The sequence below is a fragment of the Pecten maximus genome, chromosome 7 (genome assembly GCF_902652985.1).
Source record: "Pecten maximus chromosome 7, xPecMax1.1, whole genome shotgun sequence".
Taxonomy (NCBI): Eukaryota; Metazoa; Mollusca; class Bivalvia; order Pectinida; family Pectinidae; genus Pecten; species Pecten maximus.
Window position 1 is genome coordinate 14947794 of NC_047021.1, and position 62149 is coordinate 15009942.

Consider the following 62149-nt stretch of genomic DNA (forward strand, 5'->3'; position numbering starts at 1 on the left):
GGCGTCTAGAAATCTATAGTTACTCCAAATAATCCGAAGGTTTCTGATGTTTTATCGACCTTTTAAAAATCTGATATGATATGGGCTAACATCAGAACCAAGGGGCACTCTCTACTAGAGTTGTCGTTCCTTACATTCACTTACAATAATAGGACTGAGACCACAATTAAGTACTTCCGGGTTCAGGCCCCGCGAATGAAGTCCCCTCAAAAATGTATGTATTTCAGGAAAACAAATCAAATGCCTCTTTGAACTCGATTTTTGTTGATGAATTTAATGTGGATTTATAGTAGAGATGTCAATCTAGGTTTTGTGATGTAAAATAATAATATTGATCATGTATTATGTGCTCCAGGACCCTGTGTGATGAGTCCTGATTTGACCTCTACCCCTGACCCGGATGTATATAATCCACGTTGGTGACACATTTTGACAGCTATCTCCAGAAAATGCCCAACATGCTGGGTTGAAACTTTTATATTTTGCTTCTCAGATGTTGGTCTTTGCCAGGTGAGATGGAAAGTTGCATATGATATTTTGGGAATTTATTATGAATTTTAATGTTACAATGAAACATATAGCGAAGCTAATTGTGGTCTTAGTCCTAATGTAAGTTGCCAGTGAGTGTAAGGAACGACAACTCTGGTAGAGATTGGCCAAGGGGGTGGGATGGGGGGAACTTTTTGCCGCTTTTCACTATGGCAGGAGTCCGATATGTTAGTTAGATTTTTAAAATGTCGATAAAACACCAGAAACCTTCTGATTATCCGCCAATGTGATTCGCGTTACTTGTTAGACTGGGTTACCTGCCGTTGTATTTCCACTCTCAGCTTGGCTTCGCCCTGAACATAAAAAAATATTCATGAGCGCAGCCTAACGGAGAGAAATGGTACTAGTAAAGGTAGATAATCCACCCTCCAGTGACGTAGGAGGTTAACGTTTTGTGACGCCACACGAGAAGGATGACTATACCCGATGCACGACGTCACGTATAAGACGTAACACGAGATGACCTTCACATATCAGGTGTGATCATCATCGCCTTTGTTTCCACACTCGGACATGTCACAGCATAACATACAGGGAAGGTGTGCCCATGTCTGGCACTGAGGGAATTGGATTTACATACTCTGCATTTATCTGGCTTCATACACAGGCATATTTAGGGGAAATATAATCTGTATCACAGAAAAGTGTACTCTACTGTTACCCACCTACGCGTAGACAAGAGTTTAAAACACACAGTAGTATAAAATTGTTTGTGCTATTTTAAAGACCGATTTTAAATCCCTGACATTTAGTTTGTTTGTTTGTTTGTTTGTTTGTTGATATTTTTTCTTTTTTTTTTCTTTGATGATATCACTTTACTGATAAATATGACGATCTAGAGTCTAGACTTTTAATCCACCATCATCAATGATTTGCAGTTCTTATCGCTCTGCGTCTGTCGTTAGTCGTCATTTCTTGGAAGGATATTTCTGAAACTTCATATGTACATGTCGATTCCGCATGGTCCTTAGTTGTGCCCAGTCTATTTTGTGCTGATATAAAAGAAATAAAACGATAGGAGAAATCTTGATTTTGACAGTTAAAGTGGTTTTATTTTCTGGAGAAGTACCCAAAGTTATTATGTAGGTTACTGTCAGTCCCTTCTGTCCATTTGATTTGGAGATTGCCCAGAGATCAATATCTAGATAGAATGGATCTGTTATTAAATTTAGACATTATGCTTTTCTTTAATTATATAGCATCATATACATTTTTACTTTACAGTTTTAAATCTTAAAGTTTAATGTACTGATCAATTTGAATACCGATGGTTTTCTCATGTATATGTAGGTTCCCTTTGCTTTTAAATTGTTTAGAGGCAAAGAGGCAAAATGAAAAAGCTTAAAAAATCATTCCATTGTGGAGATCCCCCTGGGGTATCGTGTTTTTATATCATTTTAATTCACGTACCATTTCAATGTATTTGTATCTAAACTGATAAAATTGTTTTCCCTTATCTAACATAATATCACGGACTTGATGATATTGATATTACTCTGCTTCCGTCTGTCTATCGTACGGCAGTGGAAAATAACACGGGATTTTATTAAGAAATGCGAAACACAATAGCTTGCTGGACGGCCTCTAATTATGACCACTTGATGACCTGAGATTAATGAGTTGTCTCTTGACGATGTAACAACGACTAGGTCTGTTTGTCGCCATGGTTACCACCACACTGTACCTATATATACCTGAGCTGAGTGTGACGTGGACTTAATTACAAGCAGATATAAGCACACCTGTGCTCTTTATGTGGCCCTCATTGACCTCCGTCCTTCATTGTCCATGGTTGTCCATACAGTGGCCGGTGTTAGGTACTTTTACAATAGGCATAGCTAATCGATTTCTGTCTGATCACAACTGGTGCCCGAACCAGCATCCACCAGCGGACGTAACTCCGTAGGCACGGTGGACAGTACTTACTAGCTATAGTTTGCCTGGCAAATAGATTCACACAGAAGAGAGATTGCGTGTAGATAATCCGGGTTCGATTCCCAAAAAGAGTGCTTAGTATACATTGATACCAAACTTTTTCTTCAAATTGTTGTAAAATTACAGTTTTCGTTTATTATGACGTTTATTATGACGTTTATTACAATTTAAATTACGTTATGAATAATTTGTCTACAATCATATGAGAATTACAGGGCAATAACCTTCCGAAGAAGACAGTTCAATACTTATATTTCTGTTTTGAATTGAAGTTTCTCTTACATTCCACAGTGACGTGACGTCACGACTTCAGGCGACCGTTCCTAGTGAAAAAAAGAATATATAGAGTTCGTTGAAATCAACACAAAATCATCAAGTTAATTTCAACCTTTTGACCAATGTACTCCACCGGGAGGATGTTCACTTTTTATACCACAGAACTACATAAATTGTTGATAAATCGTGATTTTAATCCGGTATCACGACTTCTTGTGACCTCAAAAATACACTTAATATAGTGACGTCAGACAAAACGGCGACATTAAGTGACGACGTCACGAACATTGTTCTTCATATCACTAAACTAATGTGGGAATTAACGTCTAATAACCTTCTGCTTTGTTTTGTAAGGTTTATAGTGACAATGCAAAGCAAATGGGAATATTACAAATGTTATTATGAACGTGGCGTATCTTAATAGGCTGTGAAATTGCGTTTAACACGAATATGACCCAGTGGCAATTATTTTCAATCAGATTCGAAAAACTTTCATCATTATACACAGCGTTATCACCTAGATTACCTAATAAGATTGACCTAGTTCCATACACCGTTTTATAATTTCTAAACTTTCGTTCGTTTTAATGGAACGCAGAATACAAGAAGAAACGAAATTCTATTTTCTAATGTGCTACTTGGATCAAAGATGGTGGAATTGTGATGCTTCAATGTATTATGAAAATCAGGTGTCGGTTTTTTGAGCTCCATTAAATGGTACCGTACCTATTCGGTACAAATGGAACAAACATATCGTTTCTTTATTCGCAGACTGTTGTGTGGAAAACATCACTATGACACTCCATTATAGAAGAGAACGGTAACGACATGTGAACTGTGCCTTCCAATCCATCACGTCAGTTTTTGTCCAGTTAAGTAGTGTGAATACGTCCCCATACACATGAAAATAAAGATGAAGTTGAAAACAAGATGTTCAAGTTACTATAGGTGTCAAATGTAGAGGTTTCCTTGATAATACAAATGAATATTTCAATATATTTCATTATAAGGTGCGAATCTGCTTCTTTGATTTATATAAGGGCTCAGCATAATAAAGAACAACCCACCCACGCCATCCGAACACACAGGAATCCTGACTTTATTGGCCAGATAACGTACACATGTACAGCATGTGTAACATCAAGGTGTACATGGAAGTAAAAAAAATATTGCTGAAAGCCCAGCTGATACCAGAAAAATTCCAATGGTTTTCCAAAGGCGTTTATGAAAGGGTTTGTTACGCGTGATTAATTCTGGTAGATAAATGATAAATATATATTTATCACTGACAATTACAAAACACAACAACGTGTAACAATGCCGGATCAATGAGTGCATCCAGGTGTTCAGATACTTGGCAATAGTTTCTATTATTGAAGGGAAGCAACTCTTAGAAAGTTTTCAAATAGAGACAAAATATTAAAGAAGGGAGACAACTCGGACGAGGTTCATTCAGAAATCTTAAACCTAATATACACATGCTTATGTATTGACCAGCGAGCTACTTACCATGTTAATTTTGTAAGTCTACATACGTAATTCGGTATATCTAACGATATATGTACTATACTAGTTCCAAGGTGAGGTTGAGAGTGTTAGCGACATGCATTGTAACTATCAATCCCGATTTGATTATGTAGTTAGCGACTCCATTTAACACACACTCCAATGCTTGTTCAATACATTTGCACCTATGCTACAGTCAACATTTCTTTTTAAATTCAGTTGTACTTCACCTTTGTTTGTCAGGAAGGACAAGGGAAAACCATGGACTCAGACTGTGGTAGAATACAACACCGACCCACACCCAACGTTCTTATAAACACATTATTACCATTCCGAGTATTATTAAATATGTACAAGACACAATCCCAGTCGGAGTCTCACAAACTTGAGTAGGACCACCTTACATTCAGTATTGACTTAACGCATTAGTCTTATGAAGAAACGGTGGAATGTATTTTAAATCATTTTTTTTCTTTAGAGTGTGTTGGTCAGTTTTAAAGGGACACCGTGGTTAGATTAGGGTTTTATCGGTGTTATTATTACATTTGGAAGTACAATGTTAAAAGTGGTTACTAAAAGTATGTCGCCCAAGTAGTGAAGCATCGCGATAATATCATGTTTTACTTATCAAAACATGTTGCCTTCTTTCCTTCTTTAGCTGACTTTATTTGACAGTCTAGTTTCCAGCTTAATCAGATAAAACACTTTCTAAGAAATAGCCTCGTCTAAAGGCTATATTTGAGATAGCGATGCGAAAATATCGAAAGCGAGGCGGCATTGCACCACTTTGTATAACATCATTCTTTCGGGTGAAAAGTGTACGCTGACCCGGTCAAGATTCCAGTACCCGGACAATGAACTTTATCAAAGATCAAATAAATAATTCAGCTTAAACAGAAAGGTATATTTTTATTTATTAAGCCGTTATTGAGATAACAACAACAACAACAACAACAACAACAACAACAACAACAACAACAACAACAACAACAACAACATTAGTTCATTATGAATGCATGTTTGAAGAAAATGATACGGGTCCGGGCATAGCGTACAGTACAAGAAAGTAGACTTTCACCCACTTGTACCAGGTGTACGTACAGTGTACAGTATTCAGTGTAGGATGAAGGCTTCGTCCTTTATTTTTATGACATTCCCGCAATCTATCTTTTGTAACAGTAAATGCTCTTTGTTTTTCAGTATTTCAATATGATTTCAATCTTGTCTAGACATTAACTAACTCAGTACGAACATAGTAATTTACCTATTTTCACAACAGATAGCAGTTATTAGCTCGCCTAAGAAGCATTCTATTCAAAGAGTTTTGAAAAAATCCCGCCTTTTTTCATTTTTTTTAAATTTTTTGTTTGAGCGTATGTTGTTCCTGGCTGCCGGTGTTTCTTTGTGGTGATCCTAATTTATCCATTGATGAGAACGAACATATCTTCAGATGCTTCCAACTTGGATTTAAATTACCAACTGTAGCATCGTTTAGCATCGTGTACACCTCCCAACCCCACCCCACCCACCCCCTTTTTCTCCCTTCCTTTCTCTCTCTATATCTCCTCCTCTTTCTCTATCATATACTCATACAGTACCATTATACATGATTGTTACGCTTTATTCAGTGATGTCATCCGTCAGTCAAATCCTTTAAGGAGACAGATTTATTCAAGTATTCAATATGTTTTTTTTTCTGAATCCTTGTCCTTATGTTTGTACTCCATGTTAACACAGAAATGATATTTAAAAAATATGTTTATACCAATGTACAGCGATAATAACACTAGCTAGACTAGATTGTCGTGATCCTGATTTGAGTATTGTTATAAAAGGGTTTGCTAATTGGATATAATGTTGTTATTTTGATCCATAATACATTCTTTAACTCATTATCTATTATTCAGAATTTTTAAGAAATGTCACTGTTGTCTAATGAAGGTATTTAATTGGTTATGTGACGTTCCATATGTGTATCGTAATCAAACTTTAATACAACATGACATGAAAACATATATAGTTACATCATTAAGAGAGTTATACAATTCTACATCAAACACGTGTGATATATTGTTCAAGGTACAAAACTCCGGACATGCCGGAAACACATGAGCGCTCCAGGAAAACGACCTTTTGGTTCAAATAGCCACACGGGTAATCTTAACACAGCCTTTTCGCGTTGCCTTAACAACGGCGCCGTCAAGAAAAGGAAAAAATAGTAACCCTCCACCCAATCATTAGTAGATCCGTAATTATACCTTGATGAATGCTCGACATGTAGATATACACACAAAATCAATACTCGGCATATATACGGTTCTCGGTCTTCGCCAGAAATGTAGGAACAGTTAAATGTAGTTTAAAAGATATACAATTCAGTTTCATTTGATTTTCAAATATGCATAACCTAAGCTATCAGCACACCAGTTCATGTATCATAGAGGCAAATTCTATTGATGACATAAGCTCTCAGCACACCTGTACATGTATGGTGAAGACAAACAATATTCATAATCGTATGTGAATTGACGTTTTATTTGTCGATGTAAACCACTGATTGTACACTTTACATGCACACACACATACACAGTGTAAGCAATGATATTCATGGGTACTGTAAAGTAGCATGGAGCAGAAATGCACCATGTTTTGGACACGATGATTGTATGCATGATTTGAAAATAAATAAAAGACTATTGCCTTTTCTTGATCTGCCAATGGAAGACCAAACTAATGCCGATTAACTACATTGGGTGTTCTCATTGGATGCTCTCACTGGATGTTCTCATTGGATACTCTCATTGGATGTTCTCATTGGATACTCTCATTGGATGTTCTCATTGGATGCTCTCACTGGATGTTCTCATTGGATACTCTCATTGGATGTTCTCATTGTATACTCTCATTGGATGTTCTCATTGGATATTCACACTTGATGTTCTCATTGAATACTCTCATTGGATGTTCTCATTGGATGCTCTCACTGGATGTTCTCATTGGATACTCTCATTGGATGTTCTCATTGTATACTCTCATTGGATATTCTCATTGGATACTCTCATTGGATGTTCTCATTGGATGTTCTCACATGATATTCTCATTGGATACTCTCCCTGAATGTTCTCATTTGATGCTCTCACTGGGTGTTCTCATTGGATACTCACACTTGATGTTCTCATTGGATACTCTCATTGAATGTTCTCATTGGGTGTTCTCATTGGATACTCTCACTGGATGTTCTCATTGGATACACTCATTGGATGCTCTTATTGGAGTCTCTAATTGGATGCTGAACGCCAGACCAAACAGGTTTTGTGAAATTTAAGCAGTGAGCTAACCCCCGATCCTTCAGGCATTGTTACCTTCCAGGCATTGTTACCTTCCAGGCATTGTTATCTTCCAAGCATTATTACCTTTCAAGCATTGTTACATTCCAAGCATTATTACCTTCCAAGCATCGTTACCTTCCAGGCATTGTCACCTTCCGGGCATTGTTACCTTCCGGGCATTGTTACCTTCGAGGCATTGTTACCTTCCAGACATCGTTACCTTCCAGGCTTTGTTACCTTCCAGGCCACCGTGGCCAGACATCGTTACCTTCCAGGCATTGTCACCTTCCGGGCATTGTTACCTTCCAGGCATTGTTACCTTCCGGGCATTGTTACCTTCGAGGCATTGTTACCTTCCAGACATCGTTACCTTCCAGGCTTTGTTACCTTCCAGGCCACCGTGGCCAGACATCGTTACCTTCCAGGCATTGCTACCTTCCAGGCATTGTTACCTTCCAAGCATTGTTACCTTCCAGACATTGTTACCTTCCAGGCATTGTTACCTTCCAGGCATTGTTACCTTCCAGACATTGTTACCTTCCAGGCATTGTTACCTTCCAGGCATTGTTACCTTCCAGGCATTGTTACTTTCCAGGCATTGTTACCTTCCAGGCCACCGTGTCCAGGCATTGTTACCTTCCAGGCATTGTTACCTTCCAGGCATTGTTACCTTTCAGGCATTGTTACCTTCCAGGCATTGTAACCTTCCAGGCATTGTTACCTTCCAGGCATTGTTACCTTCCAGACATCGTTACCTTCCAGGCATTGTTACCTTCCAGGCATTGTTACCTTCCAAGCATTGTTACCTTCCAGGCATTGTTACCTTCCAAGCATTGTTACCTTCCAAGCATTGTTACCTTCCAAGCATTGTTACCTTCCAGGCATTGTTACCTTCCAGGCATTGTTACCTTCCAGGCATTGTTACCTTCCAGGCATTGTTACCTTCCAGGCATTGTTACCTTCCAGACATTGTTACCTTCCAGACATTGTTACCTTCCAGGCATTGTTACCTTTCAGGCCACCGTGTCCAGGCATTGTTACCTTCCAGGCATTGTTACCTTCCAGACATTGTTACCTTCCAGGCATTGTTACCTTCCAGGCATTGTTACCTTCCAGACATTGTTACCTTCCAGGCATTGTTACCTTTCAGGCATTGTTACCTTCCAGGCATTGTTACCTTCCAGACATTGTTACCTTCCAGACATTGTTACCTTCCAGGCATTGTTACCTTCCAGGCATTGTTACCTTCCAGACATTGTTACCTTTCAGGCCACCGTGCCCAGGCATTGTTACCTTCCAGGCATTGTTACCTTCCAGGCATTGTTACCTTCCAGGCATTGTTACCTTTCAGGCCACCGTGTCCAGGCATTGTTACCTTCCAGGCATTGTTACCTTCCAGGCATTGTTACCTTCCAGGCTTTGTTCCCTTCCAGGCTTTCCATCGTCATATTCGAAAGAAAGTAGCAGTATATTTATAACGAATGCACGAGTAATAGAAAAGGAAGACAACTTGACGATGCTCTGCTGTAACGTTCGTATACGGTGGTAGTTTTCATAAAATAAACAGAAGCTTAAAGAATAGACCTAAACGTCCATGGTTGTCCTTCCTCAGATAGAGGCAATACCTTCCGAACGACTTGTAACCTTAGATGATAGCGGAATCTATGATAATCAGTAGGAAATATGTGGCTTCGATGATATATGTACAATGTAATTAAAAATATATATCAAGTGGACTTAATGTACGATCGTCTACTCCGAATTTGATTACATACGGAGATCAAGAACTAGGCCGACATTCTCTAGTTTATGTTATTAGCTTATGATGATTTTTAAAGATCGCTGTTGTAGAATATCTTTACGTAGTAGACACATAGATAGATATTTGAAGCGTTTAAAAAATCAATATTTTTTTCTAATTGTTTTAATATAAAAATGTCGAAAAAGTCGGACAAAGTTCTCTTTTCCAGAGCCTAGACACTTAAGTATATCAACAAAAAATGATGACTGAAATCCGAAGTGCTTGTAGCGAACGCGTATGTCCGCTGTAAGAAGAAACATGTACCTTATTCGACAACAGTTCTATACAACGTGAATCTATTACATGTACAATGTATAAGCGTCCAGTCATGTGCTGGTAAATAGAGCGAATAACATCAAACTCGGTGAAATACAGATCCCCAACACTTCATATATCCTATCTTGACCATGGTGTCAAAACCAGCGGGCTCGTGATTGGAAGTCTATGTTGGTGTAATGAGCGAGTTTTATGATATTACACAGAGGCTTTCATCAAGGATTGTACACTAGACACACAAGTGGAAATAAAACATGTAATAATATGTACGGTATAAGTTAAGTGATAGATATAGAACTGTATCATACAGCCGCTTCCTTCCTCTAGGACTCGGGATGATGGAGACTAAAAATGTAAAAATCCAGAAAATCTGCCATGGAAAAAGTCATCCACCAAACCTATATTTTTGGAATATTTATATATTTATAAGAAATTGCATTACATGTATAGGATTGGTACAGGAATTCTCAAACGAATCCTTTAGCTGTATATTATGTATTTCTGCTGGTTAGTTTGTTGCTACACGAGGTGACAGTAAGTGTGTAGGAAACAGCGTAAAGTAGTTGTCTTTAGTTAAGTGGACGGTTGTTCCAAATTAAAGCCTGAACATCAAATTGTAGATTTAATACCAGGAAAATACCACACTATGTCATACAGATGTCTCGATCTGTAAGGACAATACTGTACCGACAGATCAACAATCAGTATTATTATCAATTATGGTCAGTACTGTTCCATAGCTACTTTATGTCTACAAGGAGACAGATTTACATAAGTACTTAATACTTGTTTCTGAATCCTTTTTGAAATCATATTGTATATATTATATTGCCATGTATTATTGAATAAAATAAAGTTTAAACTAACAATCAGACGAATTTTAAACAAACTACTCTCTGCAACATCTAGTTATCATTTTCTGATTATATTAATTATTACAAAACGAAGCGCATTTCATTTTTGATTTTAATGTACGCCAGTTCGTTCTCAACACACAACATGTTTCTTACCCTTACTCGGACGAGTTATCAATTCTCTGTTCAATGTGATTGAGGATTGAGATGGACGGTATGGTAAATTATCTTTATAACGACTCTACAACACTTGGAGATTTATTAGGTACTTCATTTCGATTTCAGTTGGACTGGAGTGGGATTATGAGATACGCATACATGGACGAATTCTTATTTGGCACTGTATATCACACGACTCACAAAGTACCTTTCTACAGATACTTATACTAACACATATACTATATGTAATAGTATACCTCAAATAGAAAATAAATTGACTTAATCATAAATACCCTGACTTAATTATATAACTCAATTATAAAATACATTGACTTAATCAGTAACACCCTGACTTAATTATATACCTCAAATAGATATTACATTGACTTAATCATAAATATCCTGACTTAGTTATATACCTCAAACAGAAAATCTTAATCATAAATACCCTGACTTAATTATACACATGTACCTCAAATAAAAAATACATTGACTTAATCATCAATATCCTGACTTAATTACATATGAAATTCGTTTTACAAACTGGTAGATAATAACATTGTAAATTACTTCCCTTTCTCCTTCAAACGGTTATAATAACGGAGATAATTGTCCTTACTAAATACTGAACATATCGGACAGTAACATACACCTGCACGAGGAAAACGGGATACTTTCCCATACATCGCATCATTTAAAAATCTATTTAATGTATTCTAATGGGACTGCCTTATGACATTCACTTAAAACTCTGATACTTAATCAACTATCTCCTTCGCTTGATTACATATGTTATATACCTACGATTCTTATATTACCTCATTATAAAGGTCCTATTTACCTACCTTCTAACTACTGGCTATGGGTTATTCAGCCAAGAGTTTGTTTATAATTAGCTGCAATTTCCACTTATTTGCCGTCTTGTACACAAAACAAGTTAATAATTTAATAGAAGTTTTACTAAGACTGATAATCCGTGACGAGTCTATATAGCACTCCAGTAACAACCGAAGTACTCCTGTTCTGAAAGGGGGCGGCTATTTAAGTATCCGTTTTTTAGGAAATATGATCCTCGCTAATTCTTACGTTTTGTTATGGTTTTTCTGTGTCAAGTAAAGGTTTTTAATCAAAGTATAATGTATTTGTGATCCTAAAGAAACAGTCCTGGTTGAAGGGAGTTATTATGGTTTTGTATTGTCGCGAACTCTACACACTCGGCTGTGATTGGCACCGAGTTTTCTACAACACTGCGCCCTATCCGGGTCTTCCATTTCTAATAGTCGGTGAGGACGGAACGCTAGTAACGGAAGTGCTTCAATAACGGACACACTGACCACTACGGCCACAGGATGGACATCTGAAGTAAGTATTCCACGACTTCCCACACACAAAGATAGATAAAGAAAGGTAGATATCAATATTTCGCAGATCAATTACTTTTTAAACACAGGTAAAGTAAAGAAAAGCAAATATGTTTCTATCACAAAAGGCTACCTGCAAAACAATGCCATTATATGTACCACCAAGAGATGAGTACTGCATGTATATAATACATATATATAAGCTATGGTCAAGACACGATCTAGAAGGGTTTACTGATAGTTTTAATTGTATAGGAGGCAAATGATGAACATTATATTATACATTTATTGGCACTACTTTGGGGAGATATGAAATGTATCCATCCAATTTGAGTGATATATTCCCCGGGGGTAAAACCCGAGGGGGACATGGCCTGTCTCAGGTAAACAAGTACCATGTCTCCACAGATCAATACATTGTCTATTATACCGAAAAAATAACAATATTTTAATTGAAATTTCCGTGTGTCAAATTTCTTTGGTTCACATTATTGAAATATGATATTTTCCGTACCACTTTTTTTTCGAGAGCCCTTTTATATATGATCTGGCTGCTTCTCTTGTGTTGAAATCATACGTTTAAGAAAGAATGTTATCTTTTTCTTCCCGATTTCGAATGTGAATCAAATATGCATTAAAAATTAGTCTATTGCTGTCTTTTCTCTATTTTATCACCTACTTCAATCATTAGACTTCCTCGTCTCTGTAATATATCTTCGGATGGTAACTCTTGTGATGTTGACATGATTGTTAAGTTACTTAGGAACATCTTATTGCGAGATGGCCTTTGTTACGTCTGCACATAAAAAATTAATCAAATTAATTATAATTAACATTGTAGTCCCTGAAAAATTGTTTTCCTCGGGAGACTTTTTTTCATTCAATGCGTATGTAAATTAGCTACAGATTATATTCTTAATACTTTTATCACAAACAAAGCATTTCTAGCGTGATAACATAGTTTACACGTCACATTTAGATAAAATACTCTGTAATACGAGATTTAAATGAGAAGCATTAAGCTGTGATATCACGATATGTGTAAATGGTATTATTACTTGATATAATGTTATAGATATAAATATATATACTGTATACACTTACTGCCATCTTCTATACAGATCATAGACAACGTCTTTTAAATTTACATGGCCGAGCGTATGTATTACTGCATAGAAACGTGTAGTGGTCTTTTAATCAATGCTATTGCTTTCATAAAAAGTCACAACCTCAGAGAGAAGACTGACTATGTACTTCCACCTTTTTATGAAGTAGAACAACATAAGAGGTGTAAGTATTTTGGAAACATGCATTGTTCTTGTGAACAATATACATTCATTGGAAATATGTCGGGCATTTATAACAACGGTAGAGAACAAATGTCTTCCGACCGAACAATTAAAGAACTATATTTAGGCAATAGATGTATACCTAACAGTTTTATATATCAAACATTATACTCATCATTTGTAAACCAATTGTTTGTTTGTTTATTTGTTGGGGATTTCGCCCCGTGAACAGTCAGGGTCATTTTGAGGCAATGTCTCCTTGTAGTAGTTGGTGACTACATCACTAAGCAACATACGAGATGCCCGTCGCGTACCGTTCAAAGCAATTAGGGCGAAGTGTCTTGCCCAGGGTCAAGATCACGACAGAACAGATCGACCATTTTATCAACTTCCCGAGAAACACTATCCGACATGGGTAGGGAGTGTCGAACCACGAACCTTCGATCTTTATCTGAGGTTATCGGCACTCTAACCGACTGAGACTAAGCGGCCCATACTTGTATTGCCTCCATATCTACATTATATTTAACCTTTATTAGATTTGAAACAATAAATAAACTGTCACAGTAGATATATGGTGTGGTTTACCAGGAGAGAGTGATGTATTGTTAATTGCAAATACAATCAGTATTTTGACCGAAGACAAACACAAGAAACAATTACGAAACATTCTGTACATAATGACTTACTGATTTTATTAATCATATAAATACAGATTATCTTTATATAAAGAAACGCATAGTCTACATAGTTATTATTATGGCAAACTGTGATGTAATGCATTAAAGTATACATTCATTATTCATTGTTGACTTCTACTATCGCCGAATGGTAAGTATTTATCATGATGGCCATTGTTAAAATTAGAAACAAAGGTACTGAACAGTGACGTCATTGTTTAACTGCCACCGCAATAAAAGAAAGAAATACATTCGTCTCTGTAAGAACATACACTGAACTTGAACATAAACACTCGACTTTGTTGGCACACTTACATGTACAACCACACAATACCACGATAGAAAGAACACACACAATCCACACCACAACGTGTGTAGTCTACAAACAACACACACAAACAACACACACAAACAACATACACAAACAACACACACAATCCACATCATGACGTGTGTAGTCTATAAACAACACACAAACAACACATACACAAAAACAACACAAACAACACACACAATCCACACCATAACGTGTGTAATCTACAAACAACACACACAAACAACACACACAAACAACACACACAACACAAATCATGACGTGTGTAGTCCACAAACAACACACACAAATAACACACACAAACAACACACACAATCCACATCATGACGTGGGTAGTCCACTAACATCACACACAATCCACACCACAACGTATGTACTCCACAATTAACACACACAATCCACACACACAATCAACACCACAACGTGTGTAGTCCACAAACAACATGCACAAACAACAAACAATCCACACCACAACGTATGTACTGCACAATTAACACACCCAATCCACTCACACAATCCCCATCACAACGTGTGTAGTCCACAAACAACATACAATCCCCACCACAACGTGTGTAGTCCACAAACAACATACACAAACAACAAACAATCCACACCACAACGTATGTAGTCCACAATTAACATACACAATCCACACCACAACGTGTGTAGTCCACAATCAACATACACAAACAACACACGCAGTCTACACCATAACGTGTGTAGTCCACAAACAACATACCTAATCCACACCATAACGTATGCAGTCTACAAGCAACATACACAAACAATACACAACAGAACACACGAGATACAAACAGTCCACACTAGAACACACGGGACACACACATTCCACACTAAAACACCCCAAATATAATTTGTTTGTATTTTCATAATTGAATTCATGTTTGCTGACTAAAGTCTAAACCACAGCACTCACGAAATCGTTCCAAAACAAGACTGCATCTATATAATATAAAAATGTCTGACGCGCTACTTAAATTCTAATTAAAGCAATAGACAGTCAAACAAATCATGTGGTGTGTTCATGCTCTTATGAAGGACACAGAAGATACCACTCACCACACTACAGAAGCCAAACAGAAACATGGGTAGGGCATCATCAAATCTTCTTTTTTCATGATTCACAATTCAAAATAAGAGACAGTCAACACACTTCACATTTGAAAGAGAGGAAAAGAGTGAAAGTGTCTAGCAATTAGGTGTGAGGAGATGTGCTGTCTGTATGATATGTAGGTTATCTTATAATGCAGAGATTAAAATCGAAGATTTTGTTGTTTTTTGTAAGCTGAGTGCTTTGTACATATGCTACCGTGACGTTCGAAAAGTGCGATGATAAAAACTTACAGGTGTAATATTGAATTACCACCGTGTGTCAATTATCGCCGGGCGTTAAACGTACAATATACTCTCGACACTTTAAGAACATATATAAATAGGCCTTGTGATAGAATCAAGTGTTTTAGTACTGAAATATATATATTGACGAGAACATTTCCTCAGGCTGAAGTTAAGCATTTAAAAATCCCAATTCTATTACGGTTACGTTTGTCGTTGTAGGTACATAATGTAGTTGTTATTAAAAACGAACAAGTATAATGGAATTATATCTACCCATGAGCATCAATAATAGGAAGTCTTAAATCTGAAACAAGACGGAGAGTCGCTACAATTTGGTTGCTTTCGTTTGTAGGTTAATACCATCCAGGAGGTGCCGGTAGGGTCAAGTCCTCGACCTCTCGTTGGAATCCCTCATGACAACACAATACGGCCGTGATTCATTATTAATCAGGGCCGAGATGTGGTAACACGCGTTACACGGGTGTTAATAATGTAATATTAGGAGAGTTTGTTAACGAATTTGGATAGACTACGATTGTCAACACGTGAGAACTGACACCTGTTGTCAGCAGTAGTCAGATAACAATCTGTTTGTCTTCTACATGTTGAACACCATGTGTATTGCCAATCGATGAATCAAAGTTCTTTCTGATAGGAACGCTCATCGTAAATTTCGGTAACATCAAACTAAAAAGCTGAACAAGTGATCATTTCCCTATTACAAGGAAATGCTCGGCTATTTCTACGCTAATCGACATTGTATATCACAACATCAAGCGACAAGGAAGGTTTATGTGTTTGTAAAGTGATCGTTCACTATCTGTGATATATCCAAGTGATTGCATAAGTAGCCGGATACCACTCTAAATCTCGGACTAACTGTTAGGGAAAGATAGAGTGTCGGGATATTTAAAGCCAGACATTTACAACATTTCAGCTCTGTTGTATAAAGGATAGAAACAATTTCTCTTGTAACACGGACAGCAAATATAGACCTTGACAACATGCTACAGTAGAATAGGAAAGCACGTTGTTATTGCCTCGTGTTTAGATATCTAATTGGTCCGAGTTCATTGGTACTGTGGCATACACAATGGACACACATGTCCATGTATACTTGTAAGACTGATGTGTTGACACATTGCTATTATCTATATCAACAATGACCGAAAAGAAAAATACGGACAAGCGACGGCAGTCCTCGAGCAGGGTGGCTCCTGTTCAGTGCATCTCATCTCCTAGAGAAAGAGAGGATCGGCTAACCCCTAAACCCCGGGACGGACTCACAACCCCTAAACCCCGAGAGGGTTCCATAACGCCTAAAATACGAGATAATCCATCTACCCCGAGACATAGGAGCAATGACGAAACGCTGACGTCTAAACACAAGGACAGTGACGAAACACTAAAGGAAAAGCGAAGTGCGAGCGAGCCTGACCATTCTAAAACACTGAGTCGTTTGGGTATTCGTCGGCCCACAATAAAAACCCCTAAAACGCGATGGAAGTCCCAGGATAGTTCAAACTCTGTTTTCACGTCAGAAGACATCGATGAAGCGGACGCTCCAGTGTTCCATGAGAGAAAGGGTTCAAGAAAATGGAGTATATCAACTGGTATGATTATGTCTAGGACTCGAAAACACGACTCGGACAGTGCTCTTATGACGTCCAAGCCCGAGTGGTCAAGGGCCCACAAACGTATGTCCTTGGTCAACGTCGTCTCTAAAATGATAGGATCTAACAGTCTACAGCCACTGCAGCAGAATAAGCGACGGCCATCCAAACTGGAACAACTGAGGGACTTCAATAAGGTGTGTATATACATTTTATATCCATACGTTGAATCTATATATTTGTGTTGGTGTTGTTTGATGTTGTAAGCATCTAGAATATTGTATGATTACAATATTACCCTCTTTAACGAGTCTTTATGCCTTTCGAAACGACTGTTCGTATCACAATGATTTACTATATGTATAGTGTCGTTTATCTTTTATGACGGAATGGCTAATATATTTTTTGCTTCACTTTTAGCAATAAACTTTTGAAATGGTTGTGATGGTGGTCATAATAGAATTGGTTGCTAATAGGCCAAACGGCTCAAGATAGTAAAGTAATGAGGTCATATATAATGCATTTGTTTCATATGTTGTTTCATATATTGTTTTTATCCAAAGCTCCACCAATAACCTAACAATTGAGTATTATCTAAGCCAATTGGAGTCTATGTGAAGTTACATGTGATTGACCATAATTTCTGAAACAAAATTGTCTGTTTTAATTGATATTGTTATATGTGTATAATGAAAAAAATATCAAACTTTTTTTTACCTTGAATATTACACGTGTAATGCGGGGGTACGGACAAAAAAAACCCTGGACATTAGCCCCTCCACCCCACCCCCCACCCCACCCCCCTCCGGACATTAGCCCCTAGGACAAAAGCCCCTTCACACCAATCAAAAAGTGGACAAAAGCCCCTTCATAAAAAAAATAATTATTTATTTATTTATTTATTTTAAATTTCAATATATGTTTTTAGAAATGGTTATATTAAGTTAAATGCGTTGACAATCAGTAGGTAATTAGTACCGGTACTTTAGTAGTAATGAAATACGGTAATAAAGAATGGAAAACAACTGTTAATATCTCCATAGATTAGGATAGTGATATCCAAACAAACTAAGATATGTTTTAAATTGATGTATTCACCTTGGGAGTCGTTATCCTGAAAACTCGACACATATTCTTCACGTGAATATCGTAGGTCCTATGACTTCAGGTTATAATGAAATATAAGCTACATGTATGATACTATTCCTCAACTATACATTAATTATTAACGAGCATGTATATAGACATCATATGTATGACAGTATCTTTGTAAATATATGTATTAACATGGTTACGTTGCTGATATAACACGCTATATATATATATATATACATATATCAAATAACAAAAAAACAAGACTTTGCCGCAAGGCAGGCCTTGAGGCAAAGTCTTTTTTTGTTGTTATTTTTTATACATTCACCTTCGTAAGGACAAATTTCTTTTTCTTATATATATATATATATAGATCATATGGTATAAACTTTGTCGTTCTATATGGTCACCCATGTTTAAAGCGAATATATCACACTTACTGTCAACATGTAGAAAATATCCTATCTGTGCCAAAATAGACACAGGGCACTTTTAGAATACTCCCTCTTATTTTCCTGTATTTCTGTTTTCAATTATTATATTTAGCTAGTTATTCTCATTTTGAGTATTTAAGCATTCTCTCTGAACATTCAGGCATTTAAAAATGGCATGTTGCACTCCTAATTCTTCATGTGTATACTCACAAAACATATGACTTTATAATATAGACATCATTATATATTTCAAAATAATAAAGAACACGAACATGTATTTATAGGAATACTTTCAGGATTCAAGCCATCTTGTTTGAATTAGTGTTGTACCAGGTTGTTGATAATAGACGTACGGTTTTCATTGATCTGACAATGATATGTTTTAAGAACATTTTTTCATGAAACGGATGATCTTATCACGGAGATTAAATCGTGCACACTGACAAGTAGTGTAAGGAATGAAAGAGGAAACCGACCCTGACATTATACCCAAATTATAGTTAAATAATATCCCTTCTCAGCTTACTCTTGTTTCGTTTGTTCGAAAAATTAAGCATACACGCTTGTTATTTTGTCATGCAAGCTTTTAAAACATCTTAATACTCAGACATCCTGTTTAGAAAAATCTAAATTGTACACACAATAATAAATCTTCACTCTGAAATGATTTGACATTCTAAGTATTTCTTTAAATGATCTCTAGTCTACTATGTTGGCGTTTTCATTATACCCAGATTCTGTTAATGTCAATATACTTATGACCGGTTTATTACTTAAATTGCACTCTCTGTGAGAAGGTGAAAAGAATTGACAAAGTCGTCAATTTAATTAAATCAAATAATGTATCTTAAGGTCAACCGTTATTGACAGCTATTTAGAGTAATGCTTGAATAGCCTTCGAATTGTAGACCTAGATCTACATGTCTTTGAAAACATGAACAGTAAACCTAGGGAATTATGATAAGGTATTATGGTGTTACGGAAGGTTTTATTGCGTATGATACTATCTATCTTTTAATGTCATTCAAAGATATTATCGTTTATTTGGTTATATACGACTTCAAAACAGGTACAGAGATATTGACTATTCTAAATAGTTATATTACATTTGTATATATTGTAGACAAGTTATTCAATGGTCACAATGAAACGTGTTGATCTGTTTAATCAGTTCTGACGTTATTGTTACGTCACAGGATATCAAGTTCAGGGTTAATGGTATGTCTCGAGACATTTTAATTGATAAGTGACAAAGACACTTTGCGTGGAGAAAGTTTACCGTCCGGTATATGTATTTTCTTTCGTATGATATTTCGTCAAAGTGATCAATACAGAAGTGTCAGGTTGATGGGAGTAACATACCAAATCCACACGTACCATTGTAGTGACGGTAGTTGATGGGAGTAACATACCAAACCCACACGTACCATTGTAGGGACGGTAGCTGATGGGAGTAACATACCAAATCCACACGTACCATTGTAGGGACGGTAGTTGATGGGAGTAACATACCAAATCCACACGTACCATTGTAGGGACGGTAGTTGATGGGAGTAACATACCAAATCCACACGTACCATTGTAGGGGACGGTAGTTGATGGGAGTAACATACCAAATCCACACGTACCATTGTAGGGACGGTAGTTGATGGAGTAACATACCAAATCCACACGTACCATTGTAGGGACGGTAGTTGATGGAGTAACATACCAAATCCACACGTACCATTGTAGGGGACGGTAGTTGATGGAGTAACATACCAAATCCACACGTACCATTGTAGGGGACGGTAGTTGATGGGAGTAACATACCAAATCCACACGTACCATTGTAGGGACGGTAGTTGATGGGAGTAACATACCAAATCCACACGTACCATTGTAGGGACGGTAGTTGATGGGAGTAACATACCAAATCCACACGTACCATTGTAGGGACGGTAGTTGATGGGAGTAACATACCAAATCCACACGTACCATTGTAGGGGACGGTAGTTGATGGAGTAACATACCAAATACACACGTACCATTGTAGGGGACGGTAGTTGATGGAGTAACATACCAAATCCACACGTACCATTGTAGGGACGGTAGTTGATGGGAGTAACATACCAAACCCACACGTACCATTGTAGGGACGGTAGTTGATGGGAGTAACATACCAAACCCACACGTACCATTGTAGGGACGGTAGTTGATGGGAGTAACATACCAAACCCACACGTACCATTGTAGGGACGGTAGTTGATGGGAGTAACATACCAAATCCACACGTACCATTGTAGGGACGATAGTTGATGGGAGTAACATACCAAATCCACACGTACCATTGTAGGGACGGTAGTTGATGGGAGTAACATACCAAATCCACACGTACCATTGTAGGGACGGTAGTTGATGGGAGTAACATACCAAATCCACACGTACCATTGTAGGGACGGTAGTTGATGGGAGTAACATACCAAATCCACACGTACCATTGTAGTGACGGTAGCTGATGGGAGTAACATACCAAGCCCACACGTACCATTGTAGGGACGGTAGTTGATGGGAGTAACATACCAAATCCACACGTACCATTGTAGGGACGGTAGTTGATGGAGTAACATACCAAATCCACACGTACCATTGTAGGGACGGTAGTTGATGGGAGTAACATACCAAATCTACACGTACCATTGTAGGGGACGGTAGTTGATGGGAGTAACATACCAAATCCACTCGTACCATTGTAGGGACGGTAGCTGTACTTATCTAACATAATTCAAATTTCAGCGACTAATCGATTTAAAAAAGATAAGCACAATGATTAATTGGCGTACCGAAATATTTAACATTGAAAACATTATAATGAGAGAGTAATAAGTGCAATAATAAATTAGAGGAAAATACATTCAGCGCGAAAATCGCTAAAATAAAATCATCGTCAAAGTAAGAAAGTGTCCAGTATGAACTTTTTGATTTAAGTCTTCTACTGTTTACCTAGAATGCCAAAATAAATTAGCATAGACTACAGAACACGGTTAACTTTAACAGGACCTAACCTACAGCAACACAAAACAGTTAACTTTAACAGGACCTAACCTACATTAACAGACCACGGTTAACTTTAACAGGACCTAACCTACAGTACGACAACACAGTTAACTTTAACCTGACCTAACATGCAGTAACACAACATGGTTAACTTTAACAGCACCTAACCTACATTACCACAACACAGTTAACTTTAACCTGACCTAACATACAGTAACAAAACACGGTTAACTTTAACAGGACCTAACCTACAGTACGACAACACAGTTAACTTTAACCTGACCTAACATGCAGTAACACAACATGGTTAACTTTAACCTGACCTAACCTACATTACCACAACACAGTTAACTTTAACCTGACCTAACCTACAGTAACACAACATGGTTAACTTTAACAGGACCTAACCTACAGTAACACAACTCGGTTAACTTTAACAGGACCTAACCTACAGTAACACAACTCGGTTAACTTTAACAGGACCTAACCTACAGTAACACAACTCGGTTAACTTTAACAGGACCTAACCTACAGTTACACAACTCGGTTAACTTTAACAGGGCCTAACCTACAGTAACAAAACACAGTTAACTTTAACAGGACCTAACCTACAGTAACACAACATGGTTAACTTTAACAGGACCTAACCTACATTAACAGACCACGGTTAACTTTAACAGGACCTAACCTACAGTAACAAAACACAGTTAACTTTAACAGGACCTAACCTACAGTAACACAACATGGTTAACTTTAACAGGACCTAACCTACATTACCACAACACAGTTAACTTTAACCTGACCTAACCTACAGTAACACAACACAGTTAACTTTAACAGAAACTAACCGGTGTCGCAAATTCATGAATAGAAATATGAGATGAATGATTCCTGGCAAAGTTTTCTCTTTACTCTGTTAGAGTCAAATCAGTGTAAGTCAATACGTTAAAAGTATAATTACTTATATATTCAACCACTGTTATGAGCTTTAGACATAGGGTGTCCATTTATAACATCTACCTAAATAAGTAGGAATAATAACAAACCCTTGCTTTACCTCACGGATAGGGTGACAAGGTGCTGTGGTCAGGTACAATGTCGACCACTGGTCACTTCACATTCTTTACGGACGTACCCGGATCTGTGGTGACTAAAGCTTACACACTATTAACACAGATCCCATACTTGATCAATTAATCCATCAAGTGGGCTACAATCCTAGTTCAGTAAATGTTAACTATCCCCTGAAACACTGACCACACCACTAAAGAACTTACTGGTAACAGAGACCGCTAGATAACCCTATTGTCTGATTAATTCATGGACACTTAGTGTTCGGCCGATGCTTAATATGTTTGATTTGTGCATGTTTATTCAAAGAATAATGATGAGAAAACTGTGTTGTGACTGTCGAATTTAGTTTACTAAATTTGCAACTAGTATGATCACTTAGAGCTTACTTGATCAATTCAAATAATTCAAAATATTTCTTCAAGGAAACAATTGATGGTGAAAATAAATGAAACAAACATGTCTGACTACTTGTAATGGTTTACTGTAGGTATTCTATGAGTGGATTGCTCATACAAATACTATATTGTTAATAGTTTTCATATGTTAGTCCTCTGTATTTAGTGTGGCAGCTCCGAATCATAAGAAAGTAACTTGACTTTATACATGTAGGACGACTCTCACACCAACAATTTACAAATTGCATATGTATGGTTGACTCTCACACCAACAACCTATATGTATGGTTGACTCTCACACCAACAACCTATATGTATGGTTACTGACACACCAACAATCTATATGTATGGTTGACTCTCACACCAGCAATATATATGTATGGTTGCCTCTCACGCCAACAACCTATATGTATGGTTGACTCTCACAACAACAACCTATATGTATGGTTGACTCTCACAACAACAATTATATGTATGGTTGACTCTCACACCAACAATTTACATGTATGGTTGACTCTCACACCAACAATCTATATGTATGGTTGACTCTCACGCCAACAACCTATATGTATGGTTGACTCTCACAACAACAATTATATGTATGGTTGACTCTCACACCAACAATCTATATATATGGTTGACTCTGGCGCCAACAACCTATATGTATGGTTGACTCTCACACCAACAATATATATGTATGGTTGACTCTCACACCAACAATCTATATGTATGGTTGACTCTCACGCCAACAACCTATATGTATGGTTGACTCTCACAACAACAATTATATGTATGGTTGACTCTCACACCAACAACCTATATGTATGGTTGACTCTCATACCAACAATCTATATGTATGGTTGACTCTCACAACAACAATTATATGTATGGTTGACTCTCACACCAACAATCTATATGTATGGTTGACTCTCATACCAACAATCTATATGTATGGTTAACTCTCACACCAACAATCTATATGTATGGTTGACTTCCACGCCAACAACCTATAAGTATTGTTGACTCTCACACCAACAATTATATGTATGGTTGACTCTCACACCAACAATCTATATGTATGGTTGACCGTCACACCAACAATTTATATGTATGGTTGACTCTGACACCAACAATTTATATGTATGGTTGACTCTGACGCCAACAATTTATATGTATGGTTGACTCTCACACCAACAATTTATATGTATGGTTGACTCTCACACCAAATATTGATATATATGGTTGACTCTGACGCCAACAATTTATATGTATGGTTGACTCTCACACCAACAATTTATATATATGGTTGACTCTGACGCCAACAATGTATATGTATGGTTGACTCTAACACCAACAATCTATATGTATGGTTGACTCTCACACCAACAACCTATATGTATGGTTACTGACACACCAACAATCTATATGTATGGTTGACTCTCACACCAACAACCTATATGTATGGTTGACTCTCACACCAACAACCTATATGTATGGTTGACTCTCACACCAACAATCTATATGTATGGTTACTGACACACCAGCAATTTAAATTAATGGTTATATGACAAAATCAATTAACGTCCAGAAGGTGCCGCAATCTAATTACTAGAATCAATGTTTCTATAATGATTTTGTTCGTTAAAATATATCCAGCTGGACACTGGTAAATAGGTCAAAACTTCCACCGACATCTTGGTCGTTTTATATTTGGAATAATTACGATTATATTTAGAGTTAGATTTAAATTGCAGTACAAACATCACTAGTACTACAAAGGAAGTTGTAAAAGCTGTTATACACACACGGGTCAGGTAATCAACCCATACCTCACTCATTGTGGAAGGAGAGAATTCCTTTCTTATAGCGATCCAAATTACAAAACAAAGGACCATGGCCTCTTAAAGGGAGCTCTCTGGGGAGATAGGTATTAAACAAACAAGATAAGTATGTAAGTGCTGTTCAAATATTGAGTTCTTCACACCAAAGGTAGCAATCGCTGCGTTAATAAACGGAGAGAGAACGCTAGTGCAAACAAGGATTTTATGAACTTATAAACTTGATAAGTCTGTCGGTAGGTTAGATACTTATCCTAATCAACGTTCCCTCCCACTTGATTACAATATGGTGCGCGTTGATACTACATTTATATATCATGTATTATCTAAATTTTTATGAGGAAAATAAACGTTATTAGCTAAGGGTAAGCGACACCAATACGAATAATCTCTATACCATATGGAACATATAGTTTAAAAAGATCGATTTTACATGATCGCCTCGACAGGTTTTATAGATTTATTGTTTGGATGTTTTGACAATTTTTTATGATCAATAGTAGATATAATTATCAACTTTTAGGAACCAAACTTACAGCATACCCGTAGTATAATCAATCAGAAACAAATATGTCGTAAGCCAGCATGACTCCTCTTATTGTTTATGAGTAATGAGTGTAGATCTTACACACGGATTAGATTTTCTTTATTTGGAATTTAATATGCACAACTTCGTGCATCCTGTTCTATATTTGAATAATTGTTAAGCCTCTTTTTAATTTCGTACCTTCCCGACTGGATTTCATCACACTTATGGACGGTAACATCACTGATAAAACCTATAAGGATGGAACAGTTTTTTGATTTGTTTTAGATTTTATTCTTCATCTACTCTCTATATATAACCAAATCTATAGCTAAGATATTATGTTTTTGTATCATGTGTACAATCCTTGGCGAAGAATCTATCATTTGGTTTTGAAAACCTGTTATTCGTGCCTACAATGGTTTTATAAATAACTAAAACCGTCTCTGTTTTCGTAAACAGGAAAATGCCTGTTCTCCGTAATTCGAACCAGGGATTATTAATGCCACCGATCTATGGGAAAATAACTCCTCGTCAGTTACTACTATATAATATAATACTGTCTCAATCAATGAGAGTTTCTCGACACGGGGTTGTTACTTCTCAGTGTGCAGTAATTACTTTGAACATATTTTAATTCTTGTCATCATAAGAGGTGGTAACGTCTGACAACAAACAAACACTATAACCCCACCATACATAAGTAAATATAGTTATTAAGGCAATGTTAAACTCCATAGACTGTATATCAGACGAGGATTACGTAATTAAATAAAGGTATTAAAATTCGTATATATTCACATGATCATGTGCTATAAGTTTGGCTTCGGGGCGGAACAGGTTAGCTGTTGTACTCTCGTAAATGGTATGACTCGTCACTGATGCTTATGGAGCCTAAGATGCGCCTGTGGAAACTGAAATGTGCAAATCTTTTGGGAGGTGCAACAGCCCTATAATTCAATCATTTTTTTATGTAAAATGTTGGGTGTTTTAAAGAACGTCATACTTACGTATAAATCTGTACCGTTTCCATAATTTCATGATGTGAAATGTTTGATGTTAAAAGAACATCATACATACGTTTAAATCTGAACCGTTTCCATAATTCATGATGTGAAATGTTTGATATTAAAAGAACGTCATACTAACGTATAAATGAACCGTTTCCATAATTTTATGTTGTAGAATGTTTGAAATTAAAAAAGAAACGTCATACGGACGTTTAAATCTGAACCGTTTCCAAAATCTTGCATGTATAATGTAAAATGTTTTATATTAAAAGAACGTCAAACTCGCGTATAAAATCTGAACCGTTCCAATACTTTTATAATGCAAAATGTTTGATATCAAAATAACATTTAGCTGATGTATAATTCTGAACCGTTCCATCAATGTTTGATAATAAAAGAACGTCCAACTCATGTATAATTCTGAACCGTTCCACCAATATATGACATGCATCACAAACTTCTGGGACTTAAGTCCATTAGAAGTAGAAATAAGTTACAGTGATCTGGTCTTTCGTAAAATGTTTTAAAGATATTGAATTTTTAAATATACGCTTTGTACTTCTATAATGACTACTGTCAACATCGCTATTATTTTCTGGTTTTCAGTTTTTCACAGAAGAACTTCCTATGGTAAAATCATTTTGGGATTTTGGGTTATGTTGACTCTTTGTATACCTATATTGTTTTTGAAAGACTTTTGGTGGTTTTGTTTCATTTAGTGTAGGGGAATTGATTTTATAGTTATAATACGTTTTATTTTTCTCTATACAGGCTGTGTAAGTGTTGAATTTTGTTTAAGAAAGCGTTCATTCACAATTCACATTTTAATACAGCTCATAATTATCTTACGGTGTTTAACATTTGGTGGTACGGCTTCTAAAATAATGACAGGTGGTTACATTTGCACAACCCTGAGAACGTTAATTACCTTAATTACCTTTATTTAGCCCGGATTTAACTGAAAGCTGTCCTGAAGTAAAATACGCTTCCCCATCCGAAACACATGGTCTGGTTTTCTTGCATTTTTTCAGGATCCTCGTTGATCCTCTTTTTTGTATTACAGCCAATAGTTTGATTATGCAATGCTTTTCTTTTGTTTTCAGCCTTACCCGTAGTAGTGATAATATTAAACGTAAAACCAAGTTTCGAGAGGCTTTTATTTCGATCCTTAGGGTCGAGTGGAATATCAAGATGCAATATTTGTGTTTTAGTAACAGTTTTCAAATATTATTATATATTTTATTTAATTCGCTGTAATTATGAATATTTTATCATGACTATGAATCTAATTTCGACGGAGACCTGAATACTGTCCAAACATTTCTGATTTGCAACAATTTATTGGGCAACAAAACAATGTTAAAATATTACTTTATTGTTAACTCTGGTGACAAAGTAAAAATACCATTGCATTCTGATCTTCACTAAACAACCAGTATAAACAGTTAAACAATACCAACTTCATTCAAAGGCCGTAAGGAATGGAGCGAGGAATCGGAACACTGTTAAACCACACGAAACACTGTCAAACCACCCGTTAACACTGTCAAACCACACGAAACACTGTACATGGGACGGCCTTTATGTCTTAATGTTTTACAGTTTTTTTGTTGGTTTTTTTTCACGTTTTCTTCCTTGAGTAAGTCGGTATTCTAATGTGCGTTTCCAAAGTACACAGATGCTATATTGTGTCATTCTTAAAAGAACTGATCGCGATCGATAATCCCATTATCGTGTTGATGGCCTATATCGTTGCATCATTTAACGAAATGGACAGAACTCTATCGGTTTATTGCTGACAATAGAAAACAAACGCTTGTTTGCCTTGGGACGAGTTCATGAACAAATGTTGGGTCGTGTTTTCATATTGTCTTACTGCCGGTAAAACACACAGGATCTTTTGTCGATGTGTTTATATATGACACAATGCGGGGTTTATTGGGTGGTGAAAGGCGACTTGGTTGTTAAGGTCGAGATATGTATCATCCTCTTTAAAATATATACACATGCGTTGTTTTAGATGTTAAAGGGGACCAATAACCTACTCGTATCTGATATGGTATCTTCTTTACTGTTACTGGGATGTGATTTACAGTTGGCTACAGGATGTTTACTGGGAAATGCCAAGGGTAGCAGACAATGTCTACCTCATGAACGGACTGTGGTGATATCATGTGATACAGGCTTATTGGAACTCATACAAATGTGCTAAGACATGTTTGGCATTTCTCCAATTTATTATAATAAAAAACAAAACATGCTGCGAAAACAAAATACCCGGCGACAGATATCAGTAGATACTACCAAACCTGATAGACAAGATAGTGGTGAGGATGAGGAAAATGAGACAGAAGGCGTGCCACGGTTACCCAATATTGCAGGGTTAGGTAAAGTTCAGGTAGCCCTTCGCCGCATGAAAAAGGGAACTTGGAACGAACGCATTGCGATCAAACAAATGCAGGAAAATTTCAAATCGCAGCAAATCGCTCTATCGGTTCTCCCTATGGTAATAGTGAGGATGAAGAATATGGCTCGGGCACGGTTAAAGGAGCGGGCGATTCAGACGAGGAAATCTAAGCGAAGAATATTCCAGATGGACGGGGAGACCACAGTGACTCCTTTCGACTTGCTTAGGAGAAAGATAATCGCCATTATGATATGCATTCGAATGTACAAAGTGCTGGTTCATGCAAGGTGAGGTTAACTTTTGTTTGTTGATTTTGTAGAAACAGCTGCTTAAAAAGTTTCGGTTGGTGGGGAAACTGACTGTCATCTGTGTCAGACTGTTTAAAGCTCACTCTTTAAGGTAAGTATGGTAGAGAGACAAAACAAGTTCGTGAAATGCTGCCATAAGCTCACCTATATTTAACATTTCTGCTCTAGAGTCTCCTGGGGTATTGCTGTTTTGTATGGAGTTTAATTCTAGATGTTGTCATGGTAATGTCTACTTGGTAAATGTTCTATAATTTAACGAAAGCATAATGGTGACAGTTATGAAAACATCGTCTTTTGTCTGAATCAACAACCTGCAATGGTTACTTATTCTGTAGCCTAATATCATATATTGTACATGGTATTCAGCCTCTATGTTATATTACGTTTAAAACAACACACATTGATGTTAGTTATATTTATTTTCTGATACATTTGTAAATGACATTAACTAGAATATCTATCCCGACAGAGAGAAGGAACATGAAGACGAGGTATCGCCTTTCATTAAAGGATTACACTTCCATGACTATGATGCCCCGCCTGACCTTCTTTTTGACAGATCTATCTTCAAGGCAAACAAATCCGTAAGTGCTTGATAATGTAAAATATGTTTGGAAATGTTTTACCTGTTAATTAACCCACCTGGAATGTCATAATTAAACATAAAATGTTTTACGATATCACCGGATGGTAGGACGTAACGTCTACTGAAGCATGTCCCTGTGGACACTAACAAGGTAAGCTACTTACCTGTTTCCCGAGTTGACACCACCCAAGGTGTAGATATCAAACAATAAATGAAATATTCTCAAAAAAATAACTTTATCATCATGAATATGACTGAAAAATGTCGGATATCGTTTTACCTGCTTAATTCAGTAAAGGTCAAATTACTGAAAGGGTGAAATAGCGTTTACATGCACTGTACAGTGATCACCAATGGAGACTTTGACACATAACAATTTTTTGTTTTCAATTTTTACTGGAACTTTTTATGGGGCTGGGGTCGTTTGCAGTTGCTGGGCGAAATTAATTTTTCAAACTGTCTTTCATTGTTGAGCGACAAGAAGGGCACCATCTCAAGATATATTTTGTATCTCTCTCTTGCATTTCAATATGGTTTCAAAATGATTTGTAAATGTGACAATAATTTGTATTGATCAATGATTACAGAACCATTGGGGTTATAGGAATCTGCAAATCTGCTTTGATAATTATCTTTTAATGCTTTTCATAAGGAAATAACATATTTTAAAGTTATTTCGAAACAAGCATCATACTAAAATCTCTCAACAAGGTTTTGATACATATTGCTTATCAGCAATCTATACTCCTGTATTTGTTATTTATTGTTCAGTAATATTATGTAAGTAATACTGTTTGATTAAAAAATCACGAGTAAAACATATTGATGGAGTAGAGACGCTACACTGTGTAATCAGTACCAGGCCGCAGTAATTATGTTTAACGCAATGGAGGTGGTGTGAAATGTTCTCTCTTGCAATATTCTCTGTGATACACCATAACCCATTGTTCTGGTGCTTACCAACTGACACCAGCGTTCAACTTTGTTGTTGACGTCGATAAATAACACACTGTTTGTCCAACAAAGTAAGAAGAATTAAAGCGAGTTCATCATAGCGGAATGAGTAGTATTGGTCAGCTGAGTCACAGAGTTACACGATATTACATTTGCTATTACAAGGCAATATGATCTATAGGTATAACGTCGACTGGCGTATATATTGCAACGGGTTGTACAAAAGACACATGAGATATTGACAGCTTTCAAAATAATTTGAGAGTTAAAATACAGTAAAGCCAAACTGAATTAGATTGCACCATACAGGTCTTTCGTCCCACCAGGACTCGTCAGTCAATGCCTAAATTGTTGATAGAAGGCGACCAAAAAACAAAACTTGAATTAGATAAGAAGAAATGCAGGTATTATACATATACACGTTACCAATACACAGATACAACATTAACATTATTGAGAAAGGTGTTTTAAAGTTTTACGTTTTCACAATATCACTGTGTGGGTTTGATTCTTTGTCATGTATAAGGGACGTGTATAGCATGATGCATATTTCATGCTCTTTACTACGGGTGTTCTGATATCCCCTTAATAATGTATACTGTACATCCTTTTATGACAGAGACAGTTATCAATTTTTAATATTTTGTAGATGAGAATACCGGAGGAAACAAAGAAGATACTCTGTAAAATCTCGCGTGACCGAACGGAAAGAGAAGTTTATGTGGTAAGAACTTTCTAAAGAATATTAAGGCTAATATATTTGCAAAAATTCTTTAAAAAAGTCTTTAAGATTTTGTATTTCACCATTTACATGAATGCTAATGCCATGTAATTAAATGTCATTGATATCCACTAAGAAAAACGGTACACGTCTTCTTCAATGTGGGAACAGAAATTATTCAGATTATGGTCAAAACATAATTATATTTTATCAGTCAAAGCAATGTTGCATTACATCAATTAACGAAGGTGAATCATTAACATTGGCGGTAAAATAACAGTCACAATAATTTACACAATATATCTGTATACAAAGAAGTCACCTTAAGACAAGCTTATATTTGTTGGAATTTTACGTGGAATTGGTCAAAACTGACATTTTACATCTTCAATAACACACCATATTTAGAAAATCTAAAGTACAGTATGGTGAAATATGTATTTCCTTTCTTTAAATTACTATGTCGATTATTTTACTTACGTACATAACATCAATTGATATCATCATTAACCGAATATATTAATTCAATTTCAACAAATTTGATTGTCATTGACTGCGACACTTGGATCATACATTAGGCAACGACTGTTCAAGTCTTCTCCTTATCAACATATATATACAGATGACAAATTTATTGTTTAGCATCCATGTAGCACAGATAACATATATAATGTACATGCATAGAAAATTATACATTATTCAGTAGTAGATTACAGTATAAAGATAGAGGTGATCACTCCAGATAGAATTATGACTTAGTGTAATAATGTTATCGACTTATATAATCTGTTAATGTGACAATATAGTTGTGATCATGACTGCGGAAATGGTGCCAGATAAAGAAAAGTCATAAATTGAGTTGATTGCATATTCTGAAAGCCTATATTGTGAAATATGTAAATCACAAATATTAGTGGTCTTTACCTTACCATTACGGAGGAAATTCACTTGACATACCATGTCATTGAACTTAAGTGTATCACAAAAAAAAGGGCAAATTATGATATTTTACGTGACTGTATTCAATAGCACACTCACTTACAGCATCAACATATTTACATCTCTAAAAGTCAATAACTTGTTTGAACTATCAAAAAACTGTTTATTTTTAAAGTATTATTCATATAATGTTACAGCAACATACATTAAAAAATACTTTCTATAATAAAGGGAGATAATCCATGTGCACTTCCTTGAATAATTTCAAAAATTGAGATTTCAATTTTGATATTCTTTAATACTCTAAATAAAAAATTACCAAATGTGAGGAAAGGCCTTAAAGAACTTGTAGCTATGAACAGTACAAAACATTAAGTGAATACCTGTGTGTAAATTATTGCTAAGGATCGATTTTACAAGGTGGGGTGTGGGGTGGGGGTGGATGGGTGTGTGTGTGGGGGTCATTTTTCAAAATCATTAATGATCATGTACATATTAACATATTAACCTATTAACTGAATATCTGGACTTCATTAATAACCATGTAACACTCATCAGGGTAGACTAAAGTAATAATTTGCAAGTTGAGCTTTAGCAAAAGTGTAATGCAAAATGTTTCACTCACAGGAATTTTATATACAACAAAGGGAGATAATCGAACATGCTAATTATGAAGTCATATCATCAATTAAGCTATGATATGTATATATGCATATTTGGTGATGTTTGTTCATACATAACTTACACATGTTAACTGTCAAGTATAGTTGTTTCATTCAAAAAATCGATTTATATTTCAGGCACAAATAGCATTACGCAATATCAAAGCCATTGCTGATTACCCGCAAAATATGCAAATGAAGATTGCTCAAGTTGGTCAGTACGAAAGGTAATCCTATTAAAATACGCTCAAATGTTGAAACTTTTTTTTCAATTTTTGTTGAACATGTTATATATCAAAAGCAATTACCGACAATGTCAAGAACTTATACGCCATTTCAATATTATGATTTTTTTATAATTATTACTAGACCTTTCTGAATGTTTTATGGTGAAAAAATGTTTATCATATTTTTTTTTATAAAGGTATGAAGCGAAGCGGATAGTCCTACGACAAGGCCATCCTGCGTCGTCCTACTATTTCGTCCTGTCGGGGGAAGGTGCGTATAATGGTTATAATTTATACCATAAAAATGAAACGGACTACGCTTCAATGTTTGCTTTGGCAATCAAATGTGACGATGTTCTTTGTGATAGGCTAAGTCAAAATGCAAGACTTTGTCAGATGTAGGATCCTTTGAGGATCCTTGGTCCCGTTCCTTATTGTAACTTTTCGATGGCCTCCATGTAAATCGTGATGTTGGTCATCTATGTCCTCTATTAATAGATTTTTTGTTGTAAATAAGATGAGTAAATTCATCATCATATTTTGCAGCAATATTTCAACTTATTTTTTTTACGCCCTAATTTCTTCTTTATCATAAATATGTATTTAGCATTTGGTCTTATGTCGGGCAATTATCATACCTATCTTACTGAAAATGTTGCCGAGTGTTGTAGCATTAGGTATTATAAAGCTGATTAATACACGCGGAAATGAGAATAAAATTGGTCATCCCTCGTAGAGAAGGGATTTCCTCAGGATATTGTTAAATTCTATGCTCCGTTGATAACCATCTCTATATGTATAGACGAAAGAAAACAGAAATGTAATCATTATGTAAGTCTCTTGTTCTACACATACATTTCTCAAACATGGTGTTGTAGCTGTGGTGATGGTTATGGACGAGTCCAGGACGTATGCCAGACCAGCTTTTCACATCAATAAAGGGGGCGACTTCGGGGTTCGTACATACAATACCGGAGATCGAATAATGATCACAGGAATCACTTGAAATGCTGGCATTTGAAAGTCATCGCCTGATGTTTTATCTACTTTTTTCAATTTATTTTCAAATAACCTAAACATTATTTTTGAAATGCATGAAATTAACAAAAAAGAAAATCGAACAAAAACCTCACTCAATTTCCTGTACGTTGACTTTGGTATTTTAGATCATGTATAAACCTCAAAACTATTTGTTGCTTTTTTTTCTACTCCAGGAACTGTCTATTATACAAGGAACAAAGCGGAATGCTACCATCATATGTAAGGAGCCATGTGAATTCTTAAGCATAGGCAAGAGGGATTACAAGCGTATATTCATGTCAGGTGGTACTAAAAGTCTTGGTGATCCGGACCAGGAAAAGTTCTTAAGGTAAGTTTGTATGAAATACCTGACGTTAAAAATCGATTACCCTGGGGTCAAAGTTTTAAATTCATAATTGAACTATTTTTAAACCACTGATGCAATTATTTTTGGAAATAAGTGCATGTCATTCAATAATATTCGGTCAACTGGAAAAATTGGTATCAATATATGCAAAAAGCATTTACGTAATTGGGCGTTATTAATGTATCAGATACACACATAATACAAGTATAATTATCATAATTATAGTGTACATCCTGATCGTCATTACTGACTTCATGTACTATATGTATTGTTGGTTATAACTGACAACCACAATATAACCAGTAAAATGCATCTGACAGCTCAATGATTGATTAAGAATTAAGAAGATTTATTAAAAGTTATTCCACAAATTGTATAACCACACAAAGATGAATAGACACTACGTGTTAGTAATCCAGGCAAAGGGAGGTAACCATGATCTGTTATACTATTTGTATGTTTCTGTCGCTTTGTGATTGTTGTACCAATCACTATCTGTCTATTCGTATCGAAGACGTCCGTGTTAGTTTTTGTTTGTTTTTATCAATATGATGCATGCTGATACGAATCATTATTATTCGAAGCATTATGTGAATACATTTTCATGTGAATAGGACTTCATACTTGATGATGCTTTTGTTGACACAATTTACAAACTTTATAACATTGAGCAGATATCTCAAGATTGTGATATACAATTATATTGATACATTGTACATATAGTGTATGTATTTCGTAGCATTATATTGATACATTGTACATATAGTATACAATGTATGTATTTGGTAGCATTACGTTGATACATTGTACATATAGTATATATACCTGTACATTTATACCATTATGCTGATACAATGTATACATAGTTTATATTTTGACCAATTATGTTGATACAGTGTACTGCCAAAGAAGGAGGACATCTGTGTGTTAGAATATCTGTTCGGTTTAAGCTTTTATATGGCTGCCCCTATTATTTTACAACCAGACAAGAGACATATTACATGGTATTTATAGTTTTAATGCTAACATAAAATGCATGATATTATATTTCAGATCCCTGAGTTTCCTTGATGGCTGGCCGATTGAAAAGTTGAAAGAATCCCCAGACAAGACGAAATTCCTATATTTCAAGTAAGATACAAATTTATGCCAGCAGCAATCTCAGAATTTGGGTAATATATGTATAAAGTGTAAAAGTCGGAATTACAAGACAATTGTTCTTCTTTTTCATGAAATGCATGCATGCAATTCTCTTAAATGACATTTTAGAGGAAATGTTCCGGTTTAATCGTTCAGGGAATCACTTTATAAGATAAAATCTCAAAATAAATTGCTTCACCATGGTGAACTTTTCCCCCGTTTGGTTGTTTGTTGATTGTATATTATATTGTATGGATCTAATATGCTTGAATATAATTTTTGTTCATAGGCGAGGCGATGTTCTTGCGCAGGATTCAAATTACTACGACTGGATTATAGTCGTTAAATCGGTACGTCTTTCATTCGAAATCTCAGAGTCATAATTTAAATATTTATTATTGAAATATGCGTAACAATACATGTATGTATGTCTAATACAGTAAATTTCTTAATGATGATACGCTGTCTGTTTAAAAAGAAAACTACATTTTAAAAGTATCTGATTTCTGAAACACTTCAGACTGACTATGATCTGTGTATTAGCTTTACAGTAACATGTATGTATTCCGTGAAACATTAACTGATGTATGATTGAATAAACATAGTGATACCTTGTTATAACAGCGATGTTCTATTGTCATTTTATTCTAAAGGGGAGTGTGCAGATCCTCAAAAAGCTCAAGAAAGTAGTACCGTTTGAATGGAAGAAGAAAGGTATGCATAGAACAAATACACGTGCAGCAAAGTAAATAACCCACTAGTATTTAGTATAACATATGAACTATATATCGTTTGATTATGTTTGATAGATATATATGTTATACAGAAGCATTTTGACAGGCGTACAGCGTTACGTAGAAAATGATAATGTTATTTCTCTGATAAAATAATTATGTCAAAATTAAATGTCACAAGGGGTGATGACGTCAAAATAATTATTCGGGCATAATGATGATAATCGTCATTGTTTATGGACAACAATAAATTACCAACAAAAACAAATACAATTGCATTTTTAGATTAATTCAAATAATCTTGAAAAGGCAAAGCAACCACATTGTGGTGTTATGTCTTTAACTGATTGATATGGCATTCAATGGAATATTGGTTTATATATCATGGACCGGTAAATAAGTATATGAGCTACATTTACTGGATTTAATAAAAAGAGTTGTTCGCCATTATTAACGGTAATTGATTTTAATATTTGTAGCAAAAGTGGTGACATATGTTTCGGCAAAAGAAAAACGTGATAATCAAGAAAAACGCAACGTCAGCAGGAGAATACTGGCAGAGTTGAAAATTCCTCTTCGCAATGTTGATGAGGAAGACGATTTTGTGGAGGAATATCCAGGTAAACCACGCCCATTTCAACACCCTCCTTCTCCTGACAACAAAAACACCAACAATCAAGTGAAGGAGGATGACGTCACTCTTCCGGCTATACATCACAGTCAGAATAAAGAAAACAAACCAAGAAATTCGTTCCCGAAAATTGAGTCACAAATCTTGCCACGCCTGTCTGAAAAGGAAGCAGCCGAAGTAAATAATGCAGACGAAAATGACGACGAGGATTACGACGAAGAAGCTGAAGATGAGTTAGATGAACTACCGACTGATATCAGTATGGAACGGATGAATCATATACAAAACGATGGTGAGTCTCTTACAGTAGCGTCACTCATACTTGTTGTTCATTAGTCTAAGTTATTTATGGTAATTTTTAAACAAAAAATCAGTACTTATTATTGACGTATCATTAACATCCGCATTAAAACTCACCAATGTCCATAATTTACTTAGGATTGGTATTTTAACATTGGTTTGAGCCTAGTTGGTATTCCACTGACTTATTTCCTGGACTTGCTGCACACCTTACCATACACTGTCTCCTTAAGGCTCACATCCCGTTTTATGTCCACCGACGTCAGCGTTAAAGAAGCTTAATATCTAACAAAGAGTTAATATGATCGATTGGTTGGTTATTATTAATCCCCAAATGTTACATAAACTATTATCACCCTCCAAAAGTAACATACTTTACGCTATTACCACCCCCCAATAGTTACATACTTAAACTATTATCACCCTCCAAAAGTAACATACTTTACGCTATTACCACCCCCAATAGTTACATATTTTACGCTATTGCCAACCCCAATAGTTACATATTTTACGCTATTACCACCCCCCAATAGTTACATGCTTTACACTATTACCGCCCCCAATAGTTACATATTTTACGCTATTACAACCCCCAATAGTTACATATTTTACGCTATTACAACCCCCAATAGTTACATATTTTACGCTATTACCACCCCCAATAGTTACATATTTTACGCTATTACAACCCCCAGTAGTTACACACTTAAAACTATTATTACCCACTAAAAGCTACATACTTCACGCTTTTACCACCTTCCAACAGTAACATACTTTACGTTTCTATCAACACCAATAGTAACATACTTTACACTATTACCACCCTCCCAAAAGTAATATACTCCACGCTATTACCACCCCCAATAGTTACAAACCAACACTGTTACCACCCCCAATAGTTACAAACCAACACTGTTACCACCCCCAATAGTTACAAACCAACACTGTTACCACCCCAATAGTTACAAACCAACACTGTTACACACAAACCACCTGTTACCACCTCAATAGTTACAAACCAACACTGTTACCACCCCCAATAGTTACAAACCAACACTGTTACCACCCCCAATAGTTACAAACCAACACTGTTACCACCCCCAATAGTTACAAACCAACACTGTTACCACCCCAATAGTTACAAACAACACTGTTACCACCCCCAATAGTTACAAACCAACACTGTTACCACCCCCAATAGTTACAAACCAACACTGTTACCACCCCCAATAGTTACAAACCAACACTGTTACCACCCCCAATAGTTACAAACCAACACTGTTACCACCCCAATAGTTACAAACCAACACTGTTACCACCCCCAATAGTTACAAACCAACACTGTTACCACCCCCAATAGTTACAAACCAACACTGTTACCACCCCCAATAGTTACAAACCAACACTGTTACCACCCCCAATAGTTACAAACCAACACTGTTACCACCCCCAATAGTTACAAACCAACACTGTTACCACCCCCAATAGTTACAAACCAACACTGTTACCCCCCCCAATAGTTACAAACCAACACTGTTACCACCCCCAATAGTTACAAACCAACACTGTTACCACCCCCAATAGTTACAAACCAACACTGTTACCACCCCCAATAGTTACAAACCAACACTGTTACCACCCCAATAGTTACAAACCAACACTGTTACCACCCCCAATAGTTACAAACCAACACTGTTACCACCCCCAATAGTTACAAACCAACACTGTTACCACCCCCAATAGTTACATATTTTACACCATTACCACTCTTCCAAAGTGTGTGTGTTTTGTTTTATCCTTTTACTTATATTTGAAGTTTTAATGGATGAAATATTCATTGAAATATGAACTTTTTTTTATCGTGCTGAGTCTTTTTATTTACCATGTAACGTTCTTTCTTGTAAGCCGTAATTTAGGACGCTTGTGATAATTTTGATTGGTTGGTATTAATTAGATATATTTACATATCTTGCGTGCCCCGTTGTGCATTTTGTTGACGAGCAGTGTATACGCTGTCAGCGATGTAACATCTTTAGATAATAATTTATTATCAGACGACATAAAATATTATTAGTTGTTGTTATGACGTATAATATCCAAGACACCAGCTGACAATTTCATAAATATTATAATTCACAGATAGCCGTGGTAAAAGACGTCAAAGTTTATTTGAAAAGGAGAAGGAGCTTATGGGATTCAAGGAACATAAACGAACGATTCAGGAAGATCTGGCCAAGACTAAGGTATGACAGTTATAGGCGAGAGTATGTTTGTTGTTTAATTTAATTTTACAAATGAATTCTTATACATGTACTATCAAAACAAATTATCAAATGCAGCTGTTTTATTACATATTTTCAATGAGATTTTCCCTGTTTGAAATATGATGAGGAATCGCACGCACGGACGACAAACTAAAGTCTGTTTGACAAATAAAAATCAAGTTTTACTATTGATATGTGTATTGAGTTGCTATGGAAACTCGTCCAAACTAATTCGCAGGATGACGTTATTCGTTTCAGGATATGGATGACCTCACAGAAGCCGATCTCAGACCCGAATTTGTAGAGGTGCAGACATTAACCAAAGGACACGTTTTTGTAAGTTATGTTTCTGATTAAATAATGAATACAAACAAACTAAAACCGTCCGAAAACCTTATCTTTAACATTCTTAACACAAACGAATCAAGTTTATAAACGATTATTTGACAAACAAACTAAAACCGTCCGAAAACCGTATCTTTAACATTCTTAACACAAACGAATCAAGTTTATAGACGATTATTTGACATTTTCATACTCCTTTATACTTTTCATGTATTTGTTGGGATGGCTGTCCAGTAGGAACAGAGTAATATTACGAGTACTTTCCCCTTGATCGTTCACTTAACATTGAGAAGATAGATAACTCCATTAGGACTAGTATTATATATAAGTGTTTTGAACGTGTATTATCTACAATATTCCCTCACTTAGCATTTGTTTTTACTGACATACATAATGTGTCGTGAAAAAATGTATGGAACATTTACCTTGAATATTATGAGAGAAATGTAATTTTTGTATGTTGAAAATCGATAGGTCATTATTATTGGTATGATAATGAGTTGGTGGAAAACAATTGTTATTATCTCCTTAATGACCATTATTATAGTGAAAACAAAATATTGTAAGGTAGTTCTTCCTATATATTCACTTTGAGTCATATCCCTGAAAACTGATTTTGTTTTCACGTGAATCTACAGATGGTTAGCCATTATAATCTGTTACAGGGTCTAGCTGGGATCATACTGGAACCTCAGCCCAGTTTTTGTGTGGTCAGTAACGGAGCGGATATCATTCTCATTGATAAAGACTTTTATATTCACCATACTTCGGATGTCCTGAAAAACAAGATGAGGCAGGAGGTAAACAGATAAAACAAATAATTCAATATTGATATTAAATAGTGATGTGTGAAGTAAAATAAAAGCAATATTTTCCTGTACATGGCTATTTTTCGTTGAAATATTACCGCATTTCATTTAAAGTTTCCTTGGATTATATTGTTGTCTTTATTTAACATTGTTGAATACAGATATTACTATTTCAAAAACTGTAGGAACTTGAATTTCTTTGAACGATAATAACATTTCGTAGAGTCAATATATATGTATCATCTTATTTTTATTTAATATTTTAATTTTACCTAATCTGACGCGTGTGTTATTTTACCTAATCTGACGCGTGTGTTATTTTACTGAATCTGACGCATGCGTTATTTTACTTAATCTGACGTGTGTGTTATTTTAACTAATCTGACGCATGCGTTATTTTACTTAATCTGACGTGTGTGTTATTTTACCTAATCTGACATGTGTGTTATTTTACCTAATCTGACGTGTGTGTTATTTTACTTAATCTGACGTGAGTGTTATTTTACTTAATCTGACGTGTGTGTTATTTTACTTAAATCTGACGTGTGTGTTATTTTACCTAATCTGACATGTGTGTTATTTTACTTAATCTGACGCGTGTGTTATTTTACTTAATCTGACGCGAGTGTTATTTTAGTTAATCTGACGCGTGTGTTATCTTAACTTAATCTGACGCGTGTGTTATTTACTAATCTGACGTGTGTTATTTTACCTAATCTGACGTGTGTGTTATCTTACCTAATCTGACGTGTGTGTTATCTTACTTAATCTGACGCGTGTGTTATCTTACCTTAATCTGACGCGTGTGCTATTTTACCTAATCTGACTTGTGTGTTATTTTACCTAATCTGACGCGTGTGTTATCTTACTTAATCTGACGCGTGTGTTATCTTACTTAATCTGACGCGAGTGTTATCTTACTTAATCTGACGCGTGTGTTATCTTACATAATCTGACGCGTGTGTTATTTTACTTAATCTGACGCGTGTATGTTATTTTACTTAATCTGACGTGTGTGTTATTTTACTTAATCTGACGCGTGTGTTATCTTACCTTAATCTGACGTGTGTGTTATCTTACTTAATCTGACGCGTGTGTTATTTTACTTAATCTGACGTGTGTGTTATCTTACCTCATCTGACGCGTGTGTTATTTTACTTAATCTGACGCGTGTGTTATCTTACTTAATCTGACGCGTGTGTTATCATACTTAATCTGACGCGTGTGTTATCTTACTTAATCTGACCCGTGTGTTATTTTACCTAATCTGACGCGTGTGTTATTTTACCTGATCTGACGTGTGTGTTATTTTACCTGATCTGACGCGTGTGTTATCTTACTTAATCTGACGTGTGTGTTATCTTACTTAATCTGACGCATGCGTTATTTTACCTAATCTGACGCGTGTGTTATTTTACTTAATCTGACGTGTGTGTTATTTTACCTGATCTGACGCGTGTGTTATTTTACTTAATCTGACGTGTGTGTTATTTTACCTGATCTGACGTGTGTGTTATTTTACCTGATCTGACGTGTGTGTTATTTTACCTGATCTGACGCGTGTGTTATTTTACCTAATCTGACGTGTATGTTATTTTACTTAATCTGACGTGTGTGTTATTTTACCTGATCTGACGTGTGTGTTATTTTACCTGATCTGACGTGTGTGTTATTTTACCTGATCTGACGCGTGTGTTATTTTACCTAATCTGACGCGTGTGTTATTTTACCTAATCTGACGCGTGTGTTATTTTACTTAATATGACGTGTGTCTTATCTTACTTAATCTGACCCGTGTGTTATCTAACCTAATCTGACATGTGTGTTATTTTACCTAATCTGACGTGTGTGTTATTTTACCTAATCTGACAAGAGTGTTATTTTACATAATCTGACTTGTGTGTTATTTTACCTGATCTGACTTGTGTGTTATTTTACTTAATCTGACGTGTATGTTATTTTACCTGATCTGACGCGTGTGTTATTTTACATAATCTGACGCGTGTGTTATCTTACCTTATCTTATGCGTGTGTTATTTTACCTTATCTAACGAGAGTGTTGCTTTGCCTAATATGAGCGTGTTTTTATCAATATCAGGAAACAAATAAATGCTATACATTTGTACTTCAAAATACCTTTAAATCACCATCGTTCTCAGCATAAACGCCAAGGGTTATTGTTAAAATTTGTGTATTCGTTTTTGACCTGTTCTCTTAAAAATAGAAAATAACGTTTATGTATGTTTTTAATTTCTAAAGATGTAATTTATGTACTTTCATTCGAATAAATTAATTTCTTTATATGTTTGTTCACATCCTTGTTTAGGACGTTTTTGCTTTTCTTTTGGGTGCTTTCATTCCTTTGATTGTTATCGAATACATATTTTTTACATGATATCCCTCTATATAGACAATTTGGAACATTTTCCTCTTCTACATGTACCTGAATATAAATGAATATCGAAATCACGATTCATATTGATAATACATGTTTAATTGTCTGTTTTAACTTTACAGCTATGCCCGTATCCTACTGACGAAGAGATGCAGAATAAGCTACAACAGAACGTGGACTGGTCAGCCTACCGAACGGAGACCATGTCACAGACTTTGGATTACTTAAAGACCAGACGAGAGCAGCGCATGACGTTAACAGCGTGATGTCACTGAGTCTAATTGTATGTTGTGCTTGTCATGGAAACATATCAAAATATAAAGCGTCATAAACAATTCTGGATACCTGAAGACAAAGCGAAGAGAAGTGAAACTTTTGGAAAGTTCAAGTAATACTTTCGGAACAAAAGGTTGGAACATCCATGTATGACGTGATAAATGACACCAAAGTTATGGGAAAATGTTACAATGTGTAAATCAAAAGTGCTTTTCTTAAGGTAGCTGGAATATTCTGTATCTGTGGTAGACTAAACAGCTTAATACGCCACACTGTGCCAAAATACTACACCATAATATTGGTAGGGACTTTTGAAATCTCTTCCAACCCCTTATCATATATTACATGTTTAGTATTTATTCTTTTTGCTTACATAACCGACTATCTGATATTTTTGACATTTAAACTATTCTGTTGTCTCACTTAACCACTAATATGCCCCCAGTTTAAACATCGGTGTGTTTATTGGAATGTTTGTAAGAGTAGAATTCGGTTGTTGAATTGTTTGTTTGTTTGTGTTTTACGGCCCATCGACAACTGGGGTCATTTAGGTTGTTGAAAGAACATCGAAGCATTGATGCTATTGAGATATCATGGCATACTTGTCATCCTAATGGAAGATGTTGCGTTCGTACGCAATGTTGTTATTTTCACGATTTCCTTACACGGCCATTGTAATATCTGTTTAACGTATGACATAATGTATATGACCTCTCGTGTAAACGAGAACAATTAATTGATTCTGTGATATACATTGAGGCACAATAAATCAATCTACAATTTATATACATTTTATGGACTAAAACAGTTTTATTCCATGTGGCATCATTGTCATAGTTTCAGTAATATATGAATTCTCTAATGTTTTATTACGCCGTTGACGAGTTCATACTTTCTCTTGCATTATCTTTTTCTAATAATAATATTTAAAATCTAAATTGTACAGTAACACCATGTCCAACAGTTCAATATCACTTTTTTCACTAACAACTATCATCACACCTTTACTTTGGTAAAGGTTGGTCAGTACACACAGGTCTGGCCGGACTAGTTATAGAGCAGGACTTCAGACTTCACACTAAATAACCGCGAGTATTACGATAATGTATTGCTATTTATCATTTTTGCCATTTTTGCTGTTATTGATTTTTTAGACAGAAATAGAACCGGTCAACTAATATTGCACACATTTATATAAGTTATTTGATTGTATTGTTTTCTTTTCTATTTTGGATTATTGCTTGATGAAGATTTTGTGCAATACAAGACTATCATCTACTAAAATAGTATTGAATGCTTGGAAATGGAAAACATACTTCCACCCGTTTGTCTTTTCTTAAAATAGTTATACGTTGTATAACCTCTGTTCTTTTCCTGTCACGGTTCAGTTGTACACTGACGTGTTTACACAAAATAGTTATACATTGTATAACCTCTGTTCTTTTCCTGTCACGGTTCAGTTGTACACTGATATGTTTACGCAAAATAGTTATACATTGTATAACCTCTGTTCTTTTTCTGTCACGGTTCAGTTGTACACTGATATGTTTACACAAAATAGTTATACATTGAATAACCTCTGTTCTTTTCCTGTCACGGTTCAGTTGTACACTGATATGTTTACACAAAATAGTTATACATTGTATAACCTCTGTTCTTTTCCTGTCACGGTTCAGTTGTACACTGACATGTTTACACAAAATAGTTATACATTGTATAACCTCTGTTCTTTTCCTGTCACGGTTCAGTTGTACACTGATATGTTTACACAAAATAGTTATACATTGTATAACCTCTGTTCTTTTCCTGTCACGGTTCAGTTGTACACTGACATGTTTACACAAAATAGTTTGTTTTAACGTATTGTGACCTAGTTGTTAGCTATGTGATTTCGATTCTGTGATATATGTATTTTGTACTTCCTCAGTTTTGATTCAAAATATCAAAAAGTGGCGATCCAATTTCAAACAGGTACAGTTTTGTTTTTAAGCACGTGATGAATATGTTACAATAAAACATTCTTTTTCTATAAACACGCGTGTTCATTTGTCTGTCGGGAAGGTTACGCTTAGTGATATCCATGTATTAGATACGCTTCTAGGAAATGTGCACTTATCGTCAGAGGAAAGTCTTTGATTAGGTTCACACTTGGTGTCTTCAAATAATGATCACGTTTTATTTATGAGCAAGTTAAAGAAGGACTTAGATAGTATTTTAAAGCCTACTCGATGTCTTCTTGTTGTATGGCAATTGCAAATTACGTTAATGAGGCTGAGGGTAAATAATTGAATTTTCAAATAAAATGTTAGGGTCAAATATTTTTACACCCATCATCATTTTAACCTGAAGCATGACATGATTATTTTATATCTTATCTTTATTAAAAGCTTTTGACTTATCGATTAAAAATAACATTAAAAATGCAATATCAGTGAATGTTTCGAACTGTTTATGTTAACGGCGGGGAGGGTATATAAAATATAATATATAATGTATATGTTAACGGTGGGGAGGGTATATAAAATATAATATATAATGTATATGTTAACGGTGGGGAGGGTATATAAAATATAATATATAATGTATATGTTAACGGTGGGGAGGGTATATAAAATATAATATATAATGTATATGTTAACGGTGGGGAGGGTATATAAATCATAATATAAAATGTATATACTATATAAAACAAATGTTATATCGCGCTAACAAAATGGGAACTGGGATGGTGTGTGATTGAATGTTAGATATTTTACAATACTAGGCTATATCAGCTTGTTTTTATGTTATTATATGGATGGGTTGAGCTGTCTGGTAGCTGATAATCTTTCTTCGATGAAAATCAATCTCGATCCATACATTACCGCATGAGACGTCTGTTTATAATTCATCCCGACAACAGGATCGATAATTTACGACGTTTCATTAATCTTATGTAATATAAAATGGTTTCAAATGTTGCAGGGAAAACGATTTTCGCTATCAAGAAAGTTAACAATTTTGTTCAATGTTTATCTATGGCGCAATGGTATGATCTACAAGTATTGTTTTATTCTACTACCTCACCCTAGGCCGCGGGGGCCGAGTGGTTAAGGTATCCCGACACTTTAATGCTAGCCTTCCACCTCTGGGTTGCGAGTTCGAAACCTACGTGGGGCAGTTGCCAGGTACTGACCGTAGGCCGGTGGTTTTTCTCCGGGTACTCCGGCTTTCCTCCATGACCCTGGCTGTTAATAGGACGTTAAACAAAACCAAACCAAACCAAATCACCCTAGGCCATGTTGCATACTTCAAACGCAAAAAGTGACACGTGTATTGTAGATGAAAATAATCAAGTAAACAAACATATACAGATGAATATAACGACGATGTTTATATACAGATGACTTGATAATCAAAGTACGCCTTGGAGTTTGTGAGAAAGTCATACCTGGAAATATGTATGTATTTGTTCATACGTGCAAGTAATGTTCAAGCCAATCAATGGCCAAACATTTATCCGTCAATTTCTTAATAAAGATAGAGCAATGAAGCAGGTCAAATATACCACGTGCCTACAAAATCTGCAATCACTTTCAGCTCTGTCAGTCAGTCTGTCAGTCAGTCAGTCTGTCAGTCAGTCTGTCAGTCAGTCAGTCTGTCAGTCAGTCAGTCAGTCAGTCAGTCTGTCAGTCTGTCAGTCAGTCAGTCTGTCAGTCTGTCAGTCAGTCTGTCAGTCAGTCAGTCAGTCTGTCGGTCAGTCGGTCAGTCGGTCAGTCGGTCAGTCAGTCTGTCAGTCAGTCTGTCTGTCTGTCTGTCAGTCAGTCTGTCAGTCAGTCAGTCAGTCAGTCTGTCAGTCAGTCTGTCTGTCAGTCTGTCAGTCAGTCAGTCAGTCAGTCTGTCAGTCAGTCTGTCAGTCAGTCTGTCAGTCAGTCAGTCAGTCAGTCTGTCAGTCAGTCGGTCAGTCGGTCAGTCGGTCAGTCGGTCAGTCAGTCTGTCAGTCAGTCTGTCTGTCTGTCTGTCAGTCAGTCTGTCAGTCAGTCGGTCGGTCAGTCTGTCAGTCGGTCAGTCAGTCTGTCAGTCAGTCTGTCAGTCAGTCTGTCAGTCAGTCAGTCAGTCTGTCAGTCAGTCGGTCAGTCGGTCAGTCGGTCAGTCAGTCTGTCAGTCAGTCTGTCTGTCTGTCTGTCAGTCAGTCTGTCAGTCAGTCAGTCTGTCAGTCAGTCTGTCTGTCTGTCTGTCAGTCAGTCAGTCAGTCAGTCAGTCAGTCAGTCTGTCTGTCAGTCAGTCGGTCAGTCGGTCAGTCTGTCAGTCAGTCGGTCAGTCGGTCAGTCGGTCAGTCAGTCTGTCAGTCAGTCTGTCTGTCTGTCTGTCAGTCAGTCTGTCAGTCAGTCAGTCTGTCAGTCAGTCTGTCTGTCAGTCTGTCAGTCAGTCTGTCAGTCAGTCTGTCAGTCAGTCTGTCAGTCAGTCAGTCAGTCTGTCAGTCAGTCGGTCAGTCGGTCAGTCGGTCAGTCGGTCAGTCAGTCTGTCTGTCAGTCTGTCAGTCAGTCTGTCTGTCAGTCGGTCAGTCAGTCTGTCAGTCAGTCAGTCAGTCAGTCTGTCAGTCAGTCAGTCAGTCAGTCTGTCAGTCTGTCTGTCAGTCAGTCTGTCAGTCAGTCTGTCAGTCAGTCTGTCAGTCAGTCAGTCAGTCTGTCAGTCAGTCGGTCAGTCGGTCAGTCGGTCAGTCAGTCTGTCTGTCAGTCAGTCTGTCAGTCAGTCTGTCAGTCAGTCAGTCAGTCTGTCAGTCAGTCGGTCAGTCTGTCAGTCTGTCAGTCAGTCTGTCTGTCAGTCTGTCAGTCAGTCAGTCAGTCAGTCTGTCAGTCAGTCTGTCAGTCAGTCTGTCAGTCAGTCTGTCAGTCAGTCAGTCAGTCTGTCAGTCAGTCGGTCAGTCGGTCAGTCGGTCAGTCGGTCTGTCAGTCAGTCTGTCTGTCTGTCTGTCTGTCAGTCAGTCTGTCAGTCAGTCAGTCGGTCAGTCTGTCAGTCAGTCTGTCAGTCAGTCAGTCAGTCTGTCAGTCAGTCGGTCAGTCGGTCAGTCGGTCAGTCGGTCAGTCGGTCAGTCAGTCAGTCTGTCTGTCTGTCTGTCAGTCAGTCTGTCAGTCAGTCTGTCTGTCTGTCTGTCAGTCAGTCTGTCAGCCAGTCAGTCAGTCAGTCAGTCAGTCTTTCTGTCAGTCAGTCAGTCAGTCGGTCAGTATATTCTAGTTTGTTTCATACAAGACCTTATCCTTACATAGAAAAAAAGAAATTCAACAGGTCAACATTTATAAAACCTCGCTATGTGTATCGCTGTGTGTTGGTGTATATGAAACCATTACTCTGACGCCAGTCAATATCAAATCTGGGTGTAAATTTAAAGATACATTCATTTATCAGATTAAAAGGCTAAAACTATACATATGACAACTTGACCATTGGGGAAGTTGCGCTGTGAGATTAGTTTGATAATTTTTAAATATAATTATCCATTATAGTAACACCAGTTTCCCAAACACATGGCCTAATTCGTTATTCAGTCATAGTAATTATATAGCAATATATCCAGCATTACTGACGGAGAACAAACAACAAGGAATTTCTTCGTGTGTTTATGAAGACAATATTAAGTCCCCAAGCAGCACCACAACTTAACTTCGAACTTTTCATCTCAGTGGAATTTAATTCCATGTCTGCAGAAATGTTTGAGTTTGGTTACGTAACTTGAGGTAATAATAAAGTTTAACCATTATACCAAATCGTCCCTCGCGTGGTCAATGCGGACAAATTCCAACAGGACCGTGGCCAACCGTAATGTCGTTATAACGAAATTATGTCCGACGAGGAAAACAAATTTAAAGTAGCCTCTAACCAATGTTAGATAAACATTTTAAGCGTTTTAATTTATTCTTCTTATGCACATGGGTATATACTCTGTGTTGTCAAGGTTATATAAAAGGATGTATTGTCAAAAACTCTCGTAAAGCGACTGTAAAAATCACTGTTAGAAAATATTATCGGGTGTAATATTTAAAATATATTTATATATATAGCATAGTAACACACATGATGAAGGAAGACAACTTTATGACTCGTGTCCTGACCGGACCTCCAACGCGCGATCTACGGCACCCCGTCGCCTAGCCAGAAATACCCACAGCTTATACCACTGCGCCACATCGGCGTTCTTAAAAAAGGACGTTCCGATGGCGCAGTGATAGTCGGCACGATATCCTGACATTTTTATCATAGTGGAAGTCGTTTATTAGATGACATGAATACTTGGATCGCAAAGCATTTACATACATAGATGCGAAATATACATACATGTATATTACAAATATTCATCGAGTACAACTACTATAGGAATATTTATATATATATACAGTACTGTATGTGCCATAAAACTAATACTTTCCCTTGATAACGAAAATTAAAAGTGTTCGCAATCGTGTTCTTGAATAAATAAATCAGTGTAAAACAATAACATTACAATTCAGTAGGTCCTACAATGATAGCATTACAGTTATGTAGGTCCTACAGTAATAACATTACAATTCAGTAGGTCATACAGTAATAACATTACAGTTATGTAGGTCCTACAATGATAGCATTACAGTTATGTAGGTCCTACAGTAATAACATTACAATTCGGTAGGTCCTACAGTAATAGCATTAGAATTCGGTAGGTCCTACAGTAATAGCATTAGAATTCGGTAGGTCCTACAGTAATAACATTACAATTCGGTAGGTCCTACAGTAATAGCATTACCAATCGGTAGGTCCTACAGTAATAACAGTACAATTCGGTAGGTCCTACAGTAATAACATTACAATTCTGTAGGTCCTACAGTAATAACATTACAATTCTGTAGGTCCTACAGTAATAACATTACAATTCTGTAGGTCCTACAGTAATAACATTACCAATCGGTAGGTCCTACAGTAATGACAGTACAATTCGGTAGGTCCTACAAGAATTCACCTGGCTCCATCGGCTTTCTCCATGTTGCATTGTTTACATTCATCAACCGAAGTAAACAATGACTCAACACCCGTAAACACATATCTATAAAACATTTTTTCGGTATAGGCTTGTTTATTGTTACATTATCCTAAAATCATTCCACTATCTATAAGAAGAAATCATCATCAAATGAGTATAAAATCTACAGTTATAGTCGCTATATTAGTAAAACAGAATAGCAAGTCTAGCTGTAATAACTATCCCACAAAATTCGTGTTACGGTAAGGCGACTTACATTAACACGATGTCAGAAATATACCAATATAGAAGGGTACATAAAACGGCTGTTTATGTGTCATGTCTGGAAATGAATCAAGTTCAATATTTCTCATTTTTAATCCAAATCGACAGGTATTTAACTTTGACAAAATGCTTTGTTATGACACAGTTAAATAGAATGGAGGATGAATTAATACAGCTATGAGATGAAATACTCCTGTCTCGCCTGTTTTACTTCCGTTTGTAAATATTTGAAACCTGGTAAGCTTCAACTATCATGAATCCTTTTAAGTAAATCGATCATCGTATTGTCGTATATGTGTCTATATATGCAGACAATTGTGACTAGTGTTGACCTATATAAAAGTCAGTAACAAGTGATAATCAGCATGGTACCCTTATGATATGACATTTACTGTCATTGTAGGGTGAAATACCAGTCGGATGTCCAATACAACATTATGACAGCCATTTTAATTCATTCATTTCAACAAATTGTATTGACAAAGATGATTAAAGTCAATAGGATCAAATAACAGGCAGAGCCTATATAAATTCTCTCATACGGTGGCTAATATAGATTGGTATTTTGTAAATTATAGACATCAAATTTTTGAAATGAAAATTATAAAATACAACAGTCAAGGGAAGATAACTCATTCGTATATCTTCATTACATTTACATTCACACAGCATACACACATAATACAATTACAGCAATTATTTGATTATCATGAACATATTATATAAACTATATGCAACTCAGAAATTGACAGACATTGACCTAAGGTGCATGTGCATATATTGCACAGGTCATAGCTGTCAATACTGTTAATTTATTCAGAATATAATTGAAATAGATAGTCAGTTTATGTATAAATAAACGTCAATTGATAAAATGTATGCTGTAAAGCAAAACATATTGGATAAAGTACCGAACAAACATGCTCAAAGGATGACTCTCAAAATATCCTTATAAGAATAGAAATGACAGAAAAGTTACCAGAGTCGAAAAGGATCTTTTTTTGATATATTGGGAAATGCACTTTTTAGTAAATCGATCATCATATTGTCATGTATGTGTCTATGGATACAGACAATTGTGAGTAGTGTGACCTATATAAAAATCAGTAACTAAATTAGTAGCGTGATACCTTTATAATATGGCATTTACTGTCATTGTAGGGTGTAATACCAGTCTGATGTCCAATATTACATTATGTCAGCCATTTAATTTAAGACATTAAGTGGTTTTGATGAGGTATCCCGGGATTATAATTCCCTAAAGACTTTGAACCAGTCACATTATCCATGTAACATGTCCGGAATATCTCTTTATTTTCGAAAGCATACAGGTTTTTTTTTATTTTAACAACTGCCATACCACATATTTAATCTGATTCTAATTGACTCTCTGTTAGGCAAGTGCCCATGAAGACAAGACACCTGCCTTTTATTCGATCTTAACCAATTGGATGGCCATGTTACAGCCGCTGGATATCAATATTTGCTTCGTGAATATTAACCGATGTGGTCATGCATCGAGAGAGGTTCTTTTTAAATGAATATAAACGAAGATATAAATAAAAAAAAATAATTGATGACTTTAGATTATCAAATGAATAAACATTTCAAATAAACTATTCCAAATAAACTCAAATTAACTCAAATAAACTATTCCAATGCCAACAGCAGAAGTTCACACTATTCACTTTTCAAAACTCTCTGCTGTTTCTAAGGTTCATCACATCCTGTGCCATGATTTGCTTTCTCCGTTCGCTTCCTATGCCTCCTGGAAATTCGTTTGTCTTTTGCCATCGACATCGGAATAGATATGATAAACACACATAAATTTACACAGATATATATAGAGAGATAAGGGGAATTAAAATCTAAACGAATCAAGAATGTATTTCTGGGTGTTTTGGCATATCATAACATTATCCTCTATAGATAAATCACTGCTTCCATACAGTAATTGCTGCAGATCTAGCGGTATGAAATTGTTCAGAGTCCGGTACAATTCGATTCTCTGTACAACATAATTTTTACAAACGAAGAAGAAATGATATGCATCCTCAATAGGATGACCACATTGACAGTGACTATAATCAATCAGATGAGATCGGGAAAGGTCATTATTTAAAGTACTACAACTATTTCTTAATCTTGCATGCAATATATTAGATTTTTTTCCCAACAGAGTAATAATAAGATACTTTTGATATATTAGTGATAGACTTTTTAAATACTGAGTATGAGTTACTTTGCCTAGTTTCTAAATCTAGTTAGTTCCAAAGTCGAATAGTAGCAGGGAAAAAAGAAATATTGGTCAAATGAAGTCGGAAATTTGGTAAAGAGTAGTTATTGGCGTCTCGGAGGTTATAGTGAGAATTTTCAGATACTAAAGAAGGCAGTAGAGTGGATAAATAGCTTGGTGTTAGTTGATTTGTGATTTTATAGAAAAGTTGCAGTTTTCTCCTAGTACGAAGAGTAGCAAGTGGTTCTAAACCACTTTCAGAATATAACGAAAATCCGCTAGCAAAATATGGTAATCCAGTAATTATTCTTGCTATTTCTAAGTTAAGTTTTTCCAATTCGTCTGCATCACCGAGAGAACACCCGTCCCAAACCTCGCAACAGTATTCAAATAATGGGTGGACCATCTGCAATTTGCATCTAAAATAACTCCTAGGTGTTTATGGTTATCAACAAATTCTACGTCTACATTATTAAATCTTATATCTACAACATCTTCATGTTCATTGTTTGAAATAAGTAAGGCTTCCGTTTTCAGATGGTTGAATTTCACCAGCCATGTTTCTGCCCAATTTTGAATTTTAACTAAGTCGTTATTTATCATAGTTTCAATTTCCAAAAGCGATCCACCAGAACATAATAAGGAGGTATCTTTATCTTAAGGAAAACATGAAATTGGAGGTATAAATTGCAAAATAAATCAAAATTGATTATACAGAATGATATCGTGTTTTAAACAGAAAAAAATATGTCATAGTTCTCTGTCAATGTCGAACGCTTCGAATATGAGAAAATTCAAAGCATTTTCCTATATAGGAGATAACCTTTTTTTCTCTCAATTTTTTCGCGTTGCTTTGGCAGATTTGAAATATCACCAAAGGAAATCTTAACATTTTTTTTTTTTTTTAATTTTTAATTTTCATCTTTTTTTTTTTTTTTTTTTTGCGTGCCATTACGATTCTTTTGCCTTCATAATGAAAATGAAAATACGTTTTAAAATTGTTTGACTTTTGATAATTCATGAATAAATGAAGTCAATATAGCACATATTTCTTAGTATGTATATTCTAATAGTGCTGGCGAAAGAAAATAACATATTTGCCATGAATCATCACCAGAAATAAGTGACTTTCAGAAACATTCGCTTTAAACTTTAAATATACGCTTTAAATATACATCCTTAACAGAAAACTGTGTAACATAGCCATATACACTGCAATCTAAAGAATAAAAATACCCGTCGAGTATCATTAAATGACGCGTTGTATTACACAGATTAGAAAAAATTGAGGTCATCTGCACCACAAACTCTTTCCTTTTTGCATTTTATCTTCTTTTATTTATATTTTTAAAAAGAACATACCCAGTGTGTTATTAAAAGTAGATACGTTATATATAATACGTAATATATCTCATGCCGAAGTTATACCTATATATGCTTTTAACAAATATTTCTATTGGTTCAAATTTTATGTTATATCTATATCTATTAGTCCATAACGTAAAAGATGACATCCCCGTGTGTAACGTCAATTTTAATTGGCTGATACAGCAGCGTGAAATAGTTCATCAATAAAGTAGCTTTCACAGGGATTGCAGTAGATTAGATTATAAAGAACTTGAATATAATGTTTATATTACGGAGACAAAATGTATAACACAAAACAATCGGAGTGTATTCTCATCATAAATCACTTAGCGGTTTAATTAGAGCACTCCGATTTTGGTTTTATGTCTTCAATATATGGAAATGTATTCAAGTTAACCTTTAATTAGATAATGTAAAACTAATATGTATTTGTTTGTGATTAAAAACTAACAGCTTTGTCATTTACTTTAATCACGAAGGCCAAACTGCTAAATACGGAAAGTACGTTACATAGGCTTAACAACGTACACGTTTTTACTTCATTGAATAAAAGATTACCTTATTGTTTCTTTGGTTATTATTATAATTTCTTTTTTATTATATTTTTTTCTCTTTTTTTCTTTTCTTTTTTTCTTTTTTTACTTTGTTTGTATTGACAGAAAACAAACTTAACCACAAAGTGTTACAATTTCTCGAAATTCACTTTTCAATGTTAATATTCATAGAGAAACATATTTTCATGGACAGGGGTTAAGTTAATCCCAGCTCGTATACGTCTGAAAGAACCTTTTCGATGGCTCAACATTATTTATATACATTTTGTCATCATTGTTTTTACATCAAGTTGATGATTCACATATTGCTTCCAGTCCCTTCAAATTATGATTCCTAATTAGTATTCTGGCGACAACCCTTATTTTTTGTGTAAAGGATATAAGCCGAAAGCTGTCTATTATGTAAGATACTGTCCACTGTTTTACATGATAGACATTTTTAGACTAATATCTTACTTAAAACACATCCCTCTTTGTGTAAATATTGTTTTCATTTCTGTGGAGTATGTACAATATTAGGCAGTTGTGGCCAGTGGCATACTTTGCATGCCTTTGCACAATTGCAAGTTCCTGCAATACTGGTGTATGGAATATGCCTGGGTAGAATGTTGTCTCATTTGAATACTGTCGTGCAACAGTGAAGGTATATTCCTTACACAATCCATGCACAGTACATTTGGAGCACCGGCATTCAATATTGAAATGGTATAAATTAAAAAATGTGGTTGATTTATTGAATAATGTTGTTACATTGTATTGCTGAAATTATATCTGCCAGAGAATGAACTGAAAGTATTCACACAAATAAAGCGTGGACATTTATAAAGCTATCTCAAGCTTTATATCTCGGATTATACACGAATCTCTCAAGAGATGACACGAAAGAAATTTTGTGTACGTAAATTGTTAGGAAAATAATTTCAACTCCGGACCGTTCTTCCCAAAAATTATGAATTTAATGCAAATTGTAATTAATACTGAAAATGTGTCTCTCAATAAAGTGTTTGAATATGCATACATATGTATGTATAATTCATATGAAAAGTGTTTCGTGTTTAAAACCTTTTATAGGTGCATGGACTATCTGACCGTGGGAATATAAATACTATCCGTATGGATTAACATCAAGAATCTTGATACTTTAATTCTGTGTTACTTTTGATAAAATATTATTTTCACATTTACACGTCGTTTACATGTCAACCCGTTGATGACATTGCTATTTTTCCGTTTCCAGCCCAATCATATTCTCATTCAATCAGAACGCCTTTATCTATCCAAAAAAAATACCTGTAGTTACCCGATAAGCGCATTCTTTTGTGTATTCATTGTACAGACACAGGTAACTTTTTGATATAGTACGAAAATAGCAATGGATGACATCACAGCTGTGCTTAAACAATCGATTTCCCTGTGTAGTGGTGTATGCGATACATGTTGGTATGAATAGAGTTTTTATTATAACTACCCCGGCTCTTGTTTCGAGAACGTGAAACTACTTGTATTGAAGTTATAATGGCATTTTGACCGCGTGCCATGATCGATTACCTTTCCAAAGCAATTTGTCGCATACTACATGTCTTCATAGGTCTCTACATGAACAATTTGTCGCATACTACATGTCTTCATAGGTCTCTACATGAACAATTTGTCGTATCCTACATGTGTTCATTGGTCTCTACATGAACAATTTGTCGTATCCTACATGTGTCCATTGGTCTCTACATGAACAATTTGTCGTATCCTACATGTGTTCATTGGTTTCTACATGAACAATTTGTCGTATCCTACATGTGTTCATTGGTCTCTACATGAATAATTTGTGAATGATCTGGCCTCCTTTTATCTTTATGTGGGCATTACCGTGATGTTTTGTGTTCGTATCAAATGTTAAGTCAAAGTTAACACAGCTCGTGTCGTGAACTTATACATTGTATTTACATTTATACAGTTGAAGGAGCAAATATCGCGATATGAAGGGTAGGCGACAAAGGTTTGCCAGACATATAAGCAATACCGGTAGTTCATATAGTTCCTATTAAATTGATGAACACATTATATCAGAATATTTTATTTACGGATCAGACAGTTATATTCATATACATTCTGTTAGAACAACATGTAACCGATTAATTCACAGCAAGTTAATTTTATTCTTCGATAAGTGATACATCTACTAAATGTTTAAAAGGACATTTCTCAAATTAACTATTTTCCAGTGACATGTTTACCATCTATATTAAACAGAATCACAGCGTAAATCAACCGGGGTTTGGTCATCACTCCACAACACGAAATGGGATTTACATACCAAAATAAGGCTTTCTCTTTATATTTTCTTATTGAATGGACATATACACACATATATCCATACATGTCATACCACTGTATACAAAAATAGATGCAATTTACATGAAAACAATGGTATATATCCGCACATTCACACCCTTTCACGCTTTAGTGAATGCCTCCTTTTTGGTATGAATCGTTTTCCCCTGCATGCTGTGCCACAAATTAAGACGTCGGATGTATTTCGCTTTTAGGAGAAAGGTTTCTAAAAGCTCACTTGGTCCATTGTGAAGCGATAGAAATGGGTGAATTCACACTACGGATAATCATAGGGATTTCTCACCTTAGTGAATAGCAATCAGTACCAGAATATTGATTCACTCCTGGCTTAAATGCAAACTTGTGTGCGTGCCGTACGGGTGAAAGGATATTTCAATATAGAATTCATTATTTCAGGAGACCAAATTATAAGCTGATGTGTAAAGTTATTCCTAGTGGGTTATTAGATATCCAGGTATCATGTTCAATCAATGTTTTGCCACCTAACAGCTCTAAGAAACTTTCTCCTCTACCGCCCAGCAGACCTTTATCATGTAGATTATCATTAGCAGTAATCAAAGCGGATTTCCGACAAACCGAGACTGGCCATTGATATCGCTGTTCTATCCCTGATCTGTGATGACATTTTAAAGATGAAATGACATTTACCGAGTCGATGATATTTCCATGGAAACCGAAGGAGATAGCGTATAATAGGTAGGGATTTAAAGAGTAACCACACATCATAGTATCACTTTCCCATAAAATATATCACTAGGGCCAATAAGACATGAGGGTGCAGAAAGAATCTTCTATCCAATATAGGTCCTATGGATATTACAACATAACTTATCATTTCTGCTCCTTTGTTGTATAGCTGTATTTTATGTTTTATTATCTGGTAAGCGCCTGCTGAAATTCAAACATGAAGAATAAATGATATTTCCAAAATATATTCATTAACAATTGGATGGGATTTTAGTGTTACAATTTTGATTACTCAATACGGACTATTATTTTTTAAAAACGTCGATAAGACTATCACATTTAATTTGTTTAATGTCCCTACCATTTTTATAAGTTTAACGATACTACCTTAATGAGTTCAAGGATGCTTCCATTTTAATTAGTTGATAGTGCTTCCATTTTATTGCTTAATGATGCTACTATTTTTAATAAGATTACTTGTTGCTACAATTTCAATAAGTTTCATGGTCTTCCATTTGAATACGTTCAGTGATGCTACCGTTTTAATGAGTTAATGGTGATACCGTTTTAATGAGTTAATGGAGCTACCGTTTTAATGAGTTAATGATGCTACCGTTTTAATGAGTTAATGGTGCTAGCGTTTTAATTAGTTTGATTATGCTGCCGTTTATATGAGATCAACATTAGATCCATCAGATGTTAAATGTTATAAATGCTATTTTTTAAGTAGGACTGGATATTACGTAAGATATTTATGTGTAAATCCTGGCTGTAATATACATTTTTGTGCGGACACGATTGGCGCTATTCGTTGAGTACAACGCATTCTGAGATGAGCGGTGCGCTTTAAAATGCGTTAATATATATCCCATCAAAAGTCACGGTACGATTGTGGTATTGTCAGCCTGTCTATCGGTTTTCAATTTCACATAAATTTGAATTTTGATCTTTTTAAGGTAGGAATAAAATGAAAGTCGTTTTATTAGATATATTTGAAGAGAGTATTTTGTTAGTGCCGGAGAGCTTTCTATATGTCTGGCTCTGTGATTATTACATTATTTTATTAGTTTGGTTTTAGTCAGCATGTTATTTAACGTGATGTGTGTCAATTACAGTGAAACACCTGCCCAGTGTTGATTCCATTAATGTGATGTATAGAATGTGCTTACTTTAGTAATACAGTAACATTCAGACAATTCCAAGGAAAGTGTTTTTTTTCCGTAACCAAGGTAAATCCAAACAGTCTGTTTGTTAGCGAGTGCGCCGATGCGGTTCATTACGTTTGGATTATAGTAGACTTCTATAAAGAGTGATTGGTGTGTTTCTGACCGGCAAATTCTTTCATCGCTCTGGTGAATATATGCATACTACAGCATAATTTCAGTGGTTGCTTTTTGAATTTCCAATTCACTTTAATAGTGTTACAGGATTTATATATTCATAACTGTTCTCGGGAACAATGTAGCGGTCGTCTGAGTGGTCGAGCTCCCAGTGGGAACACCACAGCGCCATACAAATGCTACACCAGTGGAACTAGCATACCCGTTCAGAAAAAAGTATTGAATTAATCGTACTTGCTAACTATGGTTGGCTTTCTCTATATAACCCGGCGCCATTACACTCACCACTCGTCATGAAGCCTTCCATTCATGATTCAGAAACATCGCCATTTTGTTCACTTATGAAAAATGTTCTAATTAATAAAAGGAATAGTTTAAAAAGAATATTTCACGTACTTGATTATACGTTAAAGTTTCAAACTCTACCATCAATTATGTTTAAGGGCAATTAGTTTATCTAATCCCAGTACGTGTTTACATTTTCAATTACGTTCTAAGTACATAATAACACAAACATAGGACGACACATGTAATTACAATAAAGTAATTCGATTTTGGATGCTACCCAAGTCTAAATAAAATCTTGACTTTCGACAACCGTACTACTACTAATACTGGTACTCTAACACATTCAGAGACTAATCGCTAGTATTTTTGCAGAGGTTTCACATAGCCAAGGAACTAACGAAAATAGCAAAAGTGTCAAAAAGCGAATGGTGACTAAAACCCATTTACGACTTTGCATATATCGCGATACCAAACTGATTTAGAAGCTATGATTATTGTTCCGGTTGCTACATATTGTTATATGTCGATGCTTGTATTATAGTTTGCGTTAAAAAAAGGATATGACCTTTATGCATGACAGCCCCGTATGCAAATTTGTCAGAAATGGCCTCGTCACTTGATCGATATCAATGACAATACATGTTGGTGAAGATGTTCCGTCCTCCTTAGAAGTGGGTTGGATCAGGAAGGCAAAGGCATACCGCACAGGACAGGATCAGTGAGGGATGAATACTGCTGGCGAGATGATCAAATTCTATATTAATCAATCATAATTTGTACTGTGCGAGACACTTCATCCGTATTATGTGCTGCTGATAAAAGATGGAAGGAGTACCATTCAAAATGGTTAGAGACATCATTTGAAATATTTTTTTATATATTAATCAAACGTTGTCGTACAGTTTGCTACTTTGTTGAAATTAAAATAATATAACTCTTTTCTAGAATTTCATAGATTGCTAAAATATTGAAGGATCGATATCCAAAATGGTCTAACACATCATGTGACACAAAGATTGCCTTTAGTAAGCGTTATCGTGAAATTTATGGAGTTTATCTTAAGTTGTTAGATTCCTGTAGACGTCAATCAATATGTTGTTAAAGATACCAAATGTATTTTTCAAGATTTTGAAAAAATAATTATGTCACAAATTCTCTTATTTCATTTCCAATTAATACTTACAGAAAATATAATGATAGAATTAACAACGGTCTTGAAATTAGAAATTCCAAACAGAAGTGTTTTCATTATAAATTGATACTCAAAACATGAAAATATTGATGCTCATTTATAAAACAAGAATATTAATGTTACATGGCGAAGTTAAATTGAATATCTCATCATTTTTCTTGGTATGGTTCAATTTTGATAAATTCTCAAGTCTCCCTATCGTGTTCCATCTTCGTTTTAAACGATTACAATAGGTGTTAATAAACGTATTAATACTTATGTTCAACCATATATATCGTGGATCCAGTCGTGTCAGTAAATCAAACCTGCATTATTTATCATTAAATGATTAATTAGAACTCGTTTTCTGCTTCATTATTAATCAAAATATTGAGATCAGCGTGTGCTCGTTTCTCCGTTAAACTTGATGGAGCTGAGATAAAACATACCTACATGAAGGTACTGAGAATCCTCCGTCATGCTTGAATACACGTTTGTTTTAATCCGGTCGCTTAGGTTTAGGTTTTTTCTTTTGTATTTTCTTTTCTTTTCACAATTAGTCTTTTCAGCAACTTTCTCGGCTTCATTTGTCGATATATTTGAGCTTACCTCCATCAGTCTTTAATACCGTCTCGAACAGATTTAGGTAATAATGTAGTAAATTTACCTCCATCAGTCTTTTGTATTTTTGCAGTTTACTTACGTCAGTCTTTTGTGGTATTGCGGCAAGTTTACCTCCATTAATTCTCGTGGTATTGTGGCAAGTTTACCTCCATTAATTCTTGTGGTATTGTGGCAAGTTTACCTCCATTAATTCTTGTGGTATTGCGGCAAGCTTACCTCCTTCAATCTTTGATTGCTGCTCGATAGCCATATCAAATAAACTGGCTTTCTGAGCAACAATCAAAAGGTGAGGAGATTCACATTCACTAACAGGACAGCAGGTAGACAGGAGGATAAACTACCACTATACACAGGTAGGTTCGGGATACTGATAATCCTTAAAATTTAAGGAGAGAAATTCGTGCAGATCTGTAGTTAACGCATAGGTTTCCTGAAAACAATGTGAGCGTTGAAGTAGGGCAAAGAA

The 62149-nt window shown here is 35.6% G+C and overlaps 1 protein-coding gene across 2 annotated transcripts; it reads left to right on the plus strand.

The window, feature by feature from the left end:
• The first annotated feature begins 11964 nt into the window (after positions 1-11964).
• Positions 11965-45844, plus strand: LOC117331715. 2 transcript variants are annotated; one of them, XM_033890562.1, is made up of 17 exons: positions 11965-12047; positions 16061-17518; positions 29453-29532; positions 29911-30025; positions 31631-31705; positions 33442-33530; positions 33728-33801; positions 34409-34485; positions 34745-34899; positions 35971-36048; positions 36347-36407; positions 36711-36771; positions 37271-37714; positions 39862-39965; positions 40245-40322; positions 40997-41131; positions 43658-45844. In XM_033890562.1, exons 2-17 carry the CDS (start codon positions 16871-16873, stop codon positions 43799-43801), a joined length of 2418 nt encoding a protein of 805 aa, XP_033746453.1. In that variant the 5' UTR covers positions 11965-12047; positions 16061-16870; the 3' UTR covers positions 43802-45844. The 2 variants fall into 2 exon arrangements, with proteins under 2 accessions (XP_033746453.1, XP_033746454.1); XM_033890563.1 differs by lacking the exons at positions 11965-12047; positions 16061-17518; positions 29453-29532 and adding an exon at positions 28600-29420.
• Positions 45845-62149: the final 16305 nt, after the last annotated feature.

Bases quoted from the DNA above. Each gene is read 5' to 3' on its own strand.
- LOC117331715 (XM_033890562.1), top strand. From the start codon at position 16,871: ATGACCGAAAAGAAAAATACGGACAAGCGACGGCAGTCCTCGAGCAGG. The intron at 36,049-36,346 runs GTAAGATACAAA...TTTTGTTCATAG, and splicing joins ACGAAATTCCTATATTTCAA to GCGAGGCGATGTTCTTGCGC. The intron at 39,966-40,244 runs GTATGACAGTTA...TATTCGTTTCAG, and splicing joins AAGATCTGGCCAAGACTAAG to GATATGGATGACCTCACAGA.